The sequence below is a fragment of the Rutidosis leptorrhynchoides genome, chromosome 11, assembly GCF_046630445.1.
Source record: "Rutidosis leptorrhynchoides isolate AG116_Rl617_1_P2 chromosome 11, CSIRO_AGI_Rlap_v1, whole genome shotgun sequence".
Taxonomy (NCBI): domain Eukaryota; kingdom Viridiplantae; phylum Streptophyta; class Magnoliopsida; order Asterales; family Asteraceae; genus Rutidosis; species Rutidosis leptorrhynchoides.
The window spans coordinates 232699670-232771758 of NC_092343.1; the positions used below are offsets into that span (position 1 = coordinate 232699670).

At 34.5% G+C, this 72089-nt stretch overlaps 1 pseudogene; it reads right to left on the reverse strand.

Annotated features, from left to right (window-relative positions):
• Nucleotides 1-9268: 9268 nt before the first annotated feature.
• LOC139875442 (3-oxoacyl-[acyl-carrier-protein] synthase I, chloroplastic-like) lies at nucleotides 9269-42235 on the reverse strand (annotated as a pseudogene).
• Nucleotides 42236-72089: the final 29854 nt, after the last annotated feature.

Below are 72089 nucleotides of genomic sequence, written 5' to 3' on the forward strand. Positions count from 1 at the left end.
TATATATATAGTTAACATGATATTATGATAAGTAAACATATCATTAAGTATATTAATAATGAACTACAATGTAAAAACAAGACTACTAACTTAATGATTTTGAAACGAGACATATATGTAACGATTATCGTTGTAACGACATTTAATGTATATATATCATATTAAGAGATATCCGTACATCATAATATCATGATAATATAATAATTTAAAATCTCATTTGATATTATAAACATTGGGTTAACAACATTTAACAAGATCGTTAACCCAAAGGTTTCAAAACAACACTTACATGTAACGACTAGCGATGACTTAACGACTCAGTTAAAATGTATATACATGTAGTGTTTTAATATGTATTCATATACTTTTGAAAGACTTCAAGACACTTATCAAAATACTTCTACTTAACAAAAATGCTTACAATTACATCCTCGTTCAGTTTCATCAACAATTCTACTCGTATGCACCCGTATTCGTACTCGTACAATACACAGCTTTTAGATGTATGTACTATTGGTATATACACTCCAATGATCAGCTCTTAGCAGCCCATGTGAGTCACCTAACACATGTGGGAACCATCATTTGGTAACTAGCATGAAATATCTCATAAAATTACAAAAATATGAGTAATCATTCATGACTTATTTACATGAAAACAAAATTACATATCATTTATATCTAATCCATACACCAACTACTAAAAACACCTACAAACACTTTCATTCTTCAATTTTCTTCATCTAATTGATCTATCTCAAGTTCTATCTTCAAGTTCTAAGTGTTCTTCATAAATTCTACAAGTTCTAGTTTCATAAAATCAAAAATACTTCCAAGTTTGCTAGCTTACTTCCAATCTTGTAGAGTGATCATCCAACCTCAAGAAATCTTTCTTATTTAAAGTAAGATATTTTTCTAATACAAGTTAATACTCATATTCAAACTTTGATTCAATTTCTATAACTATAACAATCTTATTTCGAGTGAAAATCTTACTTGAACTGTTTTCGTGTCATGATTATGCTTCAAGAACTTTCAAGCCATCCAAGGATCCTTTGAAGCTAGATCCATTTTTCTCATTTCAAGTAGCTTTATCCAGAAAACATGAGGTAGTAATGATGTTCATAACATTATTCGATTCATACATATAAAGCTATCTTATTTGAAGGTTTAAACTTGTAATCACTAGAACATAGTATAGTTAATTCTAAACTTGTTCGCAAATAAAAGTTAATCCTTTTAACTTGACTTTTAAAATCAATTAAACACATGTTATATATCTATATGATATGCTAACTTAATGATTTAAAACCTGGAAACACGAAAAACTCCGTAAAATCGTATTTACGCCGTCGTAGTAACACCGCGGGCTGTTTTGGGTTAGTTAATTAAAAACTATGATAAACTTTGATTTAAAAGTTGTTCTTCTGAGAAAATGATTTTTCTTATGAACATGAAACTATATCCAAAAATCATGGTTAAACTCAAAGTGGAAGTATGTTTTTCAAAATGGTCATCAAGACGTCGTTCTTTCGACTGAAATGACTACCTCTTATAAAAACGACTTGTAACTTATATTTCTGACTATAAACCTATACTTTTTCTATTTAGATTCATAAAATAGAGTTCAATTTGAAACCATAGCAATTTGATTCACTCAAAACGGATTTAAAACAAAGAAGTTATGGGTAAAACAAGATTAGATAATTTTTCTTGTTGTAGCTACGTGAAAATTGATAACAAATCTATATTAATCATATCCTAGCTAACTTATATTGTATTATACATGTATTCTAATATATTATGTAATCTTGGGATACCATAGACACGTATGCAAATGTTTTGACATATCATATTGACCCATGTGTATATATTATTTGGAACAACCATAGACACTCTATATGCAGTAATGTGAGTGTTAGCTATACAGGGTTGAGGTTGATTCCAAAAATATATATACTTTGAGTTGTGATCTAGCCTGAGACGTGTATACACTGGGTCGTGGATTGATTCAAGATAATATATATCAATTTTTTTCTGTACATCTAACTTTGGACAACTAGTTGTAGGTTACTAACGAGGACAGCTGACTTAATGAACTTAAAACATCAAAATGTATTAAAAGTGTTGTAAATATATTTTGAACATACTTTGATATATATGTACATATTTGTTATAGGTTCGTGAATTGACCAGTGGCCAAGTCTTACTTCCCGACGAAGTAAAAATCTGTGAAAGTGAGTTATAGTCCCACTTTTAAAATCTAATATTTTTGGGATGAGAATACATGCAGGTTTTATAAATGATTTACAAAATAGACACAAGTACGTGAAACTACATTCTATTGTTGAATTATCGAAATCGAATATGCCCCTTTTTATTAAGTCTGGTAATTTAAAAATTAGGGAACAGACACCCTAATTGACGTGAATCTTAAAGATAGATCTATCGGGCCTAACAAACCCCATCCAAAGTACCGGATGCTTTAGTACTTCGAAATTTATATCATATACGAAGGGTGTCCCGGAATGATGGGGATATTCTTATATATGCATCTTGTTAATGTCGGTTACCAGGTGTTCACCATATGAATGATTTTTATCTCTATGTATGAGATGTATATTGAAATATGAAATCTTGTGGTCTATTGTTACGATTTGATATATATAGGTTAAACCTATAACTCACCAACATTTTTTGTTGACATTTTAAGCATGTTTATTGTCAGGTGATTATTAAGAGCTTCCGCTGTCGCATACTTAAATAAGGACATGATTTGGAGTCCATGCTTGTATGATATTGTGTAAAAACTGCATTCAAGAAACTTATTTCGTTGTAACATATTTGTATTGTAAACCATTATGTAATAGTCGTGTGTAAAAAGGATATTTTAGATTATCATTATTTGATAATCTACGTAAAGCTTTTTAAACCTTTATTGATGAAATAAAGGTTATGGTTTGTTTTAAAATGAATGCAGTCTTTGAAAAACGTCTCATATAGAGGTCAAAACCTCGCAACGAACAATTAATATGGAATGTTTTTAATCAATAAGAACGGAACATTTCAAGGAAACCTGGAACAATTCGAGGGCGTGGCCGGTAAAACTCCATCCCTGCTGCCCCCAAAACGTCATGTGCGAAAGGAGACCTTGAGTGAATTTCAAGATCAAGTGAATATCCTTGCGTGCAATGTTGCCACCCCATGAAATCGAACTTCCAACATCTAACAAGAGGTACGAGCCATTATCAATGGACCAACAAATCTATAGGTAATTTTTATTAGTTCTTTTTGATGGTTAACAAGTGAAGAAATGACCTAGCACGTTGATGTAGTAAATGATTTCTCTCGATAACTTAAAAAATGTTTCAATAATATAGATAATTCACACATCATTACGGAAATTCCTTTGCAGCAATGCATGGTTGTGTTAATTCATTTGCAGTAATTCATGGTTTCGATATATACACAAAATAATTTTATAATTACAATACATATATAAAAAATTGTTACAACTCACACACACACACACACACACACACACACACACACACACACACACACACACACACACACATATATATATATATATATATATATATATATATATATATATATATATATATATATATATATATATATATATATATATATATATATATATATATATATCGTTGCCATTTATACATAAAAATAAAAAAGTAACATATTTATCCTATTTTTCTATTGTAGGTAATCTATTTCATTTGGATATAAAAAAAGAGTCTTTTTTTCAAACGTTAATCAAAAACAGGAGTGTCATTAACTTTTGTTAACTTTCTCAGTTAAGTGTCAACTTCGCATAACATTTCAAGTACTTTATCGACCAACATTTTTAACTCGCGATTTAGACGCACGTTTTCGATGCGCTATTGTGATCGACATGCGTTTTCGACGCGCGTTTTTTGAGGCGTGTTTTTGACGCGCGTTTTCAAGGCGGGTATTTTACCAGTGTTTTCAACCAACGTGTTGGGGGAGAATGTTGGTTTATGCTTAATGGTAATATTAATATTAACCAACGGTAATAAGTGTTTTGATGATAACACACACACACAACCAACAGTGATGATAGACATCTTGACATAAATATACAAGTTTACTAATCCACACTTACTCTAGCAAATGGCCAAACTAAATGAAGCTTAGAGTGGAAACATTAGGAAAACAAAACGAATACAAAACTCAAGTATTGCACGGTTTGGGTCCACAGTCGACCATAGGTCTGACCGTGGGATGTCCTGTACCACGATTTCTGAGAAACCAGGTACACGGTCAAATCTACGACAGATCGTGGTTCGACCGCAGTTATTCTGTCCAAAAATCTTGACCAAATAATGTTTGACCACTTCGAGGCATCTGTAATTCACGACACATTTTTCAACATACTTAGAATAATTGTCCCTTTCATATCAAAAAGAGTTTGGTCCCTAGAACACTAATCTTGGATAATCACACCTAATGACATATTAATGACATTTTATCCTTGATTGAGGATAACACATAAGTGTTACAAAATAACTTGTGCTCTTAAAATGTATCTAGGCATACTTAGGATGGTCATCAAGTCCCAACCAATAGTTGCTCTTCCCTCTTGCACATGTATTGGACATTAATGTATACTTATACATTAATCTTGCAAAGTGCCCATATTGCAAGTAAACTTACATAGCCTTAGTGTATTGCTATGTCATCACTATGTGTTTGATCCTAGATTAATCACTAGTGAATTCTTGCTATCATTACATGAGTATTACTTGACTATGTGCTAATTGCCAACTTGCTTATACTCATTTAATATGTATGAATGATAATATGATCTTTGTCTTGCTATATGTTATAAGTTAGGAAACCACAAATATGCTTATCCTACTCCAATGCATTAGTGTAACTTGGTTGATAACAATTGAACGTTCATAATCAAATGGTCTTGTATGCTTAAAAGTTTATTAACACACACATTGAAATATCACAAGAAACTTGTTTAAGCCTAGCAACATGTCTAAGTATGGTTTAATCTTGATTAATATGATGTCTTGCTTATGATGTGCTCAATTGAACTTTCATATCAGATAAACACAACTAATTAAACTATGTGCAAGCTTAAAGATGAATTATAATATGCTTAGTGATTAATTAGGATAATGTGGTTAATGACATGTTGACTAGCCAATAGCACTTAAGCATGTATGTTAGAAACAAACAAATGATGAGAAATATGATATTACACCAAATGATTATCAAGAAATGTATTCAAGAAATGTAGACTTGTCTCTTTGGGCATGACAAGTCACTATTAAGGTAATACATCCAAGAGGAATCAAGCACTTAATGCATATAGTACTTGTATTGGCAGGGCCGGTCTTGAGTATTCTGTTGCCCGGGGCTAATCGATCAAATAATGCCCCCTACTCTATTTATAAACAAGTATTCGAAAGCTAATCAACTTATATAACTCATTTTCACGTTAATTTTTTAAATAAATTTAGTGTGACAATTTCAAGAGATCAAACTACGATAAAAGTTATGATTTCGAGTCTAGTTAAAAATTTTATAGTGTCACCAATAAAATAGGACTTTCAAAAATGAACTTTTGTTCCTTGTAGAAATAATTAATTTAAAGAAAATATAAAAATCAAGTAGTACTATGAAGTATTATATTAAGTAAACTTATTTTATGAATTCACATTATTATGACACCTCTATTGCTAGACTACAATTTCGAAATTCATACGTGATTGTACAATACGCTATATCTGTTGTACAATATACTGGATCCTAATAAAATTAACACATTTGACAAAAAAAAAAGAGTTTACAATATCAAGGAACAAAATATTTTTTTCTCTTTTTAACTTTTGACTTTTCCTTCTTCCTCTCCTTTCCTCCATAAAATTTCTCCTCTGAACTTACAAAAAAACAAAAAAAAACAAAAAAAAAACCCCTCAAGTGCACTTTAAAAAACTCAGAACTCCAAATTTGATGCCCCTTAAAATGTGATGCCCGGGTGCGGTCGCCCCTGTGGCCCTACCCTAGGTCCGGCCCTGTGTATTGGATGTTGGGTATCTTTTGAAGATATTAAATGATGTAAGATGCCAAAAGAATCAGGTTTGAATGGATTCAAATGGCTATACAATAGCTAGATGAAAGTGACCAGACAACGTGTGGTCAACCCAAGGTTGGAGATCTCGGATCTCGGAGAGATCTCGTTTGGACATTTTTTTGGGAGATCTCGGCATCTCGTAAAAATCTCGGGGAGATCTCGGACGTTGAGTTACATTGACTTTTTAGTTTTTATAATATAAAAATATATAAATAAATCAATATATGTATATTTATATACATTTTTATAAGATTTTACAAGAAAATCCAATAAATTAGCAAAAAAATCTGCAACATTACGAGATTTTATGAGAGAATTCGAGAAATGATCGAGATATTTTGAGAAATCATGGCTTTGACCAAGTTTGAACCCTTTAGAAATCTCGGGAGATGGACATCTCGTCTCGGCGGCTTTTCAAAAATGAGACCTCGGAGAGATCTTCGGGAGAAATAAGGAGATTTACAACACTGGGTCAACCCACGGTCGACCGTGACCTGGGCCGTGACAACGACTAGTTTTTTGTCTCTCACTATAAATAACAAGACTTGGAGAGATTTGAATGGAAACTCTCTTGCATGCTTCAACTCTAAATATATTAGAGAATCACAAGACCTTCATTCATATATGTTTGTGATTAGCAAAAGAGATTCTATAATCTCATAGATTATAGAATTGATGTAAACTTATTTTCAAATTACTATCTTTGTGAGTTTACTTAGTGTGATATTATCCTTTGAATTATCTTAGGAATATCATCACTAAGAGTGAATCTTGTATTTTGTAATAGAAGCAAAAGCTAGCTTAGGGATCATCTTCCTTAAAGGGAATTAGGAGGTTGATTAATTCCATTGGGAATTAATACTTGTCCAAGGTGAAGACAAGTTGATCTAAGTTAGAAGTAATCTTTCGAAGGGATAGAACGATTAGATGTGGTGTCTACAATGGGTACAAGATTTTTAAATCGGATCTCCACCGGGTTTGGAGAAAATGCTTAGTGAAGTTAATTCTTGATAAGGAGAATCGAGGAATGGATTAAGGTGGATTAGTTAACATCCACCCGAATCACTATAAATCCTTGTGTTTATGTTCTTTTATTTACTTTCAACATTGCTTCAAACATAAACATTACACACATTGAGTATGAGTTGATTAAGTTGATCAAAGTTGATTAAATCTAATTAATCATCGAAAACGTTATTTAAAAATGTATTAAGTAACTATTCACCCCGCCTCTAGTTACTTACACAACGTTCTTGAGGTTCATTTTAAACTCGTGATTATGAGGCGCGTTTTTGAGGCGGTTTTTCGGCGCGTGTTTTCGAGGTACGTTTTTCGAAAATGCGCCTCGTAAACGCACGCCGAAAATCGCACCTCGTAAATACACGTCGAAAACGCGCCTAAAAAAATCGCGCATCCAAAACACAGGTCGAAAACGTATGTCGAAATCGCTAGTTGAAAATGTTGGTCGATAAAGGACTTGACATATTGTGCGAAGTTAACACTTAACTTAGAAAGTTAACAAAAGTTAACGACACCTCTCTTTTTGATTAACTTTTGAAAAAAGACTCCTTTTTTAATATCCGAATAAAATAGATTACGTAGAGTAGGAAAACATGAAAAATAGTTTACCTTCTTATTTAATTTGACCTTTGTGAAAAGTATGTAAACATATCTCACTGATAGAAAGTACGTAAATGAATACTTAGTGTTGAAAATAAAAGTCACATCATAAAAGAAAAACAATAATAATTAATGGGAACATTATTTTCGTTTAGCTTTCATCAAACGATACACATGCGACTTCGTTTAGTATACGTATAATTACCCTACATACCTAAATGACATAACCAAAATGAATAGTAAAGTTTCACCCCTTCACAAATTGTACACCAAACTTTTTATTTTTTACAATTCACCTACACCCTCTCTAATAATTAACTTTATACTTTTTACAAATTAAACACAAACTTTTCACACTTTATAATTTAACCATCAAACTTCACATTCACCATAAATTGACCACATAATTTTCACTACCCTATAACTACTCATTATCATTATTTTTATTTTTTACGATTCACCCACACCCTTTATAATAGTTACCTTTACAGCTTTTATAAAATCACTACAAACTTTTCACACTTCATAATTTGACCATTAAACTTCTCATCCATTATAAATTGACCACATAATTTTTACTACTCCATAACTATTCATTATTATTATTATTATTATTATTATTATTATTATTATTATTATTATTATTATTATTATTATTATTATTATTATTAAATCAATCACATAAATTTTCAATTGATTATTGTTTAAATTTTTTTTATTATAAATTAACTACGTAATTCATTGTTTAATAACTGTTTTATTGTTATTATATATAGTTTTTTCTATTTTATTAAATAGTTTGTACCAATCATTGATGTACGTCTCACTTTATTGATTGAACATTTGGGTCTTTTCTGTTGACAAGACGAAAAGTAAAACAAAAAATGATGAATAATTACTTTCACGCTTATTACAAATCAACCACATAACTATTTTTGGTCCTTCCTCGACAAAACGAAAAATAAAAAATAATTACTTTTCAATAATTAGCTATGTAATTAATGTTAATCAAGGGTGAAGAACCGGCGCAAAACCAGGTCGCCCAACTAGTTGTTGCTAAAAATCAAAACCCACTTTCCTTTATGTGAAATCAAGACTACTTGTGCTAATACAGTTACTTACAAGTTGGATTAATTTTTTTGGGATCCGACACCAAATCAGATCACTAAACCAAACTTTTCTATACTATTCATCTTTAATACTCTACAAGGTAACTCACTATTCTTCATCTTACTCACTCTCTTGGAACGACGCACACAATCGTAACTCACGGAGGAGAAATACTTCCAGTGATTAATGATTGTGTCAAGACATGCATGAACAACCAAAAGTGAACATATACACAATCAAATCTTACATATATCTTTTCATATGAAAATGCATTTCTTCTTTCTAGCTCGGTGGAGATATGAATTTCCGTTCATATTTGAGCAAATTGATCAAATGCTTCTAAGTTAAATGAGATCGTACGGAACAAATACTTGTTGTGATTAATTAACAATATTGGTATCAAGGCTTAAAATGAGAGAATACCAAGGCACAATGGTGTCCACCAAAAACTATTGAATTTGAAATGGCTGCATATTCAAAGAGTTTAAGTAGGTTAACAAACACACCATGAAAACAAAAAATGATGAAATATGGAAATGAGCTCACCAACGTTGATTTCATGTTGCTGCTTTTCATTCGCAACTGTGTCGAGTTCAACTTCTGGCTCAATATTCTGTAGTCGAAATCATTTCATGAGGATCATAAGTACCTCTAATGTTATTTTAAGAGTGTAAGGGAAAAAGTTATTTTTGATTTTATTCCCAATTTAGCCATCATATTTTACTTGTGTTATGTGCAGTGTATGAATATACGGAGTATCACATAACATGTTATAATTTCTTATTTTCTCAATTTCATGTTTAGCATAATAGTACTTTACTTTAAATCATAAAAATTCCTATGGTAGTTTTCATAATGAAGTGCATGTTGATCATATACATACTTATGTATATGTATATTTTTAGTGCGGAAGGCCTTTTAGAGGTGAACGCACAAGACAGATAAACCGCGGTATAATGCGGTAGGATTGCGCAGAACATTAAAGAGTGAAAAAGGCTTCTCGCAGTATTTGTGAGGAATGTCTAAGTGCCCGCACAACTTACTTCCGCGTAACTCCTGGACCTATAAATAGGGAGCTTGGCCTCTCATTTTAGGTTGTTGATTCTGGAAGGGTTGCCCAAGCCATATTGATTTCTCTCGTGACTTTGCCCGAGACTAAATCATTATTTGGTTAAGGTAATTTACGAAGACCGGGACATGGTTGTTGATCGTTTAGCACTTAACGAAATATGACAATAAGGTCCCAAAACCATAATCGACATCCATTATACCCCCTCAATGCACTCAATCCTTGATTAACCGTAATAGGATAATCTAGGATTGATCAATTGGCGCCATCCGTGGGACACGAATAGAATTGAAATGAGAAATTCGCGTTCGTTTTAATCGAGCTATTAAACTCATTTCCTAATTCTAATCGTGTTGTTCTCTGTTTTGTATTGCAGGAAAGTGTTTTTAATTCACAAGAAGTGAAAATTTCAAGATATTCTTGGATAAACATGTCTACGTGCAATAAAAAGAAGAATGCAAGCACTATAGGTGCATTAGATCCAAAAAATGCTTCGAATTTTGATTTTCAATCAAGTCCTGACGTTAGCCAGCAAACTAAAGAGTTGCTTGTGAAAGCATCTGTAAATGCTAAAGCAATGGAAGAAACACAAATGAATGTTGCAACTGAAAAGGTGAATGCGACAAGGCGTAATGTGCCGCAGAACCGTGAAGAGCAGAAAACAGATGAAATGAGGTCAAAAGTAACTTCTGCAAGTGCACAGACAAAATTAGATAAAACCTTGATCAATGAAGGTAATGCGCATAATGGCGCTGAAACCGCAGAAAAAGGAGCGTCAAAAAAGGCTGCGAAAAAATTGCTCACGCCCTTAGAGGCAAAGCAATTATTAAAAGAAAGAGGTTTTGACCTCCATATTCCAAAAAATTTTGAATGGCCACTTAATGAATCATCACCGAATACGCAAAGGTTAATCATCCAACATGATGAAAGAGTGCGTGATGAAGAGCAAGATCAAAGAGCTTTTGGTTCGCCAGTGTTGCTTTTAAAGAAAGCAAAAATCGCAAAAGTTATAATGCCAAATTCAGATAATTCTGAAAATTCTGAAAGTGATCCTGAAGTGGTAGAAATTGCGAAATTGAAACGTAAAAGGCCTTCCACGCCTGTTCCGCATTATTATGAAGAAGGAGAGACATCTCAGGCTGCGAAAATGGAGAATGCGGAAACATTTTTGGCGGATATGTTCAAAAAATTGGCACCAAGGGATATGCAACATAAATTTGAGCATCCAGATGTTATACAGCAAATGATTGAGAAGTATTGCGCGGAAAATAAGGAAGTGCGGCCGAAAAAGGCAACTGAAATAACATTCGCGATAGATAAGTTTGTGGAGCACATATCTGATTACCCAATCACTACACCACCCATTGTGCCAGCAACTTTGGGTGTATATTCAGGATTAACAGATCCACTTGATTTTTTGCAAAGAATTGAAGGAGTGGTTAGCACGTAAAACTGGGATGAAGCAATTGCGTGCCGCGTTTTCCCAATGGTGTTGCAGGAATTAGCGCGTGAGTGGTTTCATAATCTAAACACAAGAAGCATTGCGGGTTTTGTTGATTTAAGAGAAAAATTTCTCTTGCAATTTCAAAACTTGTTACCGCAGAAAAAGACCCACATAGAGTGCCACGACATCAAACAAGGCTTTAAAGAGACATTAGGAAGTTTGCTGACAAGATACATTTATGACTGTCAAAAAATTCCAAATCTCCATGAGGATCAAAAAATCTCTGGTTTTGTACATGCAATAAATCCGCAGAAACACCCAACTCTTGTGCGGCGTCTTCGCAGAGATGTTCCGCACAGTTTTGCTAAAGTCATGCAAGAAACATATGATTACATCCGCTGTGGTGAAGACAGTAACATAATGCAAAACTGCGGCTGGGGCAAGGATAGGAGTTGGCGTGATGATAATGACACATACCGTGATGGTAACGGGGATGGTTACCGCGATTATAACCGCGGATCTGGTCAGCAAAGAAGGAACAATAATGGTGGAAATTTGCGCAATGACCGACAGCGTAATGGGGGAGATGGTGGCAATCAAGGTTATAATAATCGCGACAGAAATTATATGCGTAAATGGAATAATGATTCATTTGCGGTAATTCAAACTTTGACAAAATCACCAAAAGAGATCCTTTTGCAGGAGCTTGTTGCTAAAGCATTTTCAGATCCACCGCAGTTGAGTGATAATAATAGGCGTGACAAATCAAAATTTTGTATTTTTCATGACGACTATGGGCATGATACAAATCGTTGTCGCGACCTTGTTGAGTTAATCGCAGACGCGGTTGGACAGGGAAAATTCAATCATCTTTTGATTACCAAGGAAGCAAGTTCCACTGACGCGATGGTTGTGCCCACATTGGCAGCTACCCCAAAAACGCCAAATGTTAACACAATGATGCAACAAGAACGCAAAGCACCCGCGGTTAAAAACTTGGGTTCGAAGGTGGTTGGGAAAAAGGATACTTTGCAGCAAATTCAAGTTATAAACATGCTGACTGTTAATGGTGATACACAACAGCAAAAGCCGTTGGAAAGCTATGAAAATTGGCAGCTTGTGCCTATAACTTTTGCGGCAGAAAATGATTGCGCATTTTTGGAGGAACCAATTGTTATATCATGCAAGATTGCGGAGTTGGGTATTCAAGTGATGAAAGTCCACATAGACACTGGTAGTAGTGTTGATGTTATGTATAACCAGTGTTTTCGCAAATTGTCAAAAAGATGTTCAATTCAAGTTGAGGCCAACCGCAATGTCTTTGTCAGGCTTTTCTGGTGAGTCTGCGCGGCCTATAGGGCAGTTGGAATTGGAAATTGAAGTTGTTGATGAGCAAAAAGCACAACTTTCGCGTAAAGCTCAATTGAGTTTGTATGTGATGAATATTGTTTCGTGCTATAACATTCTTTTGGGGCGCACAGCTGTTTGCAGACTGGGCATTATTTCCTCCCCAATTCAAGGGATGGTAAAATTTGCAACAACCAATGGCATTGCGACAGTTACATCTGCGGTTCAGCAGTCATTATGTGCATCTGTAATGTTGAATGATAATTCGGGAACAGAAGGCCATATGGTGGTAACAAACGCAAATGTCATGGTGATTGAGTGATATTAAAATGTGAATATTTGAAGTTCCGCATAGAAGATTTAATGCGAATGATAGATCATCTGAATTGTGATTTGCATATTCTTGTTTAAAAGTAACAATGCCAAGTGTTTTCACCTATTGATTGTTGTTTGAAAATAATCAAATCTAAATAAATAAAGTGTGTTGATTTTTCTTATGATGCTGTTGTGCGTAAAGTTAATTATGATGCATAAAACAAGAAAGTTATTAAGGTATGGCATAAAAGTGATGGAAAATCCCACTTTATGCAATATTCTGTTGAAACTAAGAATACAGTTGATTGCATCAAAATAATGTTAGCCATTGTGAAGCCGCATTAACTCTGTTATGTGAAATTAAATAATGCACATAAATGCGAAAATTATAAATCAGTAGCAACATGAGGATGCAAAGTTCAAAATTGAATAAGTGATGGAAAAGCCCACTTAGTGTTCGGTAATAAACATATGGAATGTGTATGCGAAAAGGTAAATATTGGAAATTTTGCCCAAAGTATTAGATTTAGCCGTACTTGGATGCTTCGCAAAAAACACAAATTTATATGCCTAAGGATCGTTTCGGCAGACTTAGAAGATTCATAATGTGTAGATTAGCACGCGCATACAGGTTGTTTCGCATAAAGTAATTGTTTATTATGTGCACAATAATAAACAGTGAACATGCAAAGGACAATGCTAGTGGTTATGAATATTAAACAGTACTTAAAGCGCTATAAAAATTAAAAGTTGCAACTAATATGAACATTTTCTATTAAAAACCGCATATGACTGCGGTCAAGTGTTACACACAAAAATACACGCAATCATTATTGCGGATTATCTACATCATTACAAATTAAGTTCCATAATATCTTTCATGGTAACATTTTCCTCTTGGCAAAGCGCAGAGAGCGCCGGAATGTCAATACATTTGATACCTTTACTGGTTTCATCATAAATCTGCTTCGCAACCTCTATTTCGCATATTTCCTTGTCGATGACCTCTGGATACGGTGGACCAATCCCATAAGCAATTTCAATTATCGACAGAAATTCGCAACGTTCAAGGAGTTTAGCCACATTAAGGTACTCTTGGAATTTCTGCGATACAGGGTTGGAAACCATTATCTTATGGCTAAGGGTGGGAAGATACGCGACGAGTTGTTTAAATTGCTCATCTGTAGCTTCAGCTTGCGGCTGGGACTCAAGTACGGTAGTCAGTGTGGTCACTTGAGCTTCCGCGGATTGAAGTGCGGTTTGAGAAGATCCAAGATCTTTCTTTAGTGTTGCGTTTTCCATCTCTAGACGTGCAATCTTCTTATCAGCTTGCTTTAAAGCTTTTTCTTGAGCCATAAGCTCCGTCACCAACTTGTCCCTGCGGGGGACATCATCCACAAGAAGGCATAACGCAGTACATAAATTTTACACCCGTGTACTTTCCACGGTCTCATCGTCAAATTTTTGAAATTCTGCACGAACATCTGCAGGAACCGCAGATGCAAGCTGCTTTAATTGATTTGCGGCTGTTGCGCGGTCGATGTTTATGTGCTCATGAAAATTGTCAAATTTTATTGACATAATAGGGCTTGCTGGAGTGAACTCTTTGCTGAAAATATTGTGTGGAATATCCTGCGAGATATTGAACTGCACGTCTTCTTGTGAACCTTTAGTAAGGTCGATGGTTTCTGCGAAAAAATTACAATAATGAATGTTACGCATAAAACGCAGTGTGAATGCATTAAAGTCGCATTAATAATGAAGAATTTTGTATAAAGTAATTGCAGCAAATATTTTGCATACCTTCTTCTTCTTCAGAATCTTCTTGAATGACTTGTTTTCCGCGTTTCTTTCCTGACGTGGTAGGGTTAATGGTAGAACTTTTACGTTTACCCTTATCGTGGATTTCCGTAATCTGGTTCTCATTAATCAACGATTCCTCAACATCAATAACTTCGTTGTTCTCCAATGAACGACGGTATGAGGTGCAGCCTTGAATGTTCTTCTGGCGCATAATTTGATCGAGGGTGATCTCTGCGAAAGTTATAATAATTATTGCACAGTCGTATATATTAAAATACGCGGTAACAAAATGCAAATTGAAATAAAAAACAAGTGTATACCATTGTCATCTGCATCCTTGAAGATGCCAAGCTGGTTTGCCCAGGGCCAATATGTGGAAATTCTGCCTACATAAAGAGGCACGATCCCATATGGGCGAATCTGCAAACACGCATTGACGAGCTGTTGGAAAGTCTCGGTTTCATACTCGTCAAGTGTAATGCGATCCTTGCTTTTTTCAGAGCAGGAGCTAACCCAGGTGTTAATCTTTTTATAATCGCGGAGGGCGGTTCTTTTTATGAAAAAGTAAGATTGTTGCCATTTGCCAACATTTTCCTTTGGTGTATCCATGACACCACTGCGGCATTTGAAGCTAAACCAGCTAGCATCATGTGTTAGGATGGAGGAGAATTTGCGAAATACATCTACAGAAGGTGGCCTGTTTATGGCATTGCAGTACATCTCGAACACTATAAGTTTAGCTACCGCATTCAGATGCAATTGGCCAGGACCAACCGCATAAAACTGACATGCGGATAAGAAAAAGTTAGTGAAAGGAAGCCTCAGATTGCCTAAATATAGGGAGGTTTCGTAGATCGTAATATATCCTTCTGGAGGATTGTCTGCAGTAACACCTGTTGCAGGTGCAACAGGTGCGAATTGATCAAGCAATGGATAGTTGCGTTTGATCTGCTCAAGCAATTCTTTGGTAATTAGCGAATTAAAGTCATGTACTGAAGGTCCGGAAGTTGTTGGTGATCGTGACGTAGACATGATAAAAGTAGGGAGGTGGTTTGGTTAAGTGTAAGAATGAAAAACGCAGAAAGATGATTGAGTGCGCTGAAAATTGTAAGTATGCTTTTTTAGAGAGAGAAAATAGTGTGAGAAAGTGAAAATGGACATATGCGGTGATGTTTTCTATTTATACTTGCACGATTGCAAGTAGCCGTTTAAGAATAATCATGATGATCCAACGGTTATTAAAATGCGATGGGATTGCAACGGTTAGAAATACAGCCGTTAGCAGGAGAACTGCAATGCGGATGGATAATTTACGTGATGTGCGACACTGCGTAAGCTATGCGAATGATTTTTTTAAAAAAAAGAGAACCCCATAAACACTACAATTTTTTATTTTTTAAGAGTTTATTGTCTTACTTTTTCTGCGAAAATGTAACACAATAAATTGGGAGGACTTGATCATATACATACTTATGTATATGTATATTTTTAGTGCGGAAGGCCTTTTAGAGGTGAACGCACAAGACAGATAAACCGCGGTATAATGCGGTAGGATTGCGCAGAACATTAAAGAGTGCGAAGGCTTCTCGCAGTATTTGTGCGGAATGTCTAAGTGCCGGCACAACTTACTTCCGCGTAACTCCTGGACCTATAAATAGGGAGCTTGGCCTCTCATTTTAGGTTGTTGATTCTGGAAGGGTTGCCCTAGCCATATTGATTTCTCTCGTGACTTTGCCCGAGACTAAATCATTATTTGGTTAAGGTAATTTACGAAGACCGGGACATGGTTGTTGATCGTTTAGCATTTAACGAAATATGACAATAAGGTCCCAAAACCATAATCGACATCCATTATACCCCATCATTGCACTCAATCCTTGATTAACCGTAATAGGATAATCTAGGATTGATCACATGTGTATACGTATCACATACAAACTGATTGATTGTGGGATGCAACCAGCCCGTCTGAATTGCTATTATCGTAGCTATGGCTTCAAGACCTCCGGCAGCACCTAAACAATGTCTGATCATAGACTAAAACATAAACAAAAGAATAACTTCAATATCGAAAGGTAGGGGTTGATGATATGGAGATATATATTTAATAAATTATGAGAATGGAATTCACCTTTGTAGCATTCATTTTTATCCCTGCAGTGTTCTTGAATACTTTTTTAAGAGCATTTACTTCAGCTATATCTCCAAGTTGCGTTGAAGTAGCATGTGCATTGATATAATTCACCTACAAATTACAAACTTAGTTGGAAAGAGATAATGTAGCTCTCGTTTAATTAACTCAATATATGATTGAGCTATATTTATGAGAAATTTGGTTTGTACACTAATGGTTTGAAGTAAACTCCAAAAGGTTTCACTAACAATGCGTATGTCTGGTATGCAGATAAAAAACTAGTGACACAAATTACCTCATATTAACTTCCTTACTTATTTATAAAAGTCATAATTATGTAATATTTTATCAAAATATTAGATATTAAATTTTTGATGAGTTCATAACTATTATTTTCAATCACTGATTGGATAATAATGTCATAATTTTCTTGATCTTCAAATCAACATTTATTTAATTGATTTGAATTTCAACCATTAATTTGTTTGTAAATAATATTTTACAATATTTCCCTTGATCTCATAGTCAAATAATAGAAGCAATATATAGATACAAATATAGCAATCCAAAAGCCTAACAATTAATGATGAGAAAGCTAAACATCAACCATCCGTTAACATCCCCCCATATTTGGAGCGTGAGAGGAGCGAACGGTCAAATTGGATCGAAATTCCTCAAATAGAGCTGTAGGTAATTCCGTAGTGCAAATATCTGCATACTGATATCGCGATGGAACATGAAGAACCCGAACATCACCCATTGCCACAAGGTTTCGAACAAAGTGAATGTCGATCTCTATATGTTTCGTCTGTTGGTGTTGAACTGAGTTGGACGAACGATAAACAACACTCACATTATCACAGTAAACGAGGGTGACGAAAAAATAACGGACAATTGAGCTCATGGAGAAGGTTGCGTAACCAACATGTTTCGGCAACAACGTTTGCGACACCACGATACTCAGCCTCTGCACTAGACCTAGATGGCGTGTGTTGGCGCTTAGAATACCTAGAGAGGAGGTTATCACCGAGAAAAACACAGTAACCAGATGTAGATCTCCTAATGGTGGGGCAACCTGCCCAGTCAGCATCTGAGTAAGCCACAAGAGAAGCTGAAGATGAAACAAACAGCTGAAGGCCAATATGAAGAGTCCTTGAATGTAGCGAAGGATCCGTTTGAGAGCTAAGGAATGAGGCTCACCCGGATCATGCGTAAAAAATACACCTGCTGTATGGCATAAGAAATGTTAGGATGGGTGAAAGTGAGGTACTATAGAGCACCTCTAACGCTACGATACAAAGTGGGATTAGACACAGCAGGACCATTAGCCCTAAGCTTAGAATTAGTATCAATCGGTGTCCGGTACGTGTTACAATCAATCATGTCAGCACGCTCTAGAATCTCAGTAGGGTATTTATGTTGGGAGAGAAACATCCCAGCGAAAGTACGTGTCACATAAATCCCAAAAAATAATTTAATGGGTCTAAGTCAGTCATGGAGAACTCCTGATGCAGAGATTTAATAATTCATTGAAGAAACTCTGTAGATGAGGTGGTCAAGACAATATCATCAACATAAAGTAATATGTAAGCAGTGTCAGGACTCTATCGATATATAAACAATGAAGAGCCATAACGACTATAATAAAAACCTTCTCGGGAAGAAAATCCTGCAAAGCATTGAAACCAAGACCTCGGGGAAAGTTTAAGACCGCAGAAAGACTTACGCAGAAGGCAAACATATTCAGGGTGTTCGCGATCTCTAAAACCGGGAAGCTGATGCATATATACAGTCTAAGAAAGATTTCCGTTAAGAAATGCATTCTTGACATCAAGCAGATGGGCAGGCCAATTTTGAGAAAGCGCTAGACTTAGAATAATGCGAATAGTGGTTGGATTAACAACCGGACTGAAAGGTCTCATCATATCAATCCTGATCTATTGAATTTGACCATTAACAACTAGATGTGCTTTGTAATGATTTAAATATCCATCTGCATTATATTTTTGCTGAAAGAGCCACGTGGAACGAAGTACGTCCGCGTCTGCAGGTCTAGGCACAAGAGTCTAAGTACTATTATTGATTAAAGCAGTATATTCATCTTGCATAACATGATTCTAATTAGGATCAACCATGGCTTGGGGAGTAGTACTTAGGAAGAGGGGAGACATTGGAGATGTGAAGGTTCAGACTTTGGACAGTTTTGGTGATGCAAACGCGAGATCAAGTGGCCATGAGATGAGTGGGCACAGAAATAGGTGGAGGGCTTTGAGATTCGACCATAGGTTGGGTCAGTTGAGTTAGTTGTGGAGCTTGTGAGGTGGGGATCGGAATGTGTGGTCATGGAGGTGGAGGTTGTGTGGGGTTAGTTGTGGACCTGGGGCAAAAACTAATTAACAGGGTTATGAGAGTGGTAGGAGAATTTAGAAAAGAACAAGATGGTGGTTAGTTGGGAGTCATGGATCCATAGGGAAGCATATTTTCATCAAAAGTGACATGGTGAGACATGATGATTTTTTGGTGGAAAGGTCAAGGCAACGTTACCTACGATGGTTGGAAGGGTAACTGAGCAAAATACAAGGTGTAGACTATGGTGCGAGTTTATTTGTGGTGTTAAGGTGAGGGTAACAAAGACAACCAAAGACTCGAAGAAAGACATAGTTTGGTTTTAAGTTATAAAGCCACACATGAGGAATTTCATGATTGATAGCAGAAGAGGAGAGGATATTGAGGAGATATGCAGCCATGTGGAGTGCCTCGATCCAAAATTGAAGAGGTAAGTGTGCTTGAGGAGGTAATGGGAAATCTTTAATTTCATGGTTAAATTATGTTTTAACAAAAGGGAGAAAATGAACAAATTTAGCAAAAGCATCAGACTTGTTATGTAAAGGATACACCAAAAGTTAGTGTGAGAAATGATCCAAGAAAATAACATAATACATAATACCACCAAGGCTCGAAAGTGCGAAAGTCCACAAATCTGAGTGAATAATGTCAAAACAAGAACTGACAGTGAAATTCGAAAGGTGAAAGGGAAGTTACACATGCTTTCCTATTTGACATGCATGACAAAGCATGTGAGACTTTGGTTTATTACAAGCAATATATTTACTAGAGATAAGGTAGCTTAGAACATCATTTCCAGGGTGTTCGAAGTGTTGGTGCCATGTGGAATCTTAGGTGAGGAGAGCATGGTGGACAGGTCGTGCAACAGGGTTTGTGACAGGATATAAGTCACCCGTACTGTCACATCGGAGGAGAAGTTGACGAGTCTTATAGTCTCTTACAGAAAAATCAAATTCGTCAAAATCAATAGATACTTTGTTATCACGAGTAAATTGATAGACAGACAAGGTTTTTGATAAAGTTTGGTGTGACAAGGACAATACGTAGGTGTAGGGGTCGATGAAGAGTTGGCAAAATGCTATGACCAGTGTTAGTGACATGAATGGATATACCGTCACCAACAACAATAGTTGGATGAATGCCAAAACTAAAAATAACACTTATATTACTTGAAGCCGAAGAAAGATAAGAAGATGCACATGTATCCAAGGTGTTCATCGGTTTGGTTTTTGGTTTTTTGGATTATTTGTTTCGGTTTTTTTATTGAAACTTTTAAAATCAAAACCGAAAAACCAAACCGAAACCGAATTCAAATATCAAAACCGAAATCGAAACCAAGCCGAAAACCGAATTTAATTCGGTTTGGTTTCGGTTAATACCGAATTCAACTTTCAAAATCAATTTTTTACTTTTTTCCTACGAAATGAACAAACATTATCGTATTAACTTTGTAATATATAATACTAACCTTATATATATATATATATATATATATATATATATATATATATATATATATATATATATATATATATATATAGAGGTAAGAACAATGGAGAAGTAACCAATTGGGGGGAAGCGGGTGGAAGTGGGTGAAGTAAATTTGTTTTTTTTAAATTTTGGTTTTTTGGAATTTTTTTTCAGGCATCAAGATCACATGAAAAATATGAACATTTTAAAAAGACACTTCGTGATGAATGTTATTATTTAGGCGGGAAAACGATCGACAAAAATAACATTCAAGATAATATTAATCGTGAAGAATGTTAATCTTCGAACGTTTTTTTCTTCATATTTTGTGAAGTACTTTTTGTCAAAATTTAGCCCGATTTAGAGTTTAGGGTTTAGGGTTTATGGTTTAGGGTTTAATATTTTTGGTTTAGTCCCTAAACCCTAAATTCTAAACCGTTCGTGTTAAAAACTCAATCTAAATCCTAAATTCTAAATTTCTAAACCCTAATTCTAAACCCTAATATCTAAGGTGTATTGCTTTTGTGTACGGCTAAAGGAAGAATTGAGGTAGAGAAAAAAATTAGGATACATAGAAGGCTCTTAATACCATAATACTTTACAATATTTTCCTTGATCTCATGAATAAATAATAGAAGCAATATATAGATATAAAGATAGCAATCCTAAAGCCTAGCTAACAATAAACGATGGTTTTTTATTATTATTATTATTATTATTATTATTACTATTATTATTATTATTATTATTATTATTTTTATTTAATTCCTCGAAGTCGCGAGGTATACACCATATAATAACATACAACAGGTATTACGTACCTCCTCTGAGGATACACCAGCATTCACAAGGCTCTTCTTAATGCAAGATGCACCAACAAGACCATCGGATCGTGGACAAGTTACATGATAAGCATCACAATTGACAATTGATTGCGCCTCCCAAGTACTCAGCAAGTATTGGTGCATCTCTTTTCATTGCATTCTCTAAGCTCTCCATCACCTACATAAAAGTATATATATCATATAATTAACATGCATGTTTAAGTTTAATTATTAGTCGCAGGATGCGGCGTGCGGAATTATGTAGTTATTTTAGTGAAGAAATAAGTGGATAAAAAGCTATGATAAAGAAATATGTATAGCAAAAATTATTCTTACGCAGTGAATCCTATTTCACTATCTTTATCCGGTCGACTAAAAATATTTTTGCTTTTTTCCCTTTACAATTATATTATATTATATATTATAATAAAATAAAAGATGATATTATCATAAAAATAAAAGTTACAAATAAAATGTAATTACAATATTAGTAAATGGGGTTGTCAATTAAACAATTTATTTTCGCCTTTATGGACCAATTATATTGAGTTATTATTACACTACACTATTTAGAATGGGGGATGATTCTCACATACACTTTTTTGATTCTCACACACCAATTGAGTATTATTAGAAGAGTAAAAGGTTAAAATAGGTGTGTGAGGATCAAAAAAGTGTGTGTGAGAATCATCCCCCATTTAGAATAGATATATAGTAATATAGTAATAGTAATGAAGTCTAGTTAATAATCATTGAATGATAAAGTTACCAAAACACCAGAACCTTCGCCAATTACGAAGCCATCTCTATCTTTATCCCATGGTCTAGAAGCAGTTTGTGGGTTATTATTTCTCTGAGACAATGCTCTACAAGCACTAAATCCTTGAATCATCATAGTAACAACTGCTGATTCAACTCCACCAGCAAGTATTAAATCTGCTTTCCCTTCACGGATATAGTTTGAAGCTGCATTTATGCAGAAATTGGATGTTGCACATGTAGCACTAATGCTATAGTTTGGTCCCATAAAATCAAAATCCTATAAGTTCACAGTATTTGATATATGAACATCAGACTCTTAATTGAACAATAAATAAGAATTATAAGTACAAGAATTGAGAGAACACGATATGAAATATATGTTTGATAATATTGATCGTGCCAAAAGATACATCGAATGAAAAGCACACGTCCCTATTTATACAGATCAAAACTTTGGTTTCCAAAACTACTTTGCTACAAATAAGGAAAAGATAAACTTAAAAACCAAACTTATACGCTAATAACTTTAAAGTGAATCTTCTGGAGATAAACCCGAATCAAAACAAATCTTCTTAAAAGTTAAACATATCTCCAGAATATTCATTAGCTTAGCCATCAAGAAATCTAAAATCGTTGACTTCAGTAAACACCAGAGTCTGCAACTTCAGACTCTACATCTCCAGACTCTAGAATCTGCAAAATACTTTTTGACTCATCAGATCATAATTCCCAACAATCTCCCCCTATCTGATGATGTCAAAACAACCTGTTCACCTACTTCTTCAACTTTGCATACTCCTTTTCAATCAGTTTACACTTGCTCTTCATAAAATAAATTTTCTTCAACATGGACAACTTGCTATACAAGTGATTCAACAATTGTACCCTAAAAGGAAAAGTTTGCTCTGTGTCACATCTGGATAATAAACTGATCAACATCTCAATACTAGCTCCTTCAAACTGATCAACCCTAACCAACATTCTTTGATTTCCATTTGTCTTAAACATCAAACCATCCAAATACTCAACATACTTATCATCCACAAACTCTAAATGTTCAGTAACAGCATACCTTTCAACATGTCCCTTAGCTCTTCTCTCCTTCATCTCTAAATCAAACATTCCACAAAATACCTCATAATCCTTAAAACTTATAAACCCTTCTTCAAATACCAAATGTACCAGCATATAAACTCTCTTCAACACTTCTTGCACAATAACTTGATCATCTGTATACTCCTGGATACACACAGCTATGCCTTTCCACTCACAAAAACCCAATCGAACAATTTGATTCAATTTAACTCTTAATCTTCTATCAGGTAAATGAGTCATGGTTAGCAATAAAGTGACACCTTCAAATTCAGATTTATCAACCTCAACCTTGACAACATCACCTTCATATCTTCTGAATCTAAATCTTTTGTTCATCTGAGCTCTTAAATTACCTTGCATAGCAGCAACCACAACAGCACTAGTGCTTCCTTGAACATAACCAACACCACCTATTTGAGTATCACCAGTAACAACCACCTGAGTATCAACATCAACCATTTGAGTATCACCCGTACCTCTATCAACAACAACCACCTGAGTATCAACACCACTATCAGCTATATTCTCCCCCTCAGCCTGATGCTCCCCCTCAACTTGAGCTCTCTTAGATTGCTCCCCCTCAATGCCTTCAACATTCAATCTTTTTCTTTTCTCCCCCTTTTTGATATCATCTAAAGGGAGAGTAGATAAAAACTTCCAAATTTTAGTTTGTTGATCTTGAAGAGACTTAACATCAGAAGCAAAACCTGTAAAACATTCTTTAACTTCATCAACACCTGCCATTTTCTTTTCCAAAGCTGTCAATCTGTCAGCAATATTTGTCACACCCCCTGCACCACTTGTATCAGCCACACCCTGTACATCCCCAACCATCCTCCTTACCTCCATCAACTCATTTTTAGAAACAAAATTATTATTCAAGTGGAGATTAATTTTATCAAATTGAGACTGTACACCAGAAAGCTTGTCATCAAACTTTTTAGTCAAAGTGGTCAAAGCCTGGTTCAGGCCAACTATATTGACTGGTGCCTCAGTCTGTGAAGTGTTACCAATAGTTAGGGGTAGGGTTGGCATGTCCTCACAACCTTCCTGTTGAAAAGTAGGGCGATCCTTGGACATAGAAGGATTGGAGGCCTGTATTACACCTTGTGACATAAGTGTAACATTGGCAGCCTGTGCAAGTAAGTGTAAGGAAGGAATATTTGGAGTGGGTAGTGGCAGACTTGAGTCTGAGGTAATAGTAGGCTTGGCCATTGTAGCTAGTTTTTGGATTTGGTTATTTGAGTCCAGGATTGGGACTTCTTCATTTAAGTTAACTGAGTGGGATTCTTCAGCAACTGTAACATGGGTATCCAAGTTGACTATCCTATCAGGTTTAGGTTGGGTCGAAGTACTCCCCTCACCAACCTCTAGCAGAGGTGATGGAGAAGCACTAGTAGCACCTTGCCTAATGGATTGTTGATGTGAATCCATAAGTGCTGAATCATCTAGGGTTTCAGTTATGGTGATGTTCTCAATATGAACTGGTGAGTTCATAAGGTTGGTTGATTGGAGATTTTGGTCATTAGCAGTGGGAGAAAGTGGGTTAGAATGAAGTGGGTTGTCCTCACTCATACCTTCAGCTTGCTCTATTTGTGAAACAACATGGGGTGGAGTTTCTTGGGGGGGGGGGGGAGGGTAGAATCTGATTGCTCAGACTCTATAATAGGTTGACCATTGTTGTGATCTTCTGCAGACCCTGATTGCTCAGACCTTGAAGAAGATGCCCCTGCAGATCCTGATTGCTCAGGAACTATAGGTTGGTCATCATGGTCAATATTGACCCATTGCATCATAGCTGGTGTGAGAGCAACTTCTTCATCATTGACAATATGGCTGTGAAACATTCGTGTACTACACTCTGGAAAAGTTGTATACTCATACACACGAAACACCTTAAGCCCATCATATAAAGCTGGAGTCATGGCTTGTTCAATCATAAGACTTAAAATCCTGATAAATGACACATTATGATCCCTAGGAGTCTTTTCAATAAGAACCAACAATTCATTAAAGTATAAACGAGCATAATCAATATTTCTTCCTGTTACTATAGCATGAAACAAATAAGCCTCAAAATCATTAATCTCAATCAAGCTCCCACACTTAAAACTCAAGCTTCTAAGTACATTAGACAACACAAACATCCACCTGGGTGAAAACATACTTATCTTAACAGATGAGTCAGTCAAAGGTTGACCAACCAAAGTAAAACAAGACCTCACATCAGACCTTGATACGATTCTAACAAAATCATCTCGCATAGGAAGATTCAAAGCCAATCTTAAATGATTTTCAGTAAGAACTAAAGTATTGTTACCATTGCGATAAGTGCCAGTGATTGTTCGAGCTTCCCTGTTTCCAACACAAGTATACCAGACATAATTCACCTAACAACTCTGGAAACATAGTCATTGTTTTAAAGAAAGCATCCTTCAGAGGATGATTTCACATGAACTGAACCAACTCTTCATAATCTTCGTTAGCAAACTTTTCAGGAATAGAATCACATACAACTCTGTTGTTAGCCGAAACCATCACATCCTTATTTCCTTTGATTTCTGTAGCTCGAACCATGTTAGCAGTGGGTACAAGAACGAATGGAATGAACTTTGATCTTGCCATTTAGCTTTAAGAAAGAGAGAATTTTGAAGATTGAGGGAATTTTTGAAGATGATGATCGAAAAGAGGGATTAGGGTTTTATAATTTGATATTTATTTGAAGAAGAGGAGGGATTAAATACTCCTGACACAATTTCAAAAAGTTACTTTTAACCCCCAAAAGAAGTTACCTTTTACCCCCTTTAAAAATAACCCTTTTCACTTTAGACAAACGTAAGTAAAAACCAAATAAGGAAACAAATATTTCACAAACTTACACCAGTAGAGTAAATCTTTCCAGACTCTGAATAACATGATGTTACCCAGACTCTGAATATGACGTAATCCAGACTCTAATTTTTTATTTTTTTTACAACAACAGTTTAGAGAGTATTATCACTGGACAACATTTCAGTTGATGGATTTAACATTCCAAGTTGCCCAAGAAGATAAAAATGCCTTTCTTCAGAAAGTGCTTTAGTGAAAATATCTGCCAATTGATCTTTATTACCAATATGCTTTAAAAACACTTTGCCCTTCTCAACACAATCCCTTATAAAATGATGCCTGATTTCAATATGCTTGGTTCTGGAGTGAAACAATGGATTCTCAGTAATAGCAGTTGCACTTTCATTATCACACATTATTGGAGTTTTGGTCAATGATAACCCAAAATCTAAAAGTTGATGTTGCATCCAAAGTAACTGAGCACAACAACTTCCTGCAGCAACATATTCAGCTTCTGCTGTTGAAGTGGCCACAGAATTCTGCTTTTTACTAGACCAGCTGACCAATTTTCCACCTAGCAATTGACATCCACCAGAAATGCTTTTTCTGTCTAATTTGCAACCTGCATAGTCTGCATCTGTGTAACCAATTAGATCAAACCCTGAGTCTTTCGAGTACCAAAGACCCAGGTTAGGGGTACCTTTTAAGTACCTAAAAATTCTTTTCACAACTTTATAATGAGACTCCCTAGGATCTGATTGGTAATATGCACAAAGACATGTAGCAAACATTATATCAGGTCTACTAGCAGTTAAGTATAGCAAAGATCCAGTCATACCTCTATAGGTTGATTGACAAGTGAGTTTCCCAGATTCATCTTTATCAAGCTTTTCAGAAACACTCATTGGAGTTCTTAAAGTAGAATAATTTTTAAAACCAAATTTAGTTAACATGTCAGAAATGTAGTTACTTTGGTTGATAAATATGCCTTCAGAACTCTGTTTAATTTGCAACCCAAGAAAATAGTTTAAAGTAAATAAATTGCTCATTCTATACTCTTCAGACATAATGTCAGAAAACCATTTTCTTAAGTGTGGATTAGTAGACCCAAAAATAATGTCATCAACATAAATTTGAACAAGTAACACATCACCTTTGTCCTTTTTGATAAATTAAGTCTTGTCAATGGCTCCTCTGAAAAAATTCTTTTCTAGAAGAAATGTTGACAAGGTATCATACCAGGCTCTGGGAGCTTGCTTCAGACCATACAATGCTTTCTTCAATATGTAAATATGCTTAGGAAATTTCTTACTTACAAAAACAGGAGGTTGTTTCACATACACCTCTTCTTGCAATTTACCATTCAGGAAAGCACTCTTCACATCCATTTGAAACACCTTGAAATCTTTGTGTGCAGCATATGCCAGAAACAGTCTAATAGCTTCAATTCTAGCAACAGGAGCAAAAGTCTCATCATAATCTATTCCTTCTTCTTGTCTATACCCTTGAGCCACCAACCTTGCTTTATTTCTAATCACAATGCCATCTTTATCAACCTTGTTTTTGTAAACCCATTTAGTGCCAATTACAGTTTTACCATCAGGTTTTGGAACCAACTCCCATACATCATTCCTTTCAAATTCTGTCAACTCTTCAGTCATAACCTCAACCCAATCATTGTCAGCCAATGCTTCATATACTTCTTTGGGCTCAATTAGTGAAAGAAAATAAGAAAAGAAGCAATAGTTTGCAATAGCAAAGTCAGACACAGGTGTCTGAGAAGAAGAGCTAGGTTTAGGAAAACCAGTAGGATCCACAACATAATCCTCAAGATGCTTTGGAGGAACTATATTTCTAGATGATTTTCTAGTAGGAACAGCAGGATCCAAGGTGGTATTTGATGACTGATCACCCTCTTGAATAACAACAGACTCATCTTCTTGTGGAACTTCTTCTGTATGAGAATTATCTGCAGAATCATTTTTCAACCCAGACAAATTAGGTTCATCTGACTCAGACTCTGAATCCAGAGTCTGAACACTGTTTCCAGAAATTAAATTTGACAATTCACCAAGTGCAGATTGCTCAGTGCTGGATGACTGATCCATTTCTATAGAACTTTCATCAAAAGAAACATAAATGGATTCTTCAATCTTCATTCTCCTCTGATTATATACTCTATAAGCTTTAGATACAGAAGAATATCCCATGAACACACCTTCATCAGATTTTGGCCTCATCTTTTCAAGCTGATCTCTTTGAATTAAAATATAGCACTTACACCCAAATACATGGAAGTAATGAATAGTAGGCACCTTTTTATGGTATAACTCATAGGGAGTTTTGCCATGTTTCTTCACAATCAAGGACCTATTTTGAGTATAACATGTTGTATTAACTTCCTCTGCCCAGAACCTTAGAGCAACATTTGATTGACATAACATGGTTCTGGCTGCTTCAATAAGGGTTCTATTTCTTCTTTCAGCAACTCCATTTTGTTGTGGAGTTCTAACAACAGAGAAATTTTGACCAATTCCAGACTCTTCACAAAAGTCAATTAATGTAACATTTTTGAACTCAGTACCATGATCACTTCTCAACTGTTTAACAAGAACACCTTTTTGAACCTGCTCTCTCTTGATCAAATTGATGATTTCTTCAGGAGCATCACTTTTTGCAGTTAAGAAAATAACCCATGTAAATCTAGAATACTCATCAACAATCACTAGAGTATATCTTTTTCCACCCAAACTACTAGTGTTCATTGGACCAAATAGATCCATGTGAAGCATGTGAAGTGGATCACTGATAGTAGCCAGGGTTTTTGAGGGAAACTTTGTTTTGGTCTGTTTACCCATAATACAAGCAGAACAAGGCTTATCTTTCTTGAAAGGCTGTTGAGGCAGACCTCTTACAAGCTTCTTTTTGGAAAGCTCATTAATGTTTTTGAAATTGAGATGAGAAAGCCTTTTGTGCCACAGCCAATTAAGTTTAGGGACAGTCTGAGAGTACAGACATGTTTCTATTCCAGCATCAACATAATCTAAATCTAGCATATACACATTTTGAAATCTTCAGGCTACAAGTGTTGGTCTTCCTTTAGGATCATAAATAATACCAGCTTTCTTTCTTATTCTGATTTCACAATCTTCATCAGCAATTTGGCTTACACTTAGCAGATTATGCTTCAACCCTTCAACTAAAGCAACCTTTTTAAATGAAACACTTCCAGCTATAACAGTACCATAACCAATAGTCTTTGCAACTGAATTATCACCATATCTTACAGAAGGACCTTTTTCTTCAACAAACCCTACAAGATGCTCTATACATCCAGTCATGTGTCTTGAGCAACCACTATCCAAATACCACATGTTACCTTGTTACACAAGACACAAAACAAGAGAAAATGGTTAGTTTTTAAGGGGAACCCACTTTTCAGTGGGTTCAGTTGGAGTGCTCTTCACTCTCCAAACAAACGCCTTGTTTCCAATCCAAATCAACTTGTCCTTAACAGATTGTAAGACACTTTTATTTTCACAAACTTTGAGTTTCCATATCTTCTTAATTTCCTTAGGAAAACAAGATGTTCTTTTAACTGAAGGTTTTTCTTGGCTCTTGATTTTTTCATTGAGCTTAGAAATTTCCTTTTTGAGTTTTTGAATTGTCTTAGCTTGTTTTGACTTTGACCTTCTTTTAGTTAATACTTTTGGATCTGGTACAAGTGTCAGTTTCAGAGGATGATTCAGAGTTGTTATTGCAACTTGACTCATGGGTGTCAGACTCTAGGTCAGAACATACACTATTATCTTGAGAGACTAAAATGCTAGAGTCTGAAGGTTTCAAAAGTTCAGACTCTAATGGATTTTTACTTTCAAGTATTATAGTCTCAGAAGGTTCAACTGGATCTAATGACCTTACAAAAGCATTGGTTAAAATCTTTTTGTCACCATCAAATTTTACGAATGTGTTTGGTAGAATGTCAGGTTTGAATACACTTGGATCAACTTCCACATTATTATCTAATATGTAGTTTTCACCTAGTATAGCTTTGACATCATTTGGAATTTGTTTGGCAATAGCATCAGAATTCTTTTTGAAAGATACACACTAAGATTTACAAATTGATTCATAGTGTTTTGACCTTTTCATCGATCTTTCTAATTCAGTATTTAATCTTTTAGTTTCTTCTGTGTATGCCATTTTATATGTGTCAAGTTCTACCTCACATTTTTTCAAGATTTTAATTTCAGCTTCTTTGTCTTTGATAGTGTTTTTAAGATCAAAAATTTATGTTCTTAACCTATCAATATCATCTAAACACCATTGAAATTCAAGCAGCAAATACTGAAACATTCTCACTTTTTCATTATCAAGATAGTTCACAAAGTTTTGTACCTTATAAGCAGAAACTTTATTATAAGTAGAGTCTTTATCCATCTTCTCAATAGCTTTCAGATCTTCCTCAAACTTGCTAGAACTACCATCAATTAAAGCCATAATGTAGCGACCCCGACAAATCGTCAAGTGACGGCGTCGGCTACGTGGGTCCCATTACCTGATTATAAGTCTTTAAGATAACGTTTGACCAAAATATGTCGCCTTCATTTCAAAATAAAGATTGTTTCAAAGTTTACAAGAATTGTTCAACCAAAAGTTAAGTTACAACGTTATAAGTACGATTGAAATCTAGGCGACACGGTTTAAAGTAAAGTCAAAAGACGCTCCATGAAATGCATGTATACTCGACATCGGATGCAAGTATCAAATAGTAAGCGGAAGCATGTTTCACATATCGTGCAAGACCTGAGAAAAAACATAGAAATCTGTCAACGAAAACGTTGGTGAAATCATAGGTTTAAGTAAGTAAGTACAAGTGAACCACAAGATTTGCATCAATGAAATAATAGTAATACATTCCAAAAGTTTGTTTCACGAGCACCCGATTATCAAAGCTTAACATTCCTTCCATTGTATACCCCATCACTTAGTGCTAGAACAAACACTGATTCTCGAAAATATATTTCATCCGTAGACGGTAGCGAACCGTCAAAGATGAGGGTTGTCAACCCATATGGCCATATAACATAAGTTCTCGCTTACACCCGGCAAGTGTAACTAATGATAATCGAATTGAGGATTTTTGTTCTAAACTCGTATGTAGAATGTTTGTTTTCCCGTTCTTGTGTTCACTTAGTTCAAAAGAATCGTTTATGTTTTCTCATCCCAATATAAGTTCAAAAAGAGTAAAAGTGGGACTATGATCTCACCTTGAGTGCACGAGTAGTAAAGTACTTCAACAAGTAAACGTGTGCAAAGAACAATGCTAGTCTTGACCTAAACAATAGGTTGTATCAATAACGGTAAACACGATAGGTCAAAGATGTTCAATTAGTCCTATGGCTCGTTAAGACTCGATCATAATAGCATGTGAATCAAATTGTCATGTTTCATGCAAGGTACAAGTATAAAAACATGTTAGAACGATTGCACAAATATTTGGTTAAGTTTGATTAAAAGTCAAACTTTGGTCGGTCAAAGTCAACGAAAGTTAACACGTTCGGGTCGGGTTCCGAACTATTTTTCTGAGGTTTTTATTCATATATAATCATGTTGGGACAAGTTGCATGTGAATTGGAGGTCTAGAACGTGCCAAACATTTTTCATAAAATGGACACCGGAGACAGAAGCTGGGCACGGCTTATGCCGCGCCGCGGCCAGGCCTGTCGCGCCGCGACAATGGCCGTGGCCTGGTCCCAGGCCTGTTTCACTTGTTCAAGGCTTGGTCAATTTTCAAACAAACGCAAAACTCAAACCGTAAACAACTAGAAGACGTATCTTATACCGTTGGAAAGCTCTTTTGACAAGGAACACAACTAAACATGTTTCACCAAACAAAAACATCATTTATAATAGCCGAAAACTCATCAAGTGATCATTAAACGTTCATTTTTAAGGTTTCAAGTTCTTCAAATGCAATTTGAGTTTCGGGAAACCAATTCACACATATAATATGCCGTTTTGAAGGTAATGAAACATACATTACAACTAAACACTAATAATTAACATTCCATGGCATTCAAGCATCCAAAAATTCATGTCAAGAACTATCAAACCCTAGTCAAACATCTCAAAATCAATAATCAAGTTCATGAAGTTTTCTAAGGCAACCTACACATCAAATTGAAGCTAGTGATGCTAGTAACACAATTAAAACATCAACTTTCAACATCTAACAACATATGATCATCCAAAATTCAAGAACAACACACCAAAATTCAAGTTCATGCTAGTTACACTAAAACAACGAGATCGAGCATATAAATCATATATTCATGTTAGACTTGAGCCATAGACACTAATTAACACTTTTATAAGTTAAAAACATCAAGAACACAAAATCTAGTGATTTTAGAAAGTTACCCAAATGAGATGAAGTTGGTACCGAAATGAAGAGGATGAAGAGAGGATCACGAATATGTAATTTATTTGGTTGCTAGCTCCCTAATCCGGATTTAGATGATGAATGAATGGAATGGGTGTTTGTGTGTGTGTTCTTGCTAGAGAGAAAGAGAGAGAGGTGGAGGTGATTGAATGGTGGTGATTGGGGTGGACTAGTTGACCTAGTCAACTAGTTTGCCCCATGTCAATTTTAGTCCCTCGAGTTTAGAAGCGGGTGCGGGATTTAACCAAACGAATATTTTAAAAACGCTCGAGTAGACGAGTGATGTTATCATTAAATAACGAGAATATTATAAACGTTAGTCAACGGAAATTGGGAATTTAAATAGCGAAAGATATTATTTAAAAAAAAAAGACGGTGTTAAAAATAAATTTAACGGAAAAACGCGGGATGTTACATTATCCACACCTCAAAAGAAATTTCGTCCCGAAATTTAGTTGGAAGTAGTAGTTGTTGAATCTTCCTCGAATTTTGTGTTGCCAATTCTACGAATGAGGGAGAAGTACGTTCTAGGGCATTTCAACGAATTTTGACGGTCGGGATCATATGTTGTTTTAAGGTTTGGCTTCACGATTTATGGTTTCAACCGGTCCTCCTAGGAAGTGAGGGTTATCGTCGATAGTGAGTTCATCAAAGGAGATAACAAGTTCTCGTTTCGCAAAACACGTCTTTGAGTTGATACATCGAATGTAGGATAAACGGAGACCCAAAATGAGTCGGAAAAGTCTAAACGGCTAGCGACGGGTCCAAAACACCCCAAGAATTTAGAGGATCAAAATACCGCGGATTTAGCTTCCTACGTTTCCCGAAACGGATTGCACCTTTCCAAGGTGCGACTCTTAACGTGACGCGGTTTCCCACGTGGAATTTGAAATGTTTACGTCTAACATCGGCGTAGCTCTTGGTGATTACGAGTCGCGTAGGGTTTTACCCGAATATGAATAAATTTTCTCGGTTGCTCATGAATAACCTCGGCCCCGGTGAATTGATCATCGTTTACTTGGTTCGACAAGGGAGAATGACGTTTCCGGTCACATGTGGTTTCAAAAGGAGTGACGTTAAAACTTGAATGAAAATCATTGTAGTACGAGGATTCGGTTAAAGGAAAATACTTTTCTCAAGTAAATTTGAAGTTGGTAATACAAAATTGTATTATGGTTTCCAAGGTTTAAATCGCATGTTTGTTCGGTCCGTCGGGTTGTGGATGGTACGCGGTACTCATGTCTAAACGCGGTCTCCAAGGTTTCTTGTAAAACTAGAAGTGAAACGAGTATTTCGATACGGAATAATTGACAAAGATACACCGTGTCGGTATAGAATCTCTTAAGATACGTTTGAACAAGTTAGTTAGGGTACGAAAAATGTTCGTTAGGACTATTCACCCTCGTGGCGAATACTAATGTAATATGATGAATTTCTCTATCCATGGAGAAATGTTACAAGGAGTTTCTTTAAACGGAAATGCGAGCGATAAAGATAGGAGTGAAATGAGGACTTAGAATAGGATGAGCTTGCATCTCGAGGTTGCCATAACGTGCCTCTAGTTGTCAAAAGTTGAAGTCTGAAAGAGAAACGAGGTAGTACACGTAGTTGTATAGTTCGGGGTTGAATAATAGTTGGCCGATTATCAGAATTCACAAGGGCGTTAAGTCAAAGAAGAGTGAAGTATCGTTGGATTGTGTGTTATCTTAAATTCCAGTAATATCAGACGGTGACGGTGAAATAACAGAGGTATGTAGTGTGGTACGTGATGACGAGAAGTTTGATCGGATCCACATCTTTTTTTTTTTTTTTTTTTTTTTTGAGTATGCCTTTCGGCGTTCAAATAGAAATATTTCCATGTTCGAGTTCCATCTGTTGCTATACGATTTTAACTAGAAATGTTGGTGTGAAGAATCACGCTCAAGGTTCGAACACGGAGAGGTTTAGAGTTTTCCTTAGTGAGTTAACGAGTTTAAAAGTCGTGTAACACGAGAAAAGTCAGAAATGAATCTTCGGTAAAAAGAATAGACGAGATCTAAGATTTTACGAATACAAGTCTGAGTTGGGAGAGTTTCCTGATTACATGTGGCTCGATTTCGAGATTGATTGTAATGCCTTGACCATTAACATCATGGTCTAGAAAATTGGACTTCGTTCAACAGAAATTCTCACTCGGAGAATTTGGTATAGAGTTGCTCTTTTCTCAAAAGTTCGAGCTTAAGATGGTGATGTTGTTCGTTTCCCTTCTTTACTTGATTAAGTTAAGATGTCATCTATAAATACGATAACAGATTTGTTTAGATAAGTTTGCATACGTGGTTTAGGAGGTTTATGGATACGGACGGAGTCCTAAATAAATCAAACGGTACTAAGAGAGATTTACAACTAACGTTGTGAGTTCGGAAATGGCTTAGGAGACATCGTCTCACTTAACCCCCAATTGATGATAACTGGAACGGAGGTCGATTTGGAACATACGGGATTCGTACAAAAAAATCATGAGGTCATGGATGCGAGGGAGAGGGTATCGGTTTCCTACCGAAAATTTCTTAGTTCACAATAATCTATACATAAATGTAGGGCAACAATTTCTCCTTAATGAATAGGTTTTGAGTTCCTTAGTTCTAATGGTGTCGAGTTCAATTTCTTAACGTATATTCTCCGATAATATTTATAGGCACACAATATTTTTCCGTTGGTCGCTTAAATCGCCTAAATAGTATCTAAGGGAAAAAAAAATGGAATGTAAAGAGTACAATTCAAAGCCTCGGTTGTAGAACGTCTAGCGGTAATTGAATCGAATAAGTATGAAATATGCGGTTTGTTGTGAAGAAACGTACCCGTGACTAGTCCATCGTCGTCTCGGGCATCCTAGGTGTCGAGGTTGAAAGTTCAATGGCGTGCGTTGGGGTTGATTTCTTCTTTGGGCACACATTCCTAAAATGACCCAGTTGGCCACACTCAAAGCATGCACCCGTCCTGTGTGCGTTGGGCACCCTTCGAGCGACGGTAACGGTACCCTTACAGACATGGGCCACATGGCCACTTCTTTGACACTTGACGCAAAATGGTTTGCCACATTCACCAAAATGATGTTTGCGACACTTGTTACAGTGAGGTAGGGTTCCGGCATACCCCTTCTTGCCGCCGGGGGTGAAAGGCTTCTTGGAGATGTTGTTATTGTTGTGGTTGCTTGGTTGCGAGGCTTCCCATTTTCTTTTGTTGTTACTCGGGTGGTTCTCGACCATTGGTGCCGGTGCTTCCATTTCATTCACCGTTTCCAAAGTTTGATGGGCCTTTGCTAAAGCCTCTTGTAGGTTAGTGGGTTGAGATGTCATTACCTTGTGTTGAATGCTCTTAGGGAGGCCATCCATGTAAAGTTCGACTCTTAGGGGTTCAGGAGTCATGAGATTTGGACACATCGAGACTAGTTCGGTAAACCGTTGATTATAAGCTTCGAGGTCATTTCCGACTGTTTTTAAATTCCTTAGACCCTGTTCGAGCCTTCGAGTCTCGTCGCGCGGAAAGTATTCGGTGATCATTCTTTCTCTTAATTCGGTCCAAGAGAGTGTGTGGGCTTCATCGCTCCCCACCAATTGTACATACGTGTTCCACCACGAGAGAGCAATGCCGGTGAAGGTGAGGGTGGAAAACTTGACCTTATCTTGGTCCTGACAACCGCTTATGTTAAAAACGGCTTCCGTTTGTTCGAACCATCGGGTGAGAGCAATCGGTCCCCCGATTCCATCGAAAGTGGGAGGATTGTACTTCATGAAGTTCTTGTAGGAGCAACCCTCGATTGAATTACCGGCTCCATGATTGTTGTTGTTAGAAAAGTGATCGGCCACGGCCGTACCCACGGCGGTGGTTATCATTCGTTGAAGAGCTTGTTCAAGAGTTTCAAGAGGAGTGTTGTGTTGACCTTGGTGAGCCATTGTTCCTTCATGACACAAGAATATCGTTGGTTAGTATTTTCAACAATACTAACCACAGTATGGAATAAGGATAGAGAGAAAATTTTCCTTGACTCGCCTTAAATTCTTTACGTCATAATGTCGGAACGTCCATGTGAATCACCGTAATATAATCCCGGAAATTATATTACCCTGATTCTCATGTGCATTTAACATTACTTCATAAAGTCAAGGTGGCGCATCAACAAAATTTATCAACGTAAGATCAAGATCGAATACGAGTTAGATATGATAGAAGAGTTCGAGTATAAATGCTCAATTAGTCAAATAATTCCTACTTCAGTCTATATGCCGGTTGTAGTCTAGATTCACCTATGTACCCTATGACTCGGGGTGGACACAAATGAACTCTAAATCCCTACAACCAAGGCTCTGATACCACTTGTAGCGACCCCGACAAATCGTCAAGTGACGGCGTCGGCTACGTGGGTCCCATTACCTGATTATAAGTCTTTAAGATAACGTTTGACCAAAATATGTCGCCTTCATTTCAAAATAAAGATTGTTTCAAAGTTTACATGAATTGTTCAACCAAAAGTTAAGTTACAACGTTATAAGTATGATTGAAATCTAGGCGACACGGTTTAAAGTAAACTCAAAAGACGCTCCATGAAATGCATGTATACTCGACATCGGATGCAAGTATCAAATAGTAAGCGGAAGCATGTTTCACATATCGTGCAAGACCTGAGAAAAAACATAGAAATCTGTCAACGAAAACGTTGGTGAAATCATAGGTTTAAGTAAGTAAGTACAAGTGAACCACAAGATTTGCATCAATGAAATAATAGTAATACATTCCAAAAGTTTGTTTCACGAGCACCCGATTATCAAAGCTTAACATTCCTTCCATTGTATACCCCATCACTTAGTGCTAGAACAAACACTGATTCTCGAAAATATATTTCATCCGTAGACGGTAGCGAACCGTCAAAGATGAGGGTTGTCAACCCATATGGCCATATAACATAAGTTCTCGCTTACACCCGGCAAGTGTAACTAATGATAATCGAATTGAGGATTTTTGTTCTAAACTCGTATGTAGAATGTTTGTTTTCCCGTTCTTGTGTTCACTTAGTTCAAAAGAATCGTTTATGTTTTCTCATCCCAATATAAGTTCAAAAAGAGTAAAAGTGGGACTATGATCTCACCTTGAGTGCACGAGTAGTAAAGTACTTCAACAAGTAAACGTGTGCAAAGAACAATGCTAGTCTTGACCTAAACAATAGGTTGTATCAATAACGGTAAACACGATAGGTCAAAGATGTTCAATTTGTCCTATGGCTCGTTAAGACTCGATCATAATAGCATGTGAATCAAATTGTCATGTTTCATGCAAGGTACAAGTATAAAAACATGTTAGAACGATTGCACAAATATTTGGTTAAGTTTGATTAAAAGTCAAACTTTGGTCGGACAAAGTCAACGAAAGTTAACACGTTCGGGTCGGGTTCCGAACTATTTTTCTGAGGTTTTTATTCATATATAATCATGTTGGGACAAGTTGCATGTGAATTGGAGGTCTAGAACGTGCCAAACATTTTTCATAAAATGGACACCGGAGACAGAAGCTGGGCACGGCTTATGCCGCGCCGCGGCCAGGCCTGTCGCGCCGCGACAATGGCCGTGGCCTGGTCCCAGGCCTGTTTCACTTGTTCAAGGCTTGGTCAATTTTCAAACAAACGCAAAACTCAAACCGTAAACAACTAGAAGACGTATCTTATACCGTTGGAAAGCTCTTTTGACAAGGAACACAACTAAACATGTTTCACCAAACAAAAACATCATTTATAATAGCCGAAAACTCATCAAGTGATCATTAAACGTTCATTTTTAAGGTTTCAAGTTCTTCAAATGCAATTTGAGTTTCGGGAAACCAATTCACACATATAATATGCTGTTTTGAAGGTAATGAAACATACATTACAACTAAACACTAATAATTAACATTCCATGGCATTCAAGCATCCAAAAATTCATGTCAAGAACTATCAAACCCTAGTCAAACATCTCAAAATCAATAATCAAGTTCATGAAGTTTTCTAAGGCAACCTACACATCAAATTGAAGCTAGTGATGCTAGTAACACAATTAAAACATCAACTTTCAACATCTAACAACATATGATCATCCAAAATTCAAGAACAACACACCAAAATTCAAGTTCATGCTAGTTACACTAAAACAACGAGATCGAGCATATAAATCATATATTCATGTTAGACTTGAGCCATAGACACTAATTAACACTTTTATAAGTTAAAAACATCAAGAACACAAAATCTAGTGATTTTAGAAAGTTACCCAAATGAGATGAAGTTGGTACCGAAATGAAGAGGATGAAGAGAGGATCACGAATATGTAATTTATTTGGTTGCTAGCTCCCTAATCCGGATTTAGATGATGAATGAATGGAATGGGTGTTTGTGTGTGTGTTCTTGCTAGAGAGAAAGAGAGAGAGGTGGAGGTGATTGAATGGTGGTGATTGGGGTGGACTAGTTGACCTAGTCAACTAGTTTGCCCCGTGTCAATTTTAGTCCCTCGAGTTTAGAAGCGGGTGCGGGATTTAACCAAACGAATATTTTAAAAACGCTCGAGTAGACGAGTGATGTTATCATTAAATAACGAGAATATTATAAACGTTAGTCAACGGAAATTGGGAATTTAAATAGCGAAAGATATTATTTAAAAAAAAAAGACGGTGTTAAAAATAAATTTAACGGAAAAACGCGGGATGTTACACATAAGACACTTATCTTCCTCCTCATTAGATGATGAGTCTTCATCTTCCCATGCTTCTGTGTACAAAGCCTTTTCCTGTTCTTTGTTCTTTGATTTTTCTGCTTCACTCTTTAACTTCATGTACTTGAGCTTATACTTTCTTGCTTTGTCAACAGACTTATTGGTATTTGAACCTCCTTCACCCTTAGACCAGCAATCAACAGCTATGTGTCCTATCTTGCCACACTTAAAGCATTTAGCTTTCTTTGGATCAAAAGTACCCTTGCCTTTACCCTTCTTATAACCAAACTTTTTCTGCTCAATCCTTTGAGTCAAAAGAGCCATCTGAACTTCCAAATCTTTGATCTCCTCATCTTCATCAGATTCACTATCATCATCAGAAGTTTCATCACTTTCAGATTCAACTTTGCTAGAGTAACTAGAGAACAATTGCTTATTCTTCTTTGTGGTAGCCACCAATGCGGCTTCTGGATCTTTAGCAGTTTTCTTAGCATTGATTTTGTTCTTTAATTGAGTTTCCTCAAAGTTTGACAGTATGCCAAACAATTCACTTAACTCATAGTTATCTATCTTTTCACTGATTACCATAGATGTAATCACATATTCAAAGTTTGAGGGTAACAGTTCAATGAACTTTTGACACAACACTTGTTGTGTTTTCTCTACCCCAACACTTTCAAGATCATTTATGAGAACCTGAAATCTTGAATGAAGATCACTCAAAGATTCTTTAGGCTGAGCAGCAAAATTTTCATAACATCTAATCAGATTCTTTTTCTTCTGAGTCTTAACAACAGTGACTCCTTCATAGTCATTAAGCAACAGATCTCACATAGCTTTAGCAGTCTTGGCATGACTGATCTTTCTGAGAATTGGAACAGTAACAGCATTCCCAATAATACTCCTTATTTTGCTATCTAGTTTGTACTTGATAGCTTCTGCTTCAGTCCACCTTTCTCTTGGTGTTTCACGAAAGTAGGCATGTTGAGCAGCAACAGTATCTGTGGCAGGAACAGCAGCTATCATAGAACCAGGAATAATAGGTCCTGTTGTAAGAACATGCTCAGCTTCTTCATGAATAGATCCTAAAAACCATAGGACTTTCAATTTCCAAGTTGAAAAGTCTGTGCCATCGAATATTGGCACACCTTTTCCAGTCATAACTGGAGTAGGAATGTTACTGGTAGACATATTTATAAAAATATGGATCGTTTGTAAAGATTACCGTAATAGGATTTACACCTTACCCGCTCTGATATCAGTTGTTGGATCGTTTTTAGGTCCACCACCATGTACAACATATAAGCTCATGAGTTCCACATTTCTCTAAAACCAATTAGTGATAGAGGGAGGTTCTCATAAGCTTATATATGCACATTTGTTTCTTTCACTTTTCGATGTGGGACACAATGAATCGATTAGCTCCAACAACCACCCCCTTAATCGATTCATTCCACGCTACTTCCACGGACACGTTCAATACCATCTCGACTCTTCCCGGACACTCGACCTCCTCCTCGATCACGTCCACAGTCATCTCGGTTTGAACCTCCGCTACCATTCTGCACCGTCCACACATCTGGGCTATAACCAGGCTCTGATACCAGTTATAAGTTCACAATATTTGATCTATGAACACCAGACTCTCAATTGAACAATAAATAAGAATTATAAGTACAAGAATTGAGAGAACACGATATGAAATATATGTTTGATAATATTGATCGTGCCAAAAGATACATCGAATGAAAAGCACACGTCCCTATTTATACAGATCAAAACCAAATCTGGAGATTTGGTTTCCAAAACTACATTGCTACAAATAAGGAAAAGATAAACTTAAAAACCAAACTTATACGCTAATAACTTTAAAGTCAATCTTCTGGAGATAAACCCGAATCAAAACAAATCTTCTTAAAAGTTAAACATATCTCCAGAATATTCATTAGCTTAGCCATCAAGAAATCTAAAACCGTTAACTTCAGTAAACACCAGAGTCTGCAACTTCAGACTCTACATCTCCAGACTCTAGAATCTGTAAAATACTTTTTGACTCATCAGATCATAATTCCCAACGGATCCATTGCAAGTAAGGCAGAGGCCATGTTTGTTAATGTCAAAGGTACTAAAAATGGCGAGATACTGTTACAACCTTTATTAATTAACGACTCCATACCATTAGTAAATATGGCAGGACCTCCCATGTTACAACCAACAAGTACACTGGCACGTGCTTTATCAATCTACCCCACAACAAAAATACAATATATAAAAAATTAAACATTATTTTAATACAATTACAATTAGCAAAAGACTTGAAACCTTTACAATATATTTTTGAGAGTTCATGGGCATTAACACTTGCAACCAAACAATATCGTTGATTGTCATCAAGTCTATGGTCATTTATTTCATCAATATACCCATCTGACTTGAACCCACGAATCTGTCCGCCAATTCTTGTGTTGAGCATCGAGGCATCAAAACGATCTATTAATGTGATTCCACTCTCCCCAGCTAATAGTCTTTCATAGTACGTATCAACATCGTTTCCAAAAACCGAAACAAGACCCATACCCGTAATAACGACCCTTTTTGTTGCATCTTTCTCTCGTTTTGGTGGTGAAGCCGAAGAATTACAAGTAGTTAATATTTGGCAATGGCGTCTGGTGGTAGTACATGCTGGTGATTTGACAATTATAGTTAATCTGTTATTGTATGGTGATGCCAATACCTGTATAGGTTGAAGAAGAGCTTGAGCCCCCATTAGGTGATTTGATAAGCAAAAACTAGCGAGAAGCTAGGCAAAAATACATAGGAACAAAAGAAAAGACAAAACAATTATAAAGTTACAAGGAACACAACGGATTTTGCAACCACTCTGTCCAGTTTAAAGTGGACTTGTGATATCTCGCGTACAACCAGTTAAACCCTGTAACTACAATGGCGTCAAAAACATGAGATTTCCGAAACTTATGCTCTTTGAAGATGATGTCATTACGAAGTTTCCAGATATTCCATATAGTAGAATAAGCAATCACTGAAATTATTAATTTCTTGTTCCTATTATGCGAGAAAGAGTTAATCCAAATCCAAACATCGTCCACCGAATTCCAAATGGGGATAGAAATATCAAGCCAACTACCAACTTTACACCATAACTGATATGAGGTGTCACACCGAACAAACAAGTGACTATGAGATTCTTCAGAGACATCGCAGAGGGCACAACAAGAATTATCAAATGATAAATCTTTTGATTCTAGGTTTCGGAGAGTTGCAAGCCTATGGAGCTTGAGCCGCCAAACGAAGATGTTTATTTTAATCGGAACACTATTGCACCAATCCGTTTGATGAGTGAACGGGGCATAATCAAATGATGCAATAATGCTTCTAGCAGAGGATACTCGGTACAAACCATCTGTTGAATAATCCCACCACCATCGATCTTCACCCTCTGAAATGGAGACCGTGCTCAACAAGGAAAGAAGATGCAAAAGTTGCTCTTGCTCAGCCCCTCCTCTAATAGACCTGCGCCATTCCCAAAACCAGCCTACAGATGCAAGATGAGAGGCGACTGAACCTTTTTTAACCGAGTCTAAAGCAAATAAACGAGGGAAACGCGTTGCGAGAATGTCATTACCAATCCACGGATCTCGCCAGAAGTCTGAATACTCACCATTGCCAATTTTTATGTGCAACTTAGAAGGAATCAGGTAGTTGTTGTCATGCATTTTTGAAATAGAGGATACGATGTTAGCCCATGAACCAGTAGCATTGGGCGCACATGGCAAAGAGTTGCCATCTCTATTCCCGTGAATCGCAGTGATAATCTTGGACCAAAAACCATCCTTGTTTGAAAAAAATCTCCATCGCCATTTATAAAGAAGAGCAAGGTTTAACGATTTAAGGCAGCAAACCGAGAGGCCACCTTTGTCGAGAGGGTTTAGAATAAGGCGCCAATTCACCCAATGAATTTTCTTTTCAAATTCTTTAGCCCCCCAAAAAAATGAAGCACGGAGAGATTCTAATATATATGTATTGTAGTTTATTGTCACACATAAACGTCCATATATAGTGGAACAAACGAATGTCATATGTTTTAAGAAACATATCCACTTGTCATAAATTCTACATATATGTAAATATAATACTATTAGTTTTCACTACATTATATAAGGTGTGTTGTGTATATTTAACTTATAAATTTACAAACGATTTTATGAAAAAATAAATAAATAAATAAATAAATATTCCTTTCATCATATAAAAACCGTACACTTTACTATTTTGATTTTTGTCAAAAATATTGTCCCTACTCTAAATAACAATGAAAAATCAAGTTCCAATTTTATTCCTTTTATTATTAGAAGCTTAACTTAACATTAAATATAGCAATTTATTTATTAGTTACTTTTTATAACATTAAATAAAGGGTAAATTGGACAATTCAATAATATGGGTGTGTTTGATGTAACGACCCGACCAAAACCGTTATTGACGGCGCCGTTAACTTAGGTCCCATTGCGTGGTCGTAGTCCCTATATGAGACTCGTTTGACCAAAATTATGTCGCATTCATTTGAAAGGTACAAGACTTGCAAGTTTAGTTTACAAAACCGTTCGACAACAAGTCTAAGTTTACAAAAGTTATAAAGTATAAATGAAATAACTCGCGACATAATATAAGTTGAAAAACACAGTTGCTATAAATAGCGTAAGTATGTAAACAAAAGTTTGAATCCAAAAGTGTTATCCCTAGCGTATGCATGCATGGTAGACTCCAATCAAGTAATCAAAGAGTGCGGAAGCGTGTAACAAATAGCCAAGTATGAACCTGAGAAAACATGTAGAAAACTGTCAACGAAAAACGTTGGTGAGATCATAAATGTATTTGTAAAAGTATACTTTGAACCACAATAGTTTGTATAGATGATTATCCAAATCGTATTTATTCCGAAGAATGTAGTTTGTATTACGAGCACCCAATTACCAAAGCTTAACTGAATCTTCCCTCTGAATTTTGAATATAGTGTTAGAACATACACTATGCACGTTGAAATTATATTTCATCCACTAACGGTAGCGAACCGTCTGAATGAGGGTTCGTTAAACCCGTATGGCCACACAACATAATCACTCGCTTACACTTACACCCTGCAAGTGGAACTAATGATAATTGGATTGAGGACTTTTGTTCTAACTCGTCTGTATCCTTGTATTCGTATTTGTGTTCAAAGTATAAAAGTATGAAAAGTATATATACATGTGAAATGTATATAAGTATGTAATGTATATGTTTCTCAGCCCACGATTTAAAAGAATAAAAGTTGTTGAAAAGGTGGGACTATGATCTCACCTCGAGTGCACGAGTATAAAAGTACTTCACAAAGTAACGTATGCATGAAAGTTGCTTAGCCTTGACCTAAACAAGTAAGTTATATCAATTAACCGGTTACGACACAAAGTCGGGTGAAATGTGTTCAATTAGTCCTATGGCTCGTTACGACTCGATTAAGTATAGCATGTGAATCACGTTGTCAAGTTTCATACAAGAAACAAGTATAAAAGCATGTTAGAATGATTGTATAAAAGTTTGGTTAAGTTTGACTAAAAGTCAAACTTGGTCAAAGTCAACGAAAAAGTCAACACGTTCGGGTCGGGTCCCGAACTATTTTTCTATGCTAGTTATTCATATATAAGCATGTTAAAACAAGTTGTATGTAAATTGGAGGTCTAGAACATGTCAAACATTTCACGTGAAACGGACATTGGAGACAGAAGCTGGGCACGGCTTATGCCGCGCCGCGGCCAGGTCTGTCGCGCCGCGACAATGGCCGTGGCCTGGTCCCAGGCCTGTTTCACTTGTTCAAGGCTTGGTAAAATTTCAAACAAACGCAAAACTCAAACCGTAAACAATTAGAAAGCGTATCTTATACCGTTGGAAAGCTCTTTTGACAAGGAACACAACTAAACATGTTTCATCAAACAAAAACAACATTTTCCATAACCGATTTCTCGTCAAGTGATCATTTAAGTCCATTTTCAAAGTTTCAAGTTCGTAAAACGTATTTTATGCTTCGGGAATCCAATTTACACATACGATATGCCGTTTTGAAGGTAATGAAGCATACATTACTACTAAACACTAACAATTAACATTTAATGGCATTCAAGCATCAAAAGTTCATGTCAAGAACTATCAAACCCTAGTCAAACATCACAAAATCATTAATCGGGTTTTTGAAGTTTTCTTAATCAACCTACACATCCAAATGTGGCTAATGATACTAGTAACACAATTAAAACATGCACTTTAACAATCTAACAACTTTAACTCATCCAAAATCAAAGATTTAGCACACCCATTTCAAATGTTCAAACTAGTTACTCCAAACCACAAATCGAGCAAACAAAACATATATTCATGCTAGACACGAGCCATAGACACTAACTAACACAATTTCAAGTCAAAAACACGAATTTATAGAAATCTAGAGTTTTAGAAATGTTACCCAAACTTGATGAAATTGGTACCAAATCGAAGAGGATGAAGAGAGGATCACGAATATGTAATTTGTTTTGATGTTTGCTTCTCCAATCGGATTTAGATGATGAATTAGTGAAGTTGGGAGAAATGGAGTTCTTGAGCTAGAGAGAAAAAGGAGGTGAAGATGGATGGAAATGAATGGATGAGAATGGTGGGTTGACTAGTTGACCTAGTCAACTAGTTTGCCCACTTGACAACTTCGGTCCCTCAAGTTTCAAAGCGGGTGCGGGAATTAACCAAACGAAATATTTTAAAAACGCTCGAGTAGACGAGTGGTGTTATAATTAAATAACGAGAATATTATAAACGTTAGTCAACGGAAATTGGGAATTTAAATAGCGAAAGATATTATTTAAAAAAAAAGACGGTGTTAAAAATAAATTTAACGGAAAAACGCGGGATGTTACATTATCCACACCTCAAAAGAAATTTCGTCCCGAAATTTAGTTGGAAGTAGTAGTTGTTGAATCTTCCTCGAGATCTTGTGTTGCCAATTCTACGAATGAGGGAGAAGTACGTCCTAGGGTATTTCAACGAATTTTGACGGTCGGGATCATATGTTGTTTTAAGGTTTGGCTTCACGATTTATGGTTTCAACCGGTCCTCCTAGGAAGTGAGGGTTATCGTCGATAGTGAGTTCATCAAAGGAGATAACAAGTTCTCGTTTCGCAAAACACGTCTTTGAGTTGATACATCGAATGTAGGATAAACGGAGACCCAAAATGAGTCGGAAAAGTCTAAGCGGCTAGCGACGGGTCCAAAACACCCCAAGAATTTAAAGGATCAAAATATCGCGGATTTAGCTTTCTACGTCTTCCCGAAACGGATTGCACCTTTCCAAGGTGCGACTCTTAACGTGACGCGGTTTCCCACGTGGAATTTGAAATGTTTACGTCTAACATCGGCGTAGCTCTTGGTGATTACGAGTCGCGTAGGGTTTTACCTGAATATGAATAAATTTTCTCGGTTGCTCATGAATAACCTCGGCCCCGGTGAATTGATCATCGTTTACTTTGTTCGACAAAAGAGAATGACGTTTCCGGTCACATGTGGTTTCAAAAGGAGTGACGTTAAAACTCGAATGAAAATCATTGTAGTACGAGGATTCGGTTAAAGGAAAATACTTTTCTCAAGTAAATTTGAAGTTGGTAATACAAACTTGTATTATGGTTTCCAAGGTTTAAATCGCATGTTTGTTCGGTCCGTCGGGTTGTGGATGGTACGCGGTACTCATGTCTAAACGCGGTCCCGAGGCTTTTTGTAAGGTTCTCCAAAATCTAGAAGTGAAACGAGGATCTCGATCCGAAACGGGGTACATTTCCCTAAGGCATATTGAACAAGTTTGCTAGGAATTGAAAACGTTAGCTAGGACAAGTTTCTCAAGAAAATTCGCGTCGCGAAAGATTTATCGGTTTCCAAAAACGTTCGTCGGGGCAAGTTCTCCTCGGTTTCTGAAAGAAAAACGTTCGTCGGAATTATTCACCCTCGAGGTGAATACTAGTATAACGTGGAGAGTCTCTCTCCATTGGGAATTTAGAATAAGGACCTCCTGAACCGGAAGTACGAGGGTGATGCAAAAGAAGTTTCCGCCCCGATGTGAGCATAACGAGTAAGTTGTAGTTAGTCAATAAGACTGTGCGAGGACGAGCTAGTATACCCGTGTGACATACGGTTGAAGTCGAATGGAATCGGTAATTCATTCGGAAGCATAAATATAATTTGACAATAATTGAAGGTGTGTCCCCGGTATGGTTGTTATAAATATTCTCGGAGTTTTCGGATGTCCAAACCTGAAAAGATGAAGTCATGTACATGGCACATGGTGGTGTTTAGGTTGATCGAGTCTAACCACCATCACGTGTCACTAGAACTTTGGTATGTCTTACCGTAATATAACCATGTTGATCGAGTGTCGTTATATTACGCTAACTCATACTTCCATTCCCACATCACTCTATAGATTCAAGTTCGTGTAATCGCGAAAATCTAAAATGAACAAAATGTAACGACGTCTCAAACGTGACTCGTATTAAATCGAAAGAGTTTCTACAACTCTAGAGAAGCGTTTCCCCGTGGGAAGTGTATACATGATTGTTCACGTCAATGTGGTTCGAGTCAGACAACATTGTATTTAGGTATGAAAAGAGTAACGAGTCATGATAACAAGTAATACGCAACCGTAGCGATAAATGGTGATGACGATACTCATCTAGAGTAGTGACAGTGACTTTACACTATTCATGGATAGTAAGATGAGACGGAGGAAATAACAACCAAGGAGTCAGAATTCCCGAACTAGAGTGACTAACGAAGTCGTGGTCATCCGTACGCGTATAAACCTTGAATTCACGTGTGTTACCAAAAAGTGGCGGAATACGAGTTCGTATGATGAAGGTTGGGTACCATTAAAAAGTTTGCCTAAGAATGATTCAAGTATAATGTACAAGTAGTCAAGTAAGTGCTATCTATAGCAAATGTATGTCAGAATGCAATGGCTAACTATCCGGTTGTAGTCTAGACTCACTAATGCGTCCTAACGACTCTGTCAGACACACTAATGCACGTCCTAGTTCCCTACAACCTACGCTCTGATACCACTTGTAACGACCCGACCAAAACCGTTATTGACGGCGCCGTTAACTTAGGTCCCATTGCGTGGTCGTAGTCCCTATATGAGACTCGTTTGACCAAAATTATGTCGCATTCATTTGAAAGGTACAAGACTTGCAAGTTTAGTTTACAAAACCGTTCGACAACAAGTCTAAGTTTACAAAAGTTATAAAGTATAAATGAAATAACTCGCGACATAATATAAGTTGAAAAACACAGTTGCTATAAATAGCGTAAGTATGTAAACAAAAGTTTGAATCCAAAAGTGCTATCCCTAGCGTATGCATGCATGGTAGACTCCAATCAAGTAATCAAAGAGTGCGGAAGCGTGTAACAAATAGCCAAGTATGAACCTGAGAAAACATGTAGAAAACTGTCAACGAAAAACGTTGGTGAGATCATAAATGTATTTGTAAAAGTATACTTTGAACCACAATAGTTTGTATAGATGATTATCCAAATCGTATTTATTCCGAAGAATGTAGTTTGTATTACGAGCACCCAATTACCAAAGCTTAACTGAATCTTCCCTCTGAATTTTGAATATAGTGTTAGAACATACACTATGCACGTTGAAATTATATTTCATCCACTAACGGTAGCGAACCGTCTGAATGAGGGTTCGTTAAACCCGTATGGCCACACAACATAATCACTCGCTTACACTTACACCCTGCAAGTGGAACTAATGATAATTGGATTGAGGACTTTTGTTCTAACTCGTCTGTATCCTTGTATTCGTATTTGTGTTCAAAGTATAAAAGTATGAAAAGTATATATACATGTGAAATGTATATAAGTATGTAATGTATATGTTTCTCAGCCCACGATTTAAAAGAATAAAAGTTGTTGAAAAGGTGGGACTATGATCTCACCTCGAGTGCACGAGTATAAAAGTACTTCACAAAGTAACGTATGCATGAAAGTTGCTTAGCCTTGACCTAAACAAGTAAGTTATATCAATTAACCGGTTACGACACAAAGTCGGGTGAAATGTGTTCAATTAGTCCTATGGCTCGTTACGACTCGATTAAGTATAGCATGTGAATCACGTTGTCAAGTTTCATACAAGAAACAAGTATAAAAGCATGTTAGAATGATTGTATAAAAGTTTGGTTAAGTTTGACTAAAAGTCAAACTTGGTCAAAGTCAACGAAAAAGTCAACACGTTCGGGTCGGGTCCCGAACTATTTTTCTATGCTAGTTATTCATATATAAGCATGTTAAAACAAGTTGTATGTAAATTGGAGGTCTAGAACATGTCAAACATTTCACGTGAAACGGACATTGGAGACAGAAGCTGGGCACGGCTTATGCCGCGCCGCGGCCAGGTCTGTCGCGCCGCGACAATGGCCGTGGCCTGGTCCCAGGCCTGTTTCACTTGTTCAAGGCTTGGTAAAATTTCAAACAAACGCAAAACTCAAACCGTAAACAATTAGAAAGCGTATCTTATACCGTTGGAAAGCTCTTTTGACAAGGAACACAACTAAACATGTTTCATCAAACAAAAACAACATTTTCCATAACCGATTTCTCGTCAAGTGATCATTTAAGTCCATTTTCAAAGTTTCAAGTTCGTAAAACGTATTTTATGCTTCGGGAATCCAATTTACACATACGATATGCCGTTTTGAAGGTAATGAAGCATACATTACTATTAAACACTAACAATTAACATTTAATGGCATTCAAGCATCAAAAGTTCATGTCAAGAACTATCAAACCCTAGTCAAACATCACAAAATCATTAATCGGGTTTTTGAAGTTTTCTTAATCAACCTACACATCCAAATGTGGCTAATGATACTAGTAACACAATTAAAACATGCACTTTAACAATCTAACAACTTTAACTCATCCAAAATCAAAGATTTAGCACACCCATTTCAAATGTTCAAACTAGTTACTCCAAACCACAAATCGAGCAAACAAAACATATATTCATGCTAGACACGAGCCATAGACACTAACTAACACAATTTCAAGTCAAAAACACGAATTTATAGAAATCTAGAGTTTTAGAAATGTTACCCAAACTTGATGAAATTGGTACCAAATCGAAGAGGATGAAGAGAGGATCACGAATATGTAATTTGTTTTGATGTTTGCTTCTCCAATCGGATTTAGATGATGAATTAGTGAAGTTGGGAGAAATGGAGTTCTTGAGCTAGAGAGAAAAAGGAGGTGAAGATGGATGGAAATGAATGGATGAGAATGGTGGGTTGACTAGTTGACCTAGTCAACTAGTTTGCCCACTTGACAACTTCGGTCCCTCAAGTTTCAAAGCGGGTGCGGGAATTAACCAAACGAAATATTTTAAAAACGCTCGAGTAGACGAGTGGTGTTATAATTAAATAACGAGAATATTATAAACGTTAGTCAACGGAAATTGGGAATTTAAATAGCGAAAGATATTATTTAAAAAAAAAGACGGTGTTAAAAATAAATTTAACGGAAAAACGCGGGATGTTACATTTGACATGCCATAAGCGGGGCTTATAGAACTTATAGGAGCTTGACTTTATAATTTTAATAAGCTTCAAGTGATAACCTTCTTTTGATAGACATAAAAAGTTGAATTTATGAAAAAATCATAAGTTCTAAAAAATAAACTAATTATAACTAGCTTATTAAAAAAAGTAGATCAAGTTTATGAACTGAAAAATGAACTGCAACTAGTTTACCAAACATTTATAAATATTAATAAGCTCCAGCTACCAGTTTAAAAAATAAACTCTACCTCCAGCTCTAGTCTATAAGCTCTGGCTCCAGCTATAAGCTCTACCTTCAACTAATTTCATCCAAACACACTTATATCTTAAATTCAATAAAAAGTTAGTTTTACTGTGACGACCCGTAAATTTTTGACCAAATTTAAACTTAATCTTTATATGGTTTCGACATGATAAGCAAAGTCTGTAATGTTGAGTCTCAAAAATTGTGAACTATTTTCATATATTCAATTGACGTTCGACTGCTCTAGATGATTCACGAATAATTAATTGTAAAAAGATATGTGTGTATGTATATATAAATAATAATTCGAAATATAATTTGAAGTATTATATGTTGTTGTTATTAAAAATTAATAAAATAAAAAATAGGATATTATAATAATTTTTATTTAAAACATATCTCTATATATAAATAAAGTATATTAAAAATAAATATTAAATAATTGTAATACTCGTTTGATGTTTCGATGGATATTAAGCAAGTTAAATTCAAACTTATTTAATTTTAAAATAAACGGTGATACGAAAATGAGTTCTATAAATTTTAGGCTTATTAAAAATGTATTTAGGAACTAATTGTTAAGTCTTAACACTTTTTATATTTTACCCATAAATGAGAGGGACAGTTGATGTAATTTTTATTTAATAAATTAATGATCGAATTTTATACCATAATGACCAAAATAAATAAATATAGTTAATTTAAAAATATGAGATTTTTCTGAACACTTTTATCCGTCACTGATTTCGCACGATACACAGTCCGTTAAAACTGTCGGTAACATACCAACAATTGAAATTCACATGATCTTAAATTATGGTACTGTGTTTGGTTTCATTCCTTCCCACTATCCCACTTATATATATATATATATATATATATATATATATATATATATATATATATATATATATATATATATATATATATATATAATGTATACACTTTAACTTTATATATAAGAAAAATATCAACTAGAACGTATTTTTTGCTGTACATGTTTTGTTACTTAACCTATCTATATATATATATATATATATATATATATATATATATATATATATATATATATATATATATATATATTATTATCTCACTATTTTTTTTAGAATATAACCCACCAATACTTCTAGTTTCTGCCTTCTATTTGATTTCTCTAAAATTCACTTTAGAAAACCCAAGTATTGTAAACAATCCCTTGTTTCCTTCACATAACGTAATATCGATTTTATTACCACTACCATCCATGATCTTCGTAGCTTGATAATACCACCACCATTAACCATAACCCACCACTACCTAGAATCCATCTCCAACAATCTACTCTCCTTCTTCTCTCTCTCTCTTTCTCTCAAATGGAAATCACCATAACGGTCACCACCCCTACCTTAACAAACCACCATCACAGCGGACTGTTTTGCAGCCAAGATAAATCTAACCCTTTCCTATTAATAACAACCTGCATCTCATGCTATTGTACGAGGACTGCGAATGACTGCTGTTTTATTTTTATTTATATGTCCAAGAACGCCACTCACAACCGCTGCTATGTTGTTGTATTTCTACTATTATTCGAATTCCTACTTCTGTTTTGATGTTGCTGTTGTAGGTTAACGTGTAATAATAATGAAGATGATTATTCGAATATGATGTAAGATCGTGAAGATGAGGGTGATACTGCAGGATACATAATGTGTAATGTATGGTGATTAGATTTAGATTATAACCACGATGATAGTGAATAAGGATGATGATGATTTCGATGTTTAGATGATGATTCGTGATTTTTTTGATAAACCGATATAATGATGATTATAGTGATATTTATGTGAAGATATTGATGATGTTTAGAAGATGATACATAAAAGATTAAGTTGATGTTGATGCGTTAGATGATAGATAAAATGATGATGATGAAAAAGGTATACGGTTATGAGGATGATGATGTACACATGGTTTACAAGGATGATCATGGATGACACATAAAATAATAAACGGGTTATAAATGTTTGGGTGGCATTTAATTCAGAAAAACAATAGGTAGAGCCATGGTTAGAAGGGGTGTTGGGGAACGAGAGGTCACGGGTTCGAGTCCGGGATGTGTCACTATTTTTTTAAGGCCTACTTCCTTGAAGGTAGTCTTAATCTTATTAGTATTAATTTTATTATCATTTATATTATTATTATTGTTATTACTATGATTATTATTATTGTTATTAATATTATTGTTATTATTAGTATTATAACACTTATTATTATTATTATTATTATTATCATAGTTATAAGTATTAAAACCATTATTATTATTATTATTATTATTATTAACATTATTAATGTATTTATTATTATAAATTTTGTCATTCAAGTATTAGTTATCATTATTATTATTATGATTATAATTATAAATAAGAATATTATGATTATTATTATTATTATTATTATTATTATTATTAGTAACATAAGTATTATTATAAATATTATCATTATTATTATTAATATTAATATAATCATTAGTATTATTATTATTAAGCTTATTACCATTATTATCATTCTTACTAAAATTATTATTTTGTTATCACTAAAACTATCAATATTTTCACAGATAGATACTTTTATATAAAAATACATTACGCTATACTTTTATTATTAAAAAGATATTAGTTAAGCTATATCAATTAATAATAAATATATACTAAAGTTTAATATATACAGTTTTTATTATTAATGATAAGTAATAGTTATATAAAACATATAAACTAAATATATTAAATTTATCTAAATAACATATAGTATAACAAGTATATTATTAATAACAAAATATATATATATATATATATATATATATATATATATATATATATATATATATATATATATATATATATATATATAAATTTCTCAGTTTCGATTATATGTGTTAATATATATGAATGATATAGGTTCGTGAATCCGAGTCCGATCATGCATTTGTTCAATGTTGTCATATGTATTTTTACTACAAAATACAGTATTGTGAGTTCATTTGATTCCCTTTTACTCTTTACATTATTGGGACTGAGAATACATGCGCTGTTTTTACAACTGCTTTATTAAATGCCTTTGAAATCTATATTTTTAGACTGAGGTGCTTTTATAAATGTTTGACGAGATAGACACAAGCAAAACATTCCTCGAATGAATTATTATACAGACAGAAGTTCTATTGATTATTATTGAATTAGGTGGACATGATAATTGCCACCAATTGATGAATATATTTTCCCCTAATTATTATTGCTTGGTAACCTAAGAATTAGAATCGGGTATGGCCCTAATTTACGCGAATCCTAAAGGTAGCTACCGGGTTTAACACCCCCACCCAGAATGTTTACTAGACGGAAGGGCTAGTGGGCGTGGTGTTTAGTACTTTCAACTTTATATATTATACAGACGAGATGTTCTGTTTTGGGGATATTATTGATGCGCATTATATGTTAAGGTCGGTTACCATGTTGAGCAATGAAATCAAAATGAATGTTATGTATCGAGAGAATGATTTTTATACACAGGTTATGTGTATTAGTTTTGTGCACGAGATATGTGCACAATTATTTAAAAATCGCGAGGCAACCTACGGGGGAGAAAAGGATACGAACCTACTCTGCTAAGCATTATGAAAAATGATTTCGTACACGAGATAGGTGTACTGTATTTTAATCTTGTGGTCTATCAAAATGATGAATTTTATTGTTTACGATATACTTATGAACTCACCAACCTTTTGGTTGACACTTTAAAGCATGTTTATTCTCAGGTATGAAAGAAATCTTCCGCTGTGCATTTGCTCATTTTAGAGATATTACTTGGAGTCATTCATGACATATTTCAAAAGACGTTGCATTCGAGTCATTGAGTTCATCAAGATTATTATTAAGTCACTTATAGTTGGATGTATTATGAAATGGTATGCATGCTGTCAACTTTCGATGTAAAGAAAGTTTGTCTTTTAAAAATGAATGCAATATTTGTAAAATGTATCATTTAGAGGTCAAAATACCTCGCAATGAAATCAACTATTGTGAATCGTTTATAATCGATATGAACGGGGCCTTTTAGTTGGTATCAGTGCGGTGGTCTTAGCGAACCAGGTCTTGCATTAGTGTGTCTAACTGATAGTTGCTTAGATGCATTAGTGAGTCTAGACTTCGACCGTGTCTGCATGTCAAAAGTTTTGCTTATCATTTCGTGTCGAAAATTACCTGCTTATCATTCTTTGAGAATCACCTGCTTATTATTCTTAAGTCTAGACACATCTTACTGCATTGATTGCATGAATAGTGTATAGACAAAATTCATATCTTAGCGTATCTGCTAATTCATATCTTAGCGTATCTGTTACTATAGACTTTTCCTGACAGCTTTCGTAGATTCCTCCGTAACTTATGAGATTTTAGTATTATATATGCATATGTAAATCATGTATTGCAGGGTACTAATCTACATCCTATAATCTATTTCATATCAAAAATCTTTCATCTGATCGTACGAGATGGATCTCTCCACCAGTTCGAATTCCTTAGATTCTGACAACCATTCCGATATGAATTTTCACTCGAGCTCCAAAAGGAGTGTAACCGAAATGGATCAACCAATTAGCCATCATCAATTCTGGATGAATTGGGGATGAGTTCATAGTCGACTTAACCGATGGAGACGAGAAGAAGGCGATCCTTTCCATCCACCATATTGCCCTCTTGGCGAAGAACCTGAAGCACTTACCGGCGAACCTGTCCGAAACACCATTTTCTCCCTCATTTCCAGAGTATCTCGTCACGACTATATACTATCTCGAATTCTAGATCTTATTCATTCGCTCGTTCCGACCGACAATCATTCCGAAATAATATAAGAAGTCAACGAACTTCGCGCTCGAATAATCAATTTGGAGAATATGGTACAAAATTTACCAGCTTCAGCAATATCACCAGCACCAACAGTACCTCCATCATCAGCACCAGCAGCATAACCAGTACCACCATCTACAACATCCGCATCCCACATCTCAACATCGCAATCTATACCTCGAGCATAATCATCGTTCTACATCTCGTTCTACGTCGATTATTTTCGTTCTACGTATAGTTCTACATCAATTGTCTTCTTTCTTCATGGCGATTATGTAATCTCTAATGTTTTAGAGATTATTTATTCTAGTTCCAACCGAAAAATCAAATGAGATTAATATCATATTAACTCATTAAATCTATATTACATCTGAAGAAAATATATATGTATATATATTTTCATAAAGATTGTAAGTAAAAATTCTTTTGTACAAACTGTTAATGGTGAAAATATTTTAACGGGTAGGTAATACCCGAGGAATATTTAGATTTCACATTAATAAGTTACACTGTACACTCTTCGAACTCTTCGAATCTGATTCAATAGACATTTACTATCCTACTTACATCCACTGATATATGAATCTATTCACCACAGAATAACTATTTTCATTCAATTTCATATTTGGATTTTGACTTATCAGAATCCAACAAGTGGCATAATGAAGAAAACATTGGACAAAATAAAATTTGTTAGAAACAAACAAATTAACTATGAGAAATTTTGTTAAGAATCCACGCTAACAAAATCCTAGCTAACTGTTCCTAGCTAACTGCTAATTCCTTATTACATTTTAATAATCGCAATTTATTTTATCGCAATTTAATTCTCGCAATTTTATTTATTGTCATTTAATTTCTGTTATTTATTTTACGCACTTAATTTATCGTCATTTAAATACTGTTATTTACGCATTTTAAATATCGGGACACGTATACAAGGTTTTGACATATCATATCGACGCATCTATATATATTATTTGGAATAACCATAGACACTCTATATGCGGTAATGATCGAGTTAGCTATACAGGGTTGAGGTTGATTCTAAAATAATATATATACTTTGAGTTGTGATCGAGTCTGAGACATGTATACAATGGGTCACGATATGTATTAATTAATTCGAATATTATATATTAAACTATATATGAATTATTGAATTTCTAACTGTGGACTGCTAACTATGGACTAATAACTTGGACAATTAAAATGAATTAAAATATTGATTATAACATATAAAACTAAACATTTCTCCAAGTTTGCCACTTGATTTCATCTTAAACCTCATTTGTATCTTGACGATTATAATCTGCGTTCAAACCTTTCATGATTCGTGAAAACACCTCAATCGAGAGGATGAATCAACTGCATCTCATCTACGGAAAAAAAGATTGATGCATATAGTTATGCGTCTGAAAACACTCGGAACCTGAGTAAACGTTTAACACGTATCTGTGCTAGCTCCTTTGGCGTTGTTATTACCGAAAATAACTTTGCAATTCCTTTTCAAATTAGCCAATTTTGTCACAGCTCCAACAAATCAACTTTGACTTTTCAGTCGGATTAGCCTTATTATAACCTTGATATATATGATTGCTTTATTCATCATCGTTACCGGAAAAACCGTTTATATCCCACCACATTAGCAATAAACTTACCAACAACCTTATTGATCTTTGATTTTCCGAAAAATCAATATATTCATTGATTAAAACCCCATCATACACTCATCCGCATCTTATAACGAAAATTGCCATACCTAATACTGAGAATCAGCAAATCAGTATTTAGAATCTCGCAGCGTTTCTACGTCAACAGTTATATGTATACATATAACATCAATCTCCTAAAATTATGATCTTCAATTCTGAAATTCTGATAAGCACCCAGCCTACGAATCAACACACTGAACTTTAAAAAAGCTGAATGAAGCAGCAGAAACTGTAGACAACTGAAACAGTCAAAAGTTTGATGATAAAGAATAGTGTGTGGGCAAAGCTCAGAAAAAGTTTGAAACTGAAAAACGGATTGAGCAAACTATGAAGGAGGCTGTGGACAAATCACAAAGACTAAACCTGCCTTCAAGGAATCCAAATGATTCAGTATCTGCTGAAGCCATTAACGAATACCTTACTCCTTCATCACTCTAAATCATTGTGAATGAATTTCTTCATCACACTTTGATTCTAAAATTCTAAGATATCATCGTATCTTTCATTATAAATATCCTCGATATTTCTGTAGATATTTTCATAACTATTCTTACCTGAAATCATTTATCTTTTGCGATATCAGTGTTACATCAGAAAGAAAACTGTTTTAGTTTATAAAATTCTGAAAAGTTCAAATTTAAAATATAAATGATATTGAAGTAGTGTTGGGAACTGAAGCATGAGTTAGTATAATATAATGACACTTGATCAACGTGATTATATTACAGTAAGTCATGCTGAGTTTCTAATGAAACATGATGATTCACAGACTATAACGTCATCATGTGCCATGTTACACGACTTTTACATTTTATCTAATCTATAAACATATCAAGAACATATTTTCTTGATAGTCCTATCTTTTCTCTTGAATTCTGGTAATTTAACCAATTAAGATCATGTTATTACAATTTCTCTCTTAGAACATTAGTCATGTTCATTAGAAATTCATACCTACAAATTCTGGACCATTATTCGCTTGACTTAAGGTCGGGAAGAGAAAACAAAAGTATAGAACTCCAAAATATAAGGGAAGGAATAAAGTCCAACGACAACTCAGAAATTACAAACCGTGTATATCGATGCATATAGCAATATAAAGACACGGGAGAACTAAAAACACTATAAACCCAAGAGTATAGTAGAAGTAAATAGATTCCTCCGGCGGCAGATGAAAAAGAAGAATGACGGATATGAAAGTTAGGAATATATCCAGAATTAAAACTAGATGGAGCATATTGACAAATGTTTTAGAAGTATGAATTAAGAAAGAAAGTATAGAAGATAGGAGTGTGGAAACAAGGAAATGAAAAGAGTGGATTTATAGTGAAATATCCGACAGAGCAAACAAGATAGATTGCCGCATTTAATTAAAGGGGATCTTAATTTACTCTTTTACCGAAGAATCATATCTCGTATAGATTTTGAAGATTATCTTTAAATTCCTTGAAATCCAGAAATCAACCGTGACTACGTCAAAAGTTAAACCTCTATCTCAATCTTTTGTGATAGCTTCACTCGTACTCTTCACAAAATCAAATTGTTTTGTCTATATTACTCGATGATGATAAAACTATAATTTTCAACTCGTATGCGTCATGAAAACATACTTATTGTCAGCCATGACAATCCCAATCAAATTTTGGGACGAAATTTCTTTAACGGGTAGGTACTGTGACGACCCGTAAATTTTCGACCAAATTTAAACTTAATCTTTATATGGTTTCGACATGATAAGCAAAGTCTGTAATGTTGAGTCTCAAAAATTTTGAACTATTTTCATATATTCAATTGACGTTCGACTGCTCTCGATGATTCGCGAATAATTAATTGTAAATAGATATATGTCTATGTATATATAAATAATAATTCGAAATATAATTTGAAGTATTATATGTTGTTGTTATTAAAAATTAATAAAATAAAAAAATAGGATATTATAATAATTTTTATTTAAAATATATCGTATATTAAAAATAAATATTAAATAATTGTAATACTCGTTTGATGTTTCGATTGATATTAAGCAAGTTAAATTCAAATTTATGTAATTTTGAAATAAACGGTGATACGAAAATGAGTTCTATAAATTTTAGGCATATTAAAAATGTATTTAGAAACTAATTGTTAAGTTTTAACACTTTTTATATTTTACCCATAAATGAGAGGGACAGTTGATGTAATTTTTATTTAATAAATTAATGATCGAATTTTATACCATATTGACCAAAATAAATAAATATAGTCAATTTAAAAATATGGGATTTTTCTGGACACTTTTATTCGCCACTGATTTCGCACGATACACAGTCCGTTAAAACTGTCGGTAGCATACCAACAATTGAAATTCACATGATCTTAAATTATGGTACTGTGTTTGGTTTCATTCCTTCCCACTATCACACACTTTATATATATATATATATATATATATATATATATATATATATATATATATATATATATATATATATATATATATATATATATATATATATATATAGATATAGATAATGGATACATGATGTTATGCGAGGTGTATACAAAATAGTTGTATTTTTACTACTAAATACTATTAAATACGATACAATTTTACACAAGTTATTTATTTATTTGTAGAGTGGAAATACCTAAACCTTGCTACAACACTTATAGGCAGTGTACTTAATCGTACAGTAGTGTAGTTTTTAGTAAGTCCGGTTCGTTCCACAGGGATCTTAGCCAAGTTTAACGCTATATTTTTTAAAACTAGATTTATAAATATATATATATATATGTATATATATATGTATGTATGTATGTATATATATATATATATATATATATATATATATATATATATATAAGTAGTATTATTATTATAAAAGGAGATTTTTTACCGTTTAATGACCGGTTTGTCGATTTTAAAACTTTAGTCGCAGTTAAAACCTAATGTAAAATATTAAAAATAAATATAACTTAATTTTAAATGTAAAATAAATAAATATAATGAAATTGCGATAAATAAAAGTGCGATAAATAAAATGACGATAAATAAAATTGCGATAATTAAAAAGCACAATAAATAAAATGATAATAAATTAAAGTGCTATAATTAAAAGTGCAATTAAATATGAAATAAAGGAATTATGCATATTTAACCTTCCGTAATCATGATGTTTGACGTGTTGATTTTAGTTTTATTACCATGGTTTAGTTGTCCTTTGTCCTGGATTATTCAATATGTCCGTCTGGTTTTTGTCCATAACAGTCCATCAGTCATAAATATAAAGTGCGAGTGTCCTCGTCAAATTATCCTTATATCCGAAGTCAAATATTCCAACTAATTGGGGACTTAAACTATAATTACACCAAGTGTCCTTGTATATAATTCACCCATGTTTTAATAAGTCCATTAACTATTAATCCATTCCCGTATCGGGTTAAATGAACGATTATTAGTACTTATAAATATCCCGCCCATCGTGTCCGATCGAGTGTATGTGGTTATTTATAGGTACGTCCAATTGTAAATCTTTATATTAAATTAACAAACTATCATTTAATTAAACAAATATAAAGCCCATTAATAGCCCATAGTCTAATTTCCACAAGTGTCGTTCTTTTGTCCAAACCCCAATTATGGTACAAAGCCCAATTACCCAATTTTAATATTTAGCCCAACATCATGATTACTTCGGCTTAAATAAGCATAATAATAACTTAGCTACGAGACATTAATTTAAAAAGGTTGAACATAACTTACAATGATTAATAATAGCGTAGCGTTACACGGACAGAATTTTGACTTACACACTTACAACATTCGCTAACATACCCTTATTATTAAAATTAAAATTAAAATTAAAATCAAAATTAAAATTATAATATATATATATATATATATATATATATATATATATATATATATATATATATATATATATATATATACGTTGAGAGAATGAAGAAAGAAAAAGATGTGATTTCGTTGTTCAGAATTCGTTGCCTTTTATAGGCCCACGTTTTCCTATAGATCTCCGCGAGTGCGGTTGTTTTATACATCAGAACTCCGCGAGTGCGGAGGTCTGGATTACAGCTCACATATTGATCCAAAACGTGGGCTGCGTAAATATATAATAATATATATAATTAAATATATTATATATTATATTCTTGAGCATAGTTGACTTGTAAGTTTTTGTCCGTTGCGTCGAGCGTTGAGAGTTGATTCTAGTCCCGGTTCCGGATTTTCGAACGTCCTTGCGTACAATTTAATATCTTGTATTTTGCATTTTGCGTCTTGTACTCTTGTAATTTTGAGACGTTTCTCATCAATAATTTGAACCACTTTGATTGTAATTTGTACTTTTTAGCTTTTTGGTCGTTTGCGTCTTCAATTCGTCGAATCTGCCTTTCGTCTTCACCTTTTATTATTTAAACGAATATTACTTGTAAATAGAACAATTTCAACTAAAAGCTTGTCTTTCTTGAGGGATAATGCTATGAAATATATGTTCGTTTTTAGCATTATCAAATATTCTCACACTTGAACGTTGCTTGTCCTCAAGCAACATAGTCTTGAAATAAAAACATACTTGAATCACTTCTTTATTCTTCACACTTTGTACAATAGTGATTTCTATATGGCGGTATCAACAATGGTAGTAACGATGTGGTTTACAGTCCCACATGACTATGAAAATTTAGATCCTTAAGGAAATTGGATCTTTATGAAAATATTTGATCTTTTGAAAATTCAATCTACCTTTTACCCTAGATAAGTTTTCCGAAATAACCCTTCACCGGTGTTTGCAAATTGTTTTTGTGGGTTTGGTGGGTTTCAGATTTGAAAATTTTAGCTCAAAACTTGCGATTTTGTGTCACCCACTTGCTAACCTTGTATTGGGAAAGCAACACGTCTAGTATACTTGCTCCGTATATTACCTTTCGGTAAACTACCGTCCGGTTGTAAAGGAAAGCGTTGAACAAGTAACTGTTAAGGCAATGTCCCGTGACATGCTTTTGATTATGGTCTATATCGTGTCGGATGCAATTACTATCCTTTGTAGGAGAAATAGCAAAGATCACCCTATAATTTTTCGGTCTGACACAAGGTCCTGTCTTTGACCATGCTATGCAACCACCGTTCTAACGGTTGACACCCGATTTGATTCAGGTGACCTAATGAATTCCAGGTGAATTCCTAGGATTTTACGTTCAATGGTAATGAACGCATTGAAAATGGGTTTTCAGAAAACAAATCGGTCTTAATTTGATCAAAATATTTTCTCGTTCAAGCTCGAGTTTAGATATTATTGAATTCCATGAGTTTGTAATTCTCAATCTTTAAAGTCAATCTCAAGGATTGAGTAATATCAGTTTTAAAAGCTGATTTTTTATCTTTAAGGAGATTATCCTTTCTGGGGGTCTGATTCATTAGTCTTATCAAGCTAATTTGAACGGCGCCCTCCCTATTTTACGAGACAGATCCTCTCATGGTTAGGATAAGTCTGACCACTTGGCGATCCTATTTGATGCTGAGGTCCGTGGATTTCCAGCTTATTTTCGAGAAAACTTTTCAAGGTTTTTCGTAGACTCTACAACTGGTCTGGACGACAACTTTCTGACCTAAATCAAGAAGCGCGTTTCTTTTTCGGAAGACTTTATTTCCTTTTAATGATGGAATTGATTCATCGTGTAGATCCATCTTTTCTTTCAAAGGTATTACAATAAATCGGGTAAAACCGATTAGTTTAGTCTAAAGCAAAAGTATTTTCAATTATTTGTACAAAATTATGTGATATGTGTTTTAAATAACTTGGTAAATTTTTCCCACACTTGGTTTTTATTTTCCTTTCTTTGCCTTTTTATTGTCCTCTATTCTATTTTAAATGAATTCTAACATTTTGGGTTGTTTCTCAATTTATGTCCTTTCCGAGGTAACAATAATTTCGGTATTAACACCTAGTTTTATCGTTCATAAATATGTATAAACATGATTTTGAGTTCATTTAATTGAAAATTTTGAAAAATTTTACTAGAATTGGGTAGTCAGTATATAAGACTAGGGCTGTTCTTTATTATTAGAGAGCACTAGATTCTAATACAACTACTGCGTTACTAGTATTTTTAATGGTAACCAAGTGTATAAGTCAAAAATTTTAAAAATTCGAAAGAATTTAATCCCTTCCCATACTTAAGATCTTGCAATGCCCTCATTTGCAAGAAATCAGTAACAATTTAAATTATTGAGGGTGATTAGCGTAGAAAAATGATTAAATTTTACCAAAGGTTCCAAATATATTGGCGTTTGTTTGCTGAATGATAAATGGTGTACATCATTTGTTCATTCCGTCCTGTTGTTACATCACATTTGTTTTTCGTTTTGTCATCAAAATTAGTTGCTTTTGCTGAACTTAATGCCAGTCTTTTGAAAATGCGCTGTTTACCCTGTTTTGTACATGAGATATATATACATATTTTTGAAGTTGGGTATATCACCCCACATTCAAAAATTATTAAAATCTAATAATAAAAGTTAGAAAATTATAAAAACTATTATAGTATCAAAAGAAATATTAAAAGTATAAAATTACAAGTTATCAAATAAATAAGTATAAAAGAAAATCAGGATTGATGAGGATGGTGCCAGTAGGGATCCCATTCATAGCCGTATGTGTTGTAGAATGCTTGAGCTGGTCATATGTAGGGTACGGTGGTCGGGTCTGTATAGTCCAAGGAGGAAATACGGGCATTGGAGTAGTAATGTAGTTTGCATTTATGTGTGCACGATGACTTATGATTTGGTTTTGATGATACTTCCAATCTTTAAATGCTCGTTGTGTAGCCATTTCAAACTCATGATGAGCCATAAAAAGTTGCATTTCTGTCATCTGATTACCCCCTCCCGCATTACCTTGTTGTTGATCTCTCTCGACCTGTGGATGCCTGCCATCATATTGTGCTGCAGCGTTGTTTCGTTTCTTTAAAAACTTAGCACCATGATACACGCGTAAATCTATCGTATCACGGGGTTCTGGTTCTGCCATTAATAATCTCCCCCGACTTCTATCCACACCGAGATGTTCAGCAATTAATGTAACAAAGATACCACCTCCTATTATGCTAGTAGGCCGCATACCCCTAATCATAGCCGATAGATTATAACCCACACAATAAGGTATACTTACAGTGCTCTGTGGGTCTCGAATACACATGTGGTAAAATAAATCATGTTCATTTACCTTTTCCTTGTTCCTACCTCGCTGTGTAATCGAGTTTACTAAAAACCTGTGGATTACTCTTAATTCAGCTCTATCAATATCAAGATAAGAGTAAAATCCCCCTTTGAATCGGTTATGGCTAGTCATTCTACTCCATACACCATTCATATCAAAATTCTCATCAACCCTCCTACCATGAACTATCAACCTCTGATAGTCATCAGATGCTAACTCCTCAGGCGTATATATATGTAAAGCCTGAGCCATATCTAGTAAAGACATATGGCGCATCTCACCTCCTAATAAAAATCTAATAAAGGTACGATCGGTTAAAGTAGCTACCCGATCATTTATTTCAATACTACATAATAACTCCACACACCATTCTCTATATACAGGCCTATAAATGTTGAATAAACGTACCCAATCATTAAAAGTAGAATTACCATACCTTTGTATAAGTAATTCTCTGATTGGTTCGGCTAATCCAACTGCTTCTAACGGATCCCATTCTATTATCATAGGCACCTCAACAACATTAGACTGAAGGATGTGCAAGTTCCTCTGATATTTTGGATAGTCTATCCAAAGTCTGTCAAACCTTAAGTTTGGGTGTAAATTCGGCACATCGATATTTGAAAATGAAACTATTGGATGCGGAACATTTTGTCGATAAAAGTCATTAACTTCCTGTTGTTTTGCATTCTTAGGAAGAGGAGCATTGCGTGCCTGGGATGAAGATTCACCCCTTTCAGTCTGAAAAACACATCAAACACAATTTTTGTGCATCCAAATATGCATTAGTGTTAGCAAAATCATAAATCAAAACAATTACAATGACATGTTTAAACCATATTAAACTTTATACACATTTTCATAATACTAACAATTCTATATTTTTACAAATAAACTTATATGAAAATGTATGTAACATTCCTAAGCAATTAACTTCTAGAACATGTCAAAAATAATCATTATAGCAATTAAACAGGTTCCACATGGCATTCATATCAATTAGATCAAGTTCATGTATTTTTGACTCAAAAAGTCCACTTTAATCTTCATAAATCATGTTTAGGATCAAAGTTTTGATCATTTAGCAACCTAAACATGTTACACAACTCAATTTAGCATAAACTAACAACAAAATTCGGCCATAACCCGTTTATATCAAAAAGCCCCAATTTTGCTCAAGAACACAAACCCTAGATTACTCAAAATTTGAAGTTTAAGGCTTCTAATCATGTTAAATAGCATCAATCTAGGTTATACAAGCATAATATACAATCAATTTAAGCACAATTACATTAAAAATCATCAAAATCAAATTAGGTATATTTTTGTTCAAGAACACTAAAAATTCGAATTAAAGAGTGTTTAGGTGTAGAAATTACCGATTTCCTTGAGTAACTTCGTGGGAAGAATCTCCTCATTGTGATTTTAGCTAAAAATTTGATGATTTATGGTGAAAAATTGTGAATTTGGGAGGTGTTTGTGTGTGTTCTTCGCAGTATTTGGGTGCGTGTGTGTGCAAACTGGTCTGTTCGACCAGTTTTATTTTTTTTCTGAAATTTTTAAACTCCGCGAGTGCGGAGGTGGTCCCACATCAAACTCCGCGAGTGCGGATTTATCTCCCTTTTTTTAAATAAAAACCTTTAACTAATAAAAAAAATAGATTAATAAATTTTAAAAATTTGTTTCTTTTGAGAATAAGGGCGTTTCGAATCGTTGTCCTAGTCCGTCCCTCGACAAAGTTTTAAAATTTGTTACTTTTTAAGCATCGTTTTAAAAGCAAAGATTTTTGGATTTTTTAATGTTTTTGACATACTTTAATTCAATAAGATTAAAAATAATGATAATAAAAATTCTCGTCCCTCCCTTGGGTAGAGCAATTTCGGTTCAACAACCTAGTTTTCAACTCACGACGAATTTTAAATATCAAATTTTTAACTTAGTGAAATAGAGTAAATTTTTGTTTTTAAATTCACACCAAACTTAAATTTAAAATGCATAAAATTAAAAATTCATATTATTAAAATTAAAAATTCACACCAAATTTATATTATATTTTTGTTTTTATACATACAAACTTATATTAAAAATATTAATTTTTCAAATAGGTACAAACTTAAATATATTGATTTTAAAAAGTTTACAATAATAATTTAATATTTATATATTAATTTTAAAAACATGGTAAAAATAAAATTAAAAATCTTTTTGGTCTTTTATCCCACTTTAATCAATCAAATATTATCAAAAATATACGTCCCTCTTTTCGGTAAAGTAATTTCGGCTATATTACCTAGTTTTACTCCTGACGAATTTCTGAAATATTTTGGGTTGATTGATTAAAGATATTTATACCTTAAGAATAAACGGTAAATTTCGCAGTGATGTAATAAATTTTTTGTACGATATCAATAATTTCAGTTACGCATACCTAATTTTATTGAATACCAATTTAATACTTTATAGCGAACGATTCAGCGTTTATTATCAAAAGGTTAAAAGCAATAAATAAAAACTGTACATACTTACCTATGAGAAAGAATTCTCAGAGACCTACTTTAGCTGACTCATAGGAGAGTCGTGTGATTTGGTTCTCCATAGCTGCTACGTAAGCGTATCCTCGATTCTTCAATATCTTTTCTTCTAAACATATGAACGATCCTTCTCTGCATAAAGTAACAAATACGGTATTTGAATATGTTTGATTATTTGAACATTTACCTTCGTGTGACCATTTTCCGCATTTATAACATCTTTCAAGGTGTCGTGCTCTTCTTTTTGTTGCGGATTTTGATTTTCCTTTACCAAAATGTATCTTATGATGATCTTTTCTGAGTTCTTTTCTTACTCCGTCCATTTTGCCTCTTATGAATGATACCAGTTCACTCAGAAGTGTGTCATTATTACCTTTAGTAATCATAGTATGTAGCATTAGACCATGGTTCAGATCAAAGGAATTCTTCATCTCGTAAAACCTAAAAAAAATAAAAATTCAGAATGGGGGGAGAAGACTAGTTCTTTAGGGTCTGCTAGGGAAAGACCATTCGGATTCCATTCTCGAAAACTACACGAAAACAGAATATCTAACTCTAACAGAAATATATATTACCCTAAAAAGATTCGAACCTTCCCACACTTAGTTAGCTGTGGTGTCGAAATTGTGATTAACTTCAACTTCAACTTCCATTAGATTATCTATGTAATGTTTAACTCTGTGACCATTAACTTTAAATTCAACTCCATTTGAATTTATTAACTCTACTGTTCCATATAGGAAAACTCTTTTGACTATGAATGGTCCAGACCATCTTGATTTCAATTTTCCAGAAAATAGCTTGAATCGTGAATTGAAAAGAAGAACTCTGTCTCCTTCTTTAAATTCTTTTGAACTTCTGATTCTTTTATCATGCCATTTCTTTGTTCTTTCTTTGTAGATCAACGAATTTTCGTATGCTTCATGTCTTAATTCAGCTAATTCGTTTAGCTGACTTAACCGTAGACGTTCGGCTTCATGTAAATCAAGATTACATGTCTTCAAAGCCCAAAATGCTTTATGCTCAATTTCTACTTGAAGATGACATGCTTTTCCGTAAACGAGTTTAAAAGGTGTGGTTCCAATTGGAGTTTTGTAGGTTGTTCTAAAAGCCCAGAGTGCATCCTCCAATTTAATGGACCATTCCTTCGGATTTGATCCTACGGTTTTCTCTAGAATACGTTTTAATGCTCGGTTTGTATTTTCAACTTGTCCACTTGTTTGTGGATGATACGCGATTGAGATTTTATGAGTTACTCCATATCTTTTGAGAACTTTCTCAAGTTGATTATTACAAAAATGAGTACCTCGATCACTTATTAAAGCTTTCGGTGTTCCAAACCTTGCAAAAAGATGTTTTAAAAAGTTGACTACAACTCGTGCATCGTTAGTTGGGAGAGCTTGTGCTTCCGCCCATTTAGATACATAATCAATGGCAATGAGAATGTAGAGATTATTATGAGATTTTGGAAATGGACCCATAAATTCGATACCTCAAATGTCAAATACTTCACATACTTGAATGACATTTTGTGGCATTTCATCACGTTGACTTATTTTTCCGGCCCTTTGACAAGCATCACAGGATTTGCAAAGAAGGTGTGCATCTTTGAAAACTGTAGGCCAATAGAATCCAGCATCGTAAACTTTTCTTGCTGTGAGTTGAGGCCCATAATGCCTTCCTGTTGGTCCTGTATGAAAGTGGTTTAAGATTTGACTAGCTTCATCTCCGAATACGCATCGGCGTATTATTCCATCGGGACAACTTTTAAACAAATGTGGTGTAGTGACCCGAACTTTTCCATGTTTATATATATATTAAATGAAATTGTTATTTACATGATTAAGTGTTTCCAACATGTTAAGCAATCAAACTTGTTAAGACTTGATTAATTGAAATAGGTTTCATATAGACAATTGACCACCCAAGTTGACCGGTGATTCACGAACGTTAAAACTTGTAAAAACTATACGATGACATATATATGGTTATATATATAGTTAACATGATTTTATTATAAGTATGTATCTCATTAGGTATTTTAACAATGAGTTATATACATAAAAATGAGACTATTAATTTAAGAAACTCGAAAACGATATATATAACGATTATCGTTATAACAACGTCTTACTAGGTACATATGAATCATATTAAGATATTGATACACTTGGTTAATTATGTTAAATGATAAGTAAATATATTATTAAGTGTATTAACAATGAAATACATATGTAAAAATAAGACTACTAACTTAATGATTTCGAAACGAGACATATATGTAACGATTATCGTTGTAACGACATTTAACTGTATATACATCATACTAAGATATATTATATATATCATAATATCATGATAATATAACAATTTAACATCTCATTTGTTATAATAAACAATGGGTTAACAACATTCAACAAGATCGTTAACTTAAAGGTTTCAAAACAACATTTACATGTAACGACTAACGATGACTTAACGACTCAGTTAAAATGTATATAAATGTAGTGTTTTAATATGTATTCATACACTTTTGAAAGACTTCAAGACACTTATCAAAATACTTCTACTTAACAAAAATGCTTACAATTACATCCTCGTTCAGTTTCATCAACAATTCTACTCGTATGCACCCGTATTCGTACTCGTACAATACACAGCTTTTAGATGTATGTACTATTGGTATATACACTCCAATGATTAGCTCTTAGCAGCCCATGTGAGTCACCTAACATATTTGAGAACCATCATTTGGCAACTAGCATGAAATATCTCATAAAATTACAAAAATATGAGTAATCATTCATGACTTATTTACATGAAAACAAAATTACATATCCTTTATATCTAATCCATACAACAACGACCAAAAACACCTACAAATACTTTCATTCTTCAATTTTCTTCATCTAATTGATCTCTCTCAAGTTCTATCTTCAAGTTCTAAGTGTTCTTCATAAATTCCAAAAGTTCTAGTTTCATAAAATCAAGAATACTTCCAAGATTGCAAGTTTACTTCCAAGTTTTCTAAATCCATTCCAAGTAATCATCCAAGATCAAGAAACCTTTGTTACTTACAGTAGATTATCTTTCTAATACAAGGTAATAATCATATTCAAACTTTAATTCAATTTCTATAACTATAACAATCTTATTTCGAATGGAAATCTTACTTGAAATTGTTTTCGTGTCATGATTCTGCTTCAAGAACTTTCAAGCCATCCAAGGATCCTTTGAAGCTAGATCCATTTTTCTCATTTTCAGTAGGTTTATCCAAGGAACTTGAGGTAGTAATGATGTTCATAACATCATTCGATTCATACATAAAAAGCTGTCTTATTCAACGTTATAAACTTGTAATCACTAGAACATAGTTTAGTTAATTCTAAACTTGTTCGCAAATAAAGTTAATCCTTCTAACTAGACTTTTAAAATCAATTAAACACATGTTCTATATCTATATGATATGCTAACTTAATGATTTAAAACCCGAAAACACGATAAACACCATAAAACTGGATATACGCTGTCGTAGTAAAACCGGGGGCAGTTTTGGTTGGGATAATTAAAAGCTAAGAAGAACTTTGATTTAAAAGCTATACTTCTGGAAAAATGATTTTTCTTATGAACATGAAACTATATCCAAAAATCATGGTTAAACTCAAATTGAAAGTATGTTTTTCAAAATGGTCATCAAGATGTCGTTCTTTCGACAGAAATGACTACCTCTTTCAAAAACGACTTGTAACTTGTATTTCTGACGATAAACTTATAATTTTTTTATTTAGATTCATAAAGTTAAGTTCAATACGAAACTGTGGCCACTGAAATCACTCAAAACGGATTAGAAATGAAGAAATGGCGAGTAAAACAAGATTGATAAAAACTACTCATTTTACCTACGTGAAAGTTAGTAATAAATCTATTCCAACCATAACCTAATCAACTTATATTGTATATTATGTAATCTTGAGATACCATAGACACGTATACAATATTTCGACCTATCATGTCGACCCATCTATATATATATATATTGCGGAACAACCATAGACACTCTATATGTGAATGTTGGAGTTAGCTATACAGGGTTGAGGTTGATTCCAAAATATATATATAGTTTGAGTTGTGATCAATACTGAGATACGTATACACTGGGTTGTGGATTGATTCAAGATAATATTTATCAATTTATTTTTGTACATCTAACTGTGGACAACTAGTTGTAGGTTACTAACGAGGACAGCTGACTTAATAAACTTAAAACATCAAAATGTATTAAAAGTATTGTAAATATATTTTGAACATAGTTTGATATATATGTATATATTGTTATAGGTTCGTGAATCAACCAGTGGCCAAGTCTTACTTCCCGAC